This window comes from Molossus molossus, unplaced genomic scaffold (genome assembly GCF_014108415.1).
Source record: "Molossus molossus isolate mMolMol1 unplaced genomic scaffold, mMolMol1.p scaffold_m16_p_1, whole genome shotgun sequence".
Classification (NCBI taxonomy): Eukaryota; Metazoa; Chordata; class Mammalia; order Chiroptera; family Molossidae; genus Molossus; species Molossus molossus.
The window spans coordinates 229,522,822-229,593,798 of record NW_023425344.1 but is presented as its reverse complement, the minus strand read 5'-3'; the positions used below and the strand labels follow the sequence as shown (position 1 = coordinate 229,593,798).

The 70,977-nt window shown below is 48.3% G+C and overlaps 2 protein-coding genes and 1 pseudogene across 2 annotated transcripts; 1 reads left to right on the top strand and 2 right to left on the bottom strand.

Annotated features, from left to right (window-relative positions):
* Positions 1-5,490: 5,490 nt before the first annotated feature.
* Positions 5,491-7,553, bottom strand: LOC118633185 (annotated as a pseudogene).
* Positions 7,554-14,661: 7,108 nt separating this feature from the next.
* ZDHHC22 (zinc finger DHHC-type palmitoyltransferase 22) lies at positions 14,662-21,934 on the top strand. Its single transcript, XM_036278158.1, has 3 exons — positions 14,662-14,843; positions 16,673-17,206; positions 21,309-21,934. Exons 2-3 carry the CDS (start codon positions 16,687-16,689, stop codon positions 21,572-21,574), a joined length of 786 nt encoding a protein of 261 aa, XP_036134051.1. The 5' UTR covers positions 14,662-14,843; positions 16,673-16,686; the 3' UTR covers positions 21,575-21,934.
* Positions 21,935-37,158: 15,224 nt separating this feature from the next.
* CIPC (CLOCK interacting pacemaker) lies at positions 37,159-55,514 on the bottom strand. The gene is made up of 4 exons (XM_036239904.1): positions 55,402-55,514; positions 48,771-48,958; positions 44,619-44,788; positions 37,159-40,611 (listed from the first exon to the last, which is right to left on the bottom strand). The coding sequence occupies exons 2-4, from the start codon at positions 48,904-48,906 to the stop codon at positions 39,721-39,723; spliced, it is 1,197 nt and encodes a 398-aa protein (XP_036095797.1). The 5' UTR covers positions 48,907-48,958; positions 55,402-55,514; the 3' UTR covers positions 37,159-39,720.
* Positions 55,515-70,977: the final 15,463 nt, after the last annotated feature.

Below are 70,977 nucleotides of genomic sequence, written 5' to 3'. Positions count from 1 at the left end.
TGTGGTGTGTGGTGTGTGGTACGAAAGAGTTTGGAGCAGAGACTGAAGGGAGCCCAAATAACCCGTGGGGATGGAGTGGTGGCGGAGATCAGGAGAGAGATCCTTTAGGAGATGACTGGAGGTGATGGATGGCAGAACTGGCGTGACGTGGTCTGCAGCACACCCCTGCCCAGTAGTGCAGAATATGCTCCCAGGGTTACCTGGGGAAGTCCTGCCTTCGGTTAATGCAGGATACTCTTGGGCAAAGGCGCTTTACAGCCAGCGAGGCACGGCCACTTTCAGGGCGGGGATGATCACTGCATTCTTTCAGAAGAGAAAACCAAGTTCCAGATTGCAAGGTCATTTGCCCAAGACAACTCACTAGGCAGTGCAGCAGCTGAGACTTAAACCCTAGGCTTCTGATCACAAACATTACCTTCTTTGGAACAAAGGATGCAGTTGGATTTCTAGCTCTAATGGCCCTTTCCCTTGAAGTTCTTAGGCCCTGGGCGTCGTTTTGGAAGGCCTTGAAGTGAAGAGGAGGTGGGACAAGGCTGGAGTCTCATCACACTGGAGGGCTAGCAGACAGAAGTGTCCCGCACTGCAGATTGCCCAGACAAAGCTCCAAGCCAAGATGCTTTACTGCCATCTACTGGAAACTTGTCATAATAACCATACAACTTTGTGATGACTGAAGTTTGAAAATGATGCCCCCTAGAACTGTAAAGTGCAGAGCTTGACCAACTGTGCAGGGCAGCTCTAGATGCATCTTCTCTTACTTGAGAGAATAAAAAAATGGCAGGGTCCCTGCCACCATGTCAGCTCACGCCCTGACATCATCGTTCTTGACTGTGAGTCCAGAGCTCAAACAGAGGGCCTGTGGCAGTCTGTCTCCCATAGTTTTGTCACCCCGACCCCTGTGGAGTCCATTCATTCTTCCTTCTACTTCATGCATATGTCCCGAGCATCTCCTCTGGGCCAGGTTACATGCTGGACACTGTGGGTACCACATGTGCAGAATCTAGTCCCTGCCCTTCCTGAGCTCACAGTCCAGTGGCGGTCAAGGGTTATAGAAATGGATTAGGGTGTACTAGCCTGTCTGGATCAGAGAAAGTATGTCTGTCTATCCTGGACAGTTTGGGTCCTTCATCATTTACTAGCTGTCAGCTCGTAAACATTTTCCTAAGCTCCGGCTTCTCTCCAGTAAGAAGTGGCCAGTTTCTCACCTGACTGTTTGAGACCTGCATGAAATAATGTGTATAAAGTCCCTGAAATGTGGTCACTTATCCCTTCCCCCCAAGTGGTCAATTGTTGACTTGCTATGGTGGGGGACTCAGTGGCCAACAGTCTGGAACTGCCCCTGGCACTGTTAGAGTCTGAGTTACACACACACACACACACACACACACACACACACTCCAGGCTGAGGGACAGTTCACTAGAAGACAGAGGCTCTGGTGGAGTTTCCTTCAGAAACAATCAAGAAGTGATGAGCATGAACGCACATTACATGCCTAGCGCAGAGCCACGCCCAGAGCTGAGGGGGTTCAGTAGGCACTGCCTTCACCTTTTTTTTTTTGTCCTCACCCAAGGACATTTTTGCATTTATCTCCAGATAGAGCAGGAGGGAGAGAGGGAGGAAGAGAGAGGGAGAAACATCGATGTGAGAGCGACACATTGACTGGCTGCCACCCACATGACCCCAACCAGGGCCAGGGACAAACTGCAACCGAGGTACATGCCCTTAGCGAGAACCGAATCCAGGACTCTGGTCCACGGGCCGACGCTCTAACCGCTGAGCCAAACCAGCCAGGGCTGCCTTCACCTTTCTTATACCCTGGCTGGAAATAGAGGCAAGCTAGGAAGGCTCAGGAACTCTGTTAGCCCCTAGGGGGCTGAACAGTAGGGGTCATGGGGATTGGACCTTGCATGTTTCCTTTACCTGTAGGAAAAGGCTTGCAGACTGTTGCTTGGCCAGCTCTCTGGGGCTTCCATCGGGGATAGGAGCAGGGCCACCCAATCACTGAGTTTATTTCCTCATCTATAAAATGAGGTCAGTAAAGTTGACTTTGTATCATTATTATGAGGATTTATTTTTTATTTAAAAACATTTTTTTCTTCATTGATTTGAGAGAGAGAGAGAGAAAAGGAGAAGTAGAGAGAAACAGAAACATCAATGAGAGAGAACATTGAATGGCCACCTCCTGCATACTCCCGACTGGGGATCGGGCCCTCAACCTGGGCATGTGCCCTGATGGGGAATCAAACCAGTGACCTCTTGGTGCATAGGTCGACGCTCAAACACTGAGCCACACCGGCCAGGCTATTGTGAGGATTTAAATGCAAGAAGTACCTAAAGGATCTACAACATTGCCAGGAACAAGATAACCACAAAATAAAGTATATCTCTGATCACAATGGTGGGATCCAGGGAGGCTCGGAGCTGTCTGAAGGATGCTACTCTCAACCATCCAACTGCCAACCACTGTGGGAGGCTGAAGATGCAGGTGACAGCTGGTGGGAGTCAGGATACAACCTTGCCTTACTCCGCTCCTCTTCTGGGAGGGAAGCTGGTACAATCTTTCTGGAGGGTACTTTGGCAATAGAGATCCTTTTGACCCAGAGACTCCATTTCTAGGAATTCAGCCAAGGAAATAATCATAGAGACCCATAGAGTTGTTTGTGCTAAGACATTCTTTGCAATGTTGCTAATAATAGTTAGAAACTAGAAATAATCTAAAGTTAGAGATACACTCAATACACACTTTGGCTGGGTGCCAGAGTGTTAAGATCAGTACGCAGCTAAGTCTAGGCCAGTACCTAATATCACCTGTTGAAGCAAATGTCTTTGATAAAAAGGTACATCCAAAATTTCATCAGAGATTATTCGTGATAACTTCATTATTATTTCATGTCAATGCTTAACCATTTAACATTATAGTGCAAGAACAAGCAACTTCCTTAGTCCCAGCAGTAGCTAGCTTGCTCCTGTATTATATATTCATACATTTGTTAATAAATCAATGCTTACTTTTGACTGATAATGGTACAGGTATGTGATGCTCACTTTTTCTAATGATTTCTTTTTCTTTTTTTAAATAGTCTTTATATTCTTTACCATGTTGGGTCAAATATGATTTATCATGAATATTGTTGCACACAATTTTAAAGGTTTCCCTCCTTATGAAATTGGGAGGTTGTTTCACATTCTATTTTTAGTTTATCCTTACAAGTTGCAAAGAATTACAAATAGGGCTTTTTATTAAAGGCCCATAGCCTAAATAGAATAAAGTAACAAAAAACTGACTGCGTTAAAAAAAATTATTTTGTTTAGTGTTATGAATGCTAACATTCTGAACAATTCTACAAAGATCAGCACTAGACCCAGAGACTTAGAACTAGGGTTCAGACTGACAAACTTCAGAGGAGGGGGTGGAGGAGAAGGAAGAGATAAACCAAAGAACTTATGCATATAAGCATAACCAATGGACATAGACAGCAATGCTGGAGAATGGGAGGAGGATGTCAATGGGGGAAAAAAGAGAAACATCTGTAACAAAAATAAATGAATTAAATGTTTTTAAAAAAGATTAGAACTGTAATATAATATAATCTCTATTACTCTGCTTCATATTATTATTTTAATGTTTTATTTTCGTTGCCTCAAAAGTATCTTCTAAAACTATCTGGCTGACATGCTTTCTCAAAATTTCTATTAGCTATCAATGTTTCTTTCTATATTTATACACTTGAATTATTTCTGTACATTAAGAGGCAATATTTATAATTACCATGAGAGATACAGAATTTTACTTTAGCAATTATATTATATACATTTTCTCTTTGACTGATAGAACTTCAACAGATAGAACAAGAAAGATTTTCATTACAAGTTACATCTAGGTTATCTATATCTGAAAGTGATTTTGAACAGTAAATCCAGATGACATGCCCTGTGCATATAACAGAGATTATTATGCTTCTTGGATGCAAAGGTTATGTATCACGGTCACAGGATCATGGCTCAGACGCAAGTCCGGGAAACCCACAAGTGACGCTAAAGTCTGAATTTGACTATTCAGTCTTTCAAAGCCAAGGCTGCAGATGAAGCCAAAGAGCATATTTTGACCAGATACTAAGGTCAAAGCCAAATTTTGGTGCATCCTTACTAAACTGTATCCCTTCTGTAGGAGAGACATACAAGCTGTTCATTAAAAACAATGTTGGTGATATATATTTATCAACGTGGAAGCATTGTCTGACTGCTTCGAAACACTGGTTATAAAAGAGGGTGAAGATGCCATCCCAAATGTGTAATTAAGGGGGCAAGTCTGAATAGATAAAAGACTGAAAGACACATACAAGTGTTAATGATGATTATCTCTGGGTTTATCAAATGATTTTTGCCTTACTTTTTTTAATTAAAAAAAGTTTGTATTTTGTAAAACATGTTATTCATATGGCCTTTTTAAGTAAAAAACATTTAAAGTGTTTTAAAAACATTAAAGTGAAAAACATCTTTTCTGTCTCTCCTTTCTCTTTCATCCAGAGCCAGACTTCAAGCTTGCTGAGCTGGCCAGGTTGTCCGGGACACTGACCACAGCTGCATGTGGGGCTCACTGTCTATGCACATTCGAGGTCAAGGCTTTGGCAGGTCGGAGCTGCCTTCCCTGGGCCATTTCTGTGAACAGAAATGCCTAGAAGAAGGCAAGGGTCAGTGGGAGGGTAGGAAAGGGCAGGGAGTAGTAGCCCCATTTGACCAATGAAGACCTAGAATCTCAGAGAGGCTGCAAGGGCCAGGGAGATCCTGCTTCTGTCCTAAGGCCTGGGGCATGATAACTTGCACATGTCTAAACTTTGCATTAGTAGAAGACTTAACTCCAAGATTATCCTCCAAATAATTTTCTTCTTCCTCTTAATCAACTCAACTCACAGACTTCAGTTACATAGGTTACATACCTACCTGTAGCTAGGTGTGGCTATGTGACCAAGTTCATGCCAATAAGAGAGAATTGGATGTGTTATGTTCAACTTTCAGGAAATGTCCTCAAAGAGAGGGTCGTGTCCTTTCTCCTTTTCTCTTTCTTGCCGGCTGGAATATAAACATAATGGCTGGGACAGGAGCAATCGTTCTGGACCATGAGGCAACATGCTCAGGATGATGGAGCAACAAGACAGAAAGAGTCTGGGTCCCACATCATTGTTTAGCCTCTGCACCAGTCCTGGACTGGTGCCTTTAAACTTTTTGTTTTAAAACTGCATCTTCTTTATTTTGCATACTTTAATTTCAGAACAAAATAAGAAAAAAAATACCACAACACACAACATCCAAATCTGATGTCAAACATGAGAAGGCTTGAGGCCCTTGTAACCTGTCTAAGGCAAAGACAGGAGAGGGGGAAAAACCACTTACCATCACCAGAGGAAACCAGGTGGGCTAGGGCCACTCGAGCTGCTGGGGGAGACATGAAGACACTACACAGAGGACACAAGGTCTGCAGGTAGAAACTACTAATCTTCTTCCATGCGAGAGGCATCCGCATCACCCTCAAGGGGGAATCTCATCAGGAACAGCAGCACTGGGCTCTTCTGCTGACACTTCATCTTCATCAATGCCTAGGCCGAGCTTGATCGTGTGGTAGATGCGGTTGGAGTGGGTCTGGGGGTCCTCAAGTGAGAAGCCAGAACAGAGCAGCGCAGTTTCAAACAGCAACACCACAAGGTCCTTGACGGCCTTGTCATTCTTATCTGCTTCCGTCTTCTGCAGCAGTCTCCACAATGGGGTGGTCGGGGTTGATCTCCAGGTGCTTGTTAGCCATTATGTAGCCTATTGTTGAGTTATCCCAAAGTGCCTGGGCTTTCACGATACGCTCCATGTTAGCTGTCAAACTGTAGGTGCTAGTCACAATGCAGCAGGGTGAAGACACAAGCCTATTGGAGATTGTCACCTTCTCAACCTTTTTATCCAAGATTTCTTTCATGAGTTTGCAGAGGTTCTCAGGTAGCTCCAGGCCCTCCTTGGTGACTGAGACCAAGCTTTTCCCATCAGACTCCTTGAGCTGCTGCACACAGGACTCCAATAGGCTCTGTCATATGTACTACTTCATTCAAATCCCCGCTTCCGCACTCGCTCCACAAAAGCAGAGTTGGCAACTTGCTCTTTGCTCTCACCAGTGATGTAATGGATGGACTTCTGGGTCTCCTTCATGCGAGAGACATACGTGGAAAGAGAAGTCATTTCATCTCCAGACTGGGAGGTGTGATAGCGCAGAAGCTCAGAAAGGCGTCGCCGATTAGCCGAATCTTCATGGATTCCAAGCTTTAGGTTTTTATAGAATGCCTCGTAGAATTTCTTAGAGTTCTCCTTGTCTTCTGTCAGCCCAGAGAAGAGCTCAAGGCACTTCTTAACAATGTTTTTACGAATGACCTTCAAGATTTTGCTCTGCTGGAGCATTTCTCGGGAGATGTTCAGGGGCAGGTCCTCAGAGTCAACCACACCGCGGATGAAGTTGAGATACTCTGGTATCAAGTCATCGCAGCTATCCATTATGAACACACGGCAGACATAGAGTTTGATGTTGTTGTTCTTCTTCTTGTTCTCAAAGAGATCAAAGGGAGCCCAACGAGGGATGAAAAGCAGTGCCCTGAATTCCAACTAACCTTCTACAGAGAAGTGCTTGACCGCCAAGTGGTCTTCCCGGTCATTGGTAAGGCTCTTATAGAACCCTCCGTATTCCTCCTGGGTGATGTCACCAGGGTTTCTGGTCCTAATGGGTTTGGTCTTGTTCAGTTCTTCATAATCAATATACTTCTCCTTAATCTTCTTTGTTTTCTTTTTCTTATCCTTAGCACTATCATCCTCCTCATCTGAGCCCACATCTTCAATCTTGGGTTTTTCCTCATCATCTTTATCGTCCTCTTCTTTCTCCCCTTTCTCTTCCTCTGCTTCATCATCACTAATTTCTTTCTCTCGGTCCTTCTCCAAATAAAGGGTGATGGGATAACCTAGGAACTGTGAGTGCTTCTTTACCATTTATTTGACCCACCTCTCCTCCAAGTACTCTGTCTGGTCTTCTTTAAGGTAGAGGATCACTTTGGTACCCCGGCCAATGGGCTCACCATGGTCAGCTCGCACAGTGAAGGAGCCCCCAGCAGAAGACTCCCAGGCATTCTGCTCATCGTCATTGTGCTTTGTGATCACAACCACTTTCTCTGCCACCAGGTAGGCAGAATAAAAGCCAACACCAAACTGTCCACTCATGGCGATGTCTGCACCAGCCTGAAGAGCCTCCACAAATGCTTTTGTACCAGACTTGGCAATTGTTCCCAGATTATTTATGAGATCAGCTTTGGTCATGCCAATACCTGTGTCCACCAGAGTCAGGGTGCGTTCCTGGGGGTTGGGGATGATGTCAATTTTCAGCTCTTTACCACTGTCCGACTTGGAAGGGTCCGTCAGGCTCTCACAGTGTATCTTGTCCAAGGCATCAGAAGCATTACCGATCAACTCCCGAAGAAAAATGTCCTTGTCGGCATAGAAAGTATTGATAATGAGACATGAGTTGGGTAATTTCTGCCTAGAAGGCAAAAGTCTGCACCTCCTCCTCTCCACGGTACACCACTTCCTCGGGCACCCTGAAGGTGAAGACATCCAAGTATAGACGGAGCAAGGACTGTATTTGGCTCACAAACCGCAAGCAGTCTGCGTGGGGGTGACTCAAGAGCACCTTTAAACGTCTTTAATGCGAGAGTGAAGTAAGCTTCCATCTTAGTTTAAGCCAGTGTTTTCTTGGAGTTTCTGTCACAGGTCTAAAACCTAATCCTAATTAATTACAACAGATATTACTTATTTAATACTATGCCAGCCACTATTCTAAATGTTAATCTATGTAACAATCTATGAGGTGGAAACTTTAATTAACCTTGTTTTTTGTTGTTGTTGCTAATCCTCATCCAAGGATACTTTCCCATTGATTTCAGATAGAGTGGAAGGGAGGAAGGGGGAGAGAGAGAAACATCGACATGAGAGAGACACATCTATTGGCTGCCTCCTGCAGGACCCCAACCGCAACCCAGGCACATGCTCTTGACTGGGAATCAAACCCAAGACCCTTCAGTCCACTCCCACTACTGAGCCAAATGGGCCAGGGCTAATTAACCTTGTTTTACAAACCAGGAAACTGAGACAGAGAGAGGTTGACTGATTTGCTCAAGGTAGCAGAATGAGTGACTGGTGGAGCTGAAATCCGACCCCAGAGCCTGTCCTCTAACTGCTCTTGTGGCCCCTCTCCTTCTGCTCTTTTCTTTTCTTTTTTGTCGTTGTTGTTAATCCCCACCCAGGGATATATTTCCATTCATTTTTCAGATAGAATGGGAGGGAGGGGGAGAGAGAGAGAAACATCAACGTGAAACAGACACATTGACTGGTTGCCTCCCGCACGACCCCGACCAGGGCTGGGGATTGAACCTACAACCCAGGTACATGCCCTTGACCAGGAATCGAACCGGAGACCCTTCAGTCTGTGTGCCGATGCTCTAACCGCTGAGCCAAACCTTCCAGGGCTCTTTCTGCTCCTTTGTATCCTCTGGTCCCATCTGACACTTCTGCAGGTCTGTTCATGCTAACTCTACTCCCCATCCTACCCTACTCCCAGTCTTCAGCCAAAAGCCCATTCATTCTCTATCCCACTTTGCCGAGAAAAGCTTCTGACTGGCTAAGTCATACTAAAGTGTAAAAGATCAACAACAGCATAATACATTATCTCTCCATAAGGAAAATGGGCTCTTTATTTCTATGTCAGTATGAGGGTTGACAGGTGAGAGACACAGAAGGAAAAACATTGGGTGAGGCTTGGGCACTGAAATCAAGTGACCTGGACCTATGTCCACTGCCAGCAAGCTTTACAATCTTGGCCAGCTGTGTAACCACTCTGAGCCTCCGTTTCCCCTCCCAGAAAGCAGGCAGAGTCAGACTTTCATCAGGCAGGGCTGTGGTAAGGGTTAAATAAAATGCCCAGTGTGAAGGCACCAGGCCCTCTATCAGCCTGGCACTTTATGGGTGTCAGCAAACATGAATCTTTATTTGGATGAATTCCGTTTATCTGCTGCTCCCTCTGGCCTATTTTTTAAAGGTCAGATATTGCAATATAATTTCCATACATCTACCATTTTGAGGGGTACAGTTCTATAACTCTGACAAACCACCATCACAATCAAGGTATAGACTTCCAAATAGTTCCCTCATGCCCCTTTGTCCCTCAAGATTGTTTCTTATTTATTCTAATATTTATTGAGCACTCACAGTATGCCAAGCTCCGGGCTGGGTCTAGACGACAAAAACAAAGATGACAGGTAAATGCGTGCCCTAGGGGGTTTAGAGTCTATCAGATACAAAGAGGCAATAAACAGGCCATTAGAGACACCAACATACAAAATCATCATAGCGCACGGCTGGTGTGACTCAGTGGTTGAGCATGGACCCATGCACCAAGAGGTTGCTGGTTCGATTCCTGGTCAGGGCACATGCTCAGGTTGTGGGCCCAATTCCCAGTTGGGGGCATGTAGGAGGCAGCCAGTCGATGTTCTCTCTCATCAATATTTCTATCTCTCTCTCCCTCTCCCTAAAATCAATAAAGAAAAAAAATTTTAAAAACAACAACAAAACACAAACTCATCATAGAGGCCGTAAGTGCTATGCAACAAGAGCAATTATTTGGTACCTGGTAGCTGGGGGACTATTTCAGTAGAAAGAGCAGGTGCTATTGAGTTGGTATCTTTGTCATCTAAAATTCTTGGCAAATTCTACAAGTTATAGCGAAAATTTCCATTAAGTGGACTAGGAATTTGAGGCTCAGAGAGGCTAAGGAACTTGCTCAAGGTCACACAGCAAATGAACACGAAAACAGGTCAGCAGATTCCAAAGCTTATGCTTTTTTCATCACACCACACTGCCTCTCTCCTGGGCGTGGGCCATCTCTGCTGGAACAGGGCAGGGAATGGCGGCAGGGGTGTGAGCCCTGTGTTGCCTGTTGTCCTAGGACCATAACATTTTTAAGAGTCCTATACACAGCCAAGGGCACTGCAGTGACCTCATTTTCCTGGCCTCACCTCCCTCCTCCTCTAATTAAGATGTCAGCCTTCTGTCTCACTCCCTCCCATCCAGGACACCTGGCATTATAGGGTTCTCAGGGGACACAGACGATCTCCCCCGGCCCCTCCTGACCTCCTGCATCATGAAGACACAAACCAAGGCTATGTCAGATAAATGTGCATTCTCTCAGCCCCTTTTTCTTTTTTCCTCTCTTCATTTCCCTTTCTTCCCTTTTGCTCCTCCTCTTTTCCCTCCCTGCATCTCCTCTTTCTTCCTCCTGCATGCTTTGAGACGAAAGAGTCGGTTAATATTGCTGCCCCCTCCTCTGCTGAGCTGTACATCCGTCCACAGGCAGAAGCCTCCCCACCAGGACCGCCTGAGTGCTCCCTGGAAACCAGGGCTAATTGGTAAAAGATCACATTCATTCTTCTGTAGCCTGAATGCTCCAGAGGAGCCTCTGCCAAGTCAAGCCAGGATTTCCACCCTGAGGCATCAATCACCAGGGAGACCGCTGGGGTTACCTGTCACCCAGAGGCTGACATTCAGACCTGCTGCTTCTACCTTGACATGTGGGTTTGGATGATGAGTGAGCATCACTGCCCCCATCACATACACACTCTCGCGCCACAAACCGCAAAGTGCTTGCGAGTATTTGATTAATGTGCTGCAGGCTTATTTTATTTACATAATTTTACATAAATATCTTACATAATGAGAGATCATGCAGGTCTTTTATTCTGAGGGAGTAGGTTATAGACCTGCTTCCTTTACGCAATTGTAGAAAATGTTAAGTATCAATAAGATGTTTGCATGTTAAACCACATTTTAATTCAAGCATAGGCAAGGCTTACAAATGAATGTGCGGCAAATCTCTGAACCTCAGTTTCCTCATAAGAAAAATGGGTTTAATCATTTTTGCCCCAGCTAGCTTGCAGGGCTATTGAGAGACTCGTGGAATAAAATTTTAATTTTGCGGATGTATTTTGTAAGGTTACAAAGCACTTTATTACATCAAAGTACTGTTACTGTTACAATGAGGGTATAGTTGGCCAAGTAAATTACCACCTCCAAATTGAAATTCTGGGATAATCCAATGCTCCTGGATTCGGTTGGCTCAGAAAAAGATTTACACTTGTATGTTTTCCAAATCCAGGCAGGCCAGACGGCGTCTCGCTAAGCCCTCCGAGGCTTGGGGAGCACTTTGTGGTTGCCTCTGACTTGCCATAGGCACTAAAGTGTATCCTGTCCAAGGATGTCTATTAAAATCTTCATTTCAGGGCACCAGTTAACCTTGAGACCCCAGCCTATATCCTCCTCTCCCCCCGCCCCCATCACTCCGAAATAAGAGCATAAGAATGAAGGGAAATCCCCAGAGCCTCCTTAGGTGTGACCCCTTGTGTCTTGGAACGTTCTCCACCCCAAACTCTTGGGAAGTTATAGGGCCAGACAGACATGTATGGCGCTCCTACCCAAGGCAGAAGTGCTTGCTGCATAGAGTTCCTCTCTTTGCACACATTTTAAGACAAAATGAAATGATTGCCACCTGGGAGGGAATTCATTTTATTCAAATAACACCACCAACAGCAGGATTGATGGCACATATTTCTGGGGACGCGCTTGGCAGCAATCAGATGCCTGTCTGTGTCACTGCCCCCTTGGGACAGCCTGCAGGTATAGTCATAGCTTAACTATAAGAATATATGACAAAGGCAATGGAGTGTGTGGTTTATAAATGAGTTTCTGATGCTGTTTATGAAGGATGAGACTATAGCTAGTGTGGGTGGCAGCAGAATGCAAGCTCAATGGCAAATGTGTCCTCGCCAGGTACTTCAAAGACCTTGGAACACAGCTTTTCCTCTCAGAAAGAGGCCGGTAGCAACTCATCAGTCAATATACTTTAACTCAGTGTCTCTTCTGGGCAAAGCGTCATGTTAGGAGATGCGGAGGAGACCCCAAAACATTTCCAACTTGGGCCAAGAGCTCTCATTTTAGTTGGAAAAATAAGACTTTCTGTGGATAAAGATAAAGGCCAGAAAAGATAGGAGGGGGAAAAACTAACTCTATCTCATCTCCTGCCGGGACTGAGGCACTTAGTATTATTTTGTTTCAACTTTTATTTTTATTTATTTATTTATTTATTTTTAATCCTCACCCAAGGATATTTTTCCATTTATCTTCAGACAGATTGGGAGGGAGAGGTAGAGAGTATTTATTCATTCAGCCAGGAAAGAGATCTGGCTGTAGAATGGACAAGAACAATTATTTATTTAGAAATATAGTTGATCAACAGAAAAGGACATTAAAGCTTCAGCTCTATCATTAGTAGTTTCTCAGCCCCCTCCCCTTAAGGGAATTAAGAGGAAGTACAGCCAAATGTTATTTGGTTTTCAGAAATTGGTGCTTGCCCCTGACAAAAACAATAGAGAGGTCAATTGAAAAACTTCGCCTTGGTTCTGGCCCCATCGCAGTGAAACAGACCAGGAATGCTTTCTTGCTACTTACCAGCTGTGGGATCTTGAGCAAGTCACTTAACCTCTCTGTGAAATCTCCCCCCACCCCGCCCCTGAAATCTTCCGACATTCATTTAGCTTCTCTCTCTCTCTCTCTCTCTCTCTCTCTCTCTCTCTCTCTCTCTCTCTCCTCACACACACACAAATTCAGACACAGACCTTCCCACCATACACCCATAAGCAAAATAAAATTTAAAATACCACCGGAATTTCAAGGTATTTAGAGAACGAAGATCTTCCATCAGTACAGCCCAACAAGCCCTCCAGGCTCCCTGCCTTCCAAGCCTGGGTGAGAGGCGGCAGAGCTTGTGAAAAGGGCCCAGACAGCCATGATCTTGACATAAAGTGGCTCTAAAGGAAAAAATAGGCCACTTGTGCTTCCTTGGGTCAACCCTGTGGCCACTGGAACTCACAGGGCTACAGATTCTCAGAGACCAACACCTGGCAAATGTGTCCAAGCTGGGTTTTTTCTTTCTTTTTTTTTTTTTCCTCTTTTTGCTTATGTGTAAAACCCTTTCAGAACATGAGAAGGTTTCCTCCCCCCACCCAATTCTTTTTATTGTGATATACACTGATAAAATACAGAGAAAACAGTATCTGATGACTAAAAAATATAGGCTGAGCTGATAAGTATATGGCCCTCATTTGAAGGGATTGCTCTTCTTTTTTGTTTTTGTTTTTAATCCTCACCCAAGGATATTTTTCCATTTATCTTCAGATAGAATGGGAAGGAGAGAGAGAGAGAGAGACGTGAGAGAGACACATCAATTGATCAATTGGTTGCCTCCCGCATGACCCTGACTAGGGCCAGGGACTGAACTGCAAATGAGGTACGTACACTTGATCAGAATCGAACCTGTGACTCTTTGGTCCCGGAGCCGACACTAATCACTGAGCCAAACCTGCCAGAGCAGGATTGCTCTTGTATCAATCAACCAGTTGAGAAAGCAATAAACAATTGTTTATTTACTTTGTTTGCCTTCACCCCGAGGAATAGAACAGGGCAGGGAGTGAGCCATGACAGCCCAGGAAACTGAGGCAGTGGTGGTGGCTCCAATATTCCTGCAGTATTTCTAAAGCTCCCTCTGCTTCCCTCACCCCTACCCCCATTTGACACACACTGGCCTAGTGTTCCCACCCTCTTGGTGTTTCTCAGCACCCACCTCAGAATAGTGGAGTTGGGAAGGGGAAGGAAATAGCAACAGGGAGATGGGACAGGATGCCAGGCAGAGGCTCCTGGTTCAAGCTCTGTGCCTGGATAACCCCTCTGTTGTCCTCCCTTCTCCCAAATGAGAGCTCCCCCTGGATCTTAGAGTGGCATTGGATTGTGTAGAGGCTCAGAGACCGTGCATTAGTTCAAGTCCAGGCTCTTGCACTTACCCGCTGTGTGACCCTGGGCATATGACTTAGCGTCTCTGTGTCTCAACCTCCTAATCCATACAGTGGGGATCCTCAAGCTTCGGCTAAGAAGATTATCAAAGCTGCCTTATGCTAAAGGCCTAGCACAGTGCCTGGTTCTAGAGTCCCGTAAATAGTGTCAATAATTATGAAAATACTTAAATAGTGCTTACCATGGCCAGGCCCTGTTTAAGGGCTTTACATGTATTGTCATATTAATCCTCACATCTCGGTTTTACAGATGAGGAAACTGGAATCTGAAGATCACACAGTAGTGAATGGTGGATACTCAGACCCAGAGAGACAGGCTCCAGAGTCGGGGTCTCAACCCTTCTGGAACAATGACGCTGATCTTATGGGTGTTGTCCCTAGCAGGCTGAGCTCTGAAACCCCCAGGCTTTTCTCTGTCCCAGAGTGGAGCACAGGGAGGGTTGTCAGCCACAGCAGAAAGGCAGGAGCAGATGATGGCTAGAGCATCTACATCAGGGCTGAATCCAGATCCCGGCTGTACTGGTGGATGAAGTCAGACAGGGTGCCCCAGCCCGCTCCAAGGGAACTAGGGGAGGGGTGGGGGCAAGTCCACGATGCTGAGAGGGGTGGTCAGAACTCCGACCTCAGAAGTGGGGGAAGGGGTGGCAGGACAGTGGGTTACCCAGATGCCATCCCCGCCGCTTCCTGGCCCCCACCCGCTAGTGCCCAAGTGGGAGGACCGCAGCTGCCCGCTCCCTCCTCCCCCGCTACCTGCCCAGTCCCCGAAGCGAATCGTGAGGAGGCTGCGAGCCAGCGGGGCCGAGCCTACAACTTTGCAGCCTTGGGGAGTGCAAGAGCCGGCGTCCAGAGCTCCTCTCATCCGCGACCAGAGCTCGGTGAGTTCGTTTCCCCACCCCTCTGCGGCGGTGCAGGGAGGCAGCGCGGGCAGCGCAGGGGGAGTCTTCCCGGGCGTCCAGGAGGCAGTGGCCGAGAAGCGGGCGGCTGCCTGCGCTGCCTGCCTCGCTGGGGCTCCGGCCGCGCAGCCCTCCGCCGCGCACGAAGCCGGCTCCAGTGCTGAATGGACAGCTCCTCGAGTCCCCGGGCCGCCCCGGCGTTCTCTGCCGCCCCTTCTCCACCGCAAGGCCCGGGCTACGGCCGCCCGCCGAACGCCCCTCTCTCCCCCAGCCCCAGTCCTTCGCCTTCCAGGCACCGCGGCGCATCTGGAGGCTGCTCCTGCGCCCCCCTGGCGACCGGCGTGGGGAAGACACTTGCTTCATGGGAGCCCGGGCCGAGGGCTCTCTGGGGTGGGCGGCGCCGTGGCCAGAGGCAGTGCCAAGCCCCCGGCGACCACCCATGGGCGTGTCTTGCACTGCGCCCCTTCCTCGGAGAGAGGCCCTTGCTTCCCACGGCGGCCGCGGATCCCCGGGGGCACTGGCACCTTCAGAGGGGACTCCAAGGTGATCAGTCGTCCAATCGGATGGGACAGCCTGGATGGAGGCCTCGTGGCATTCGCCCATGCTGGGTGCAGCAGCCTTCCCAGAACTTTTCTCGCGCCTCGGGTTCCCCGACTCCTTAGCCCTTGGAAAAGTTCTCTCGGGCGCCCATAATTCTATTTCCTGGTAGCCTCCGAAGCTGGGCAGGAACCAGGGTTGGGGGTTGGGGGGTTGGGGGGTTGAGTGGGGATGCGGTGGGGGCTGCGCTTGGCGCCAGGGGTCGATCAGCAGAAAGGCTGGCCAAGCATCCAATTCTGCGCCCAGAGCTGGCTTGTTGGTACCGAAAGGGTTTCGGCGCCATCGGCGTTGTTTGGGTTTCTCGCTCCAGGAGGGCGGGAGGCAGGCGAGAGGGGCGGGCGGGGGGGGGGGGGGTGGATATCGTGGCCTCAAATGAAAACGCTCTTTGCAAAGAAATAGCTAGGGCTGTCAGCGTGGAGAGGTGGGCTGACCACGGCCGGCTGACACAGGTATTCCTGCTGCCCCCACCTCACCCCACTAGGTGCCAGAGCGCGTGTGTGAATGTATTGATTGTTTTAATTGATTTTTAAAAGCCAGGTAGCAGCGTCTGCGTGTGTTACACAGATATACATATACACAAACACAGACACCCATGCACACACAGATTACACGTACAGAGTCACACATAGGGACACCACACACACACACATACATACATACATACACAAATACCACAGACCCACAAGCACACATACGGACGAGGTCCCTGAGTATTGCTCAAGATGGGGCAGGGGCGGGGGCAGGGGCAGGGGCTGAGAAAGGGGAGGTGAAGCAGGACTCCCATCATTTCTTTCAGCCCCCACCCCAAATCTTTTGCTTTCTCCTCTTGGGGGTTCTGAAGGAGAAACCCCAAACCTGGGCTCTTTCCGGCTGCCATAAAGGAGCCCTAACCCCTTGCTCTCCATCCCTTACAGACTGCAAACAAGCCCCAACCTCGCTCTCTTTGTGCCTGACTCCGAGATGTCAGGGCGATGAAGTCGCTCAAAAATCGATGGAGCGGGCACCGGGAGGAGCCTGACCCCCAGGGCCGTTGAGGTCTCAGGATCTCATGCCTGCTTGAGCCGGGGTCAGGAAAGAGTGGAGGGGCGGTCGAGGGACAGGAATCAGGGAGCACGGATTTTCGTGGGGCGGGACCGACAGACAACGCCCGAGGAGTGCCCTAGGGCGCCCCCTGGACACCGCAGTAAGTCTTCCTCTCACCCTGGGCCCCTTAGGAATGTAATCGAAGATGCTGGCCCTGAGGCTGCTCAACGTGGTGGCCCCCGCCTACTTCCTGTGCATCTCCCTGGTGACCTTCGTGCTCCATCTCTTCCTCTTCCTGCCCAGCATGCGCGAGGACCCCGCGGCTGCCCCGCTCTTCTCGCCTGCGTTGCTCCACGGGGCACTCTTCCTGTTCCTCTCAACCAATGCCCTGGGCAATTACGTCCTGGTCATCCAGAATTCCCCCGACGACCTGGACGCCTGCCAGGAGACCTCCAAGGCTCCGTGCACCCCGCCCAGCACCCACTTTTGCCGAGTGTGCGCCAGAGTCACCCTGAGGCATGACCATCACTGTTTCTTCACCGGCAACTGCATTGGCAGCAGAAACATGCGCAACTTCGTCCTGTTCTGCCTCTACACCTCCCTTGCCTGCCTGTACTCCATGGTGGCGGGCGTGGCCTACATCTCTGCAGTCCTTTCCATCTCCTTCGCCCACCCCCTGGCCTTCCTCACGCTCCTTCCCACCTCCATCAGCCAGTTCTTCTCTGGTGAGTGGGCCCTAACAAAAACTCCCCCACCCCAACCCCAGGTTTGCCAGATTTAGCAAAAAAAAAAAAAAGCCCCAGGATGACCAATTAAACTATAATTTCAGATAAACAATGCATAACTTTTTAGTGTATAAGTATCTCCTAATTATTGCATGAGACATACTTATACTAAAAAAATGTACTGTTACCTACCTGAAGTTCAATTTAACTGGGCATGCTGTATTTCATCTGGCAAGCTCTCTCCCTACCCCTATCCTCATTCATCATCTCCTTTTTGTTTGCCACTGCCCATTTGTTCATAGAACTGTGGTGATCCAGGCAATACACCTGCTCTATGCCAGGTGGACTGGATGCTGGTCATCCTTCCATGCAGGCTGTGAGGTATACCCATCTTATGACCTTCCTCTGCCTGGACCCCTATTCTGCTCACACGTGCCCCTAAGGACTTTGCATTCCAAAGGTCTTGCCAACCAACCACAGTAAGGTCAACAGGGTGCCAGGCCAGCCCCAGCAAGTTCTGCCCTCCTGCCCATTATGTTTGACCCCACTAGGTGTTTCTAGCCTGCAGATGCCTCCGAGTAGAGGGCACTTCGGTTGGAGATGAAGCCATGCTTAATGGCTCCATCCTCATACCACAGAGTCATAGGACTGGGGTGAGATCTGACCCTCCAGGAGGCTCTTAAACCTGCAGAAGCTGGACATGTGGGCCTTCACAGTGGTGCTCAGCTGGGCGCCCTGGAGAGGACTGTATATAGCGTGCCCCGAGAACAGCTCCCTGACACCTGGCCCAGAGGGATCTGTGGCAGTTCTTACCGCTTACCACTTTACCCGGCCTTGAAATTTGTCCCTCCTTCATTCCCTTCCTCTCCATCCTACCCTGGCCTTTGATTCTGATTGACTTGGTTCTTACAATTGATAGTGTGCACATGTGTGTGTATGATATTGTCATCTACATTTCTCAGATGGAGAAACCGAGGCTCAGATGTACTTACATGGCTTGCCCAGGATCTTACTACTGCTGCAAAGCAGGCTCTGGCCTGTCCCCCACAGCAGCACAGGGGACACATGTTTCCTCACCCATTGACCTTTCAGGGACAAAGAAAGACAGACTGCAGTTACTTCCGCTGAGAACCCAAGATTGTCTTGATGTGCTTGGGCTGGACATTCTTAAAAATTCTGCTCCACTCTGGAGGGAGCCATCATTTCACTCTTTGTTGGGGCTGTAGCCTGGTCCTTTGCAGGCACAGAACTATCGTGCCGTTGGCAGTGGTAACACAGAGATCCAGGAAGGACCCAGCTAGAGGAGTTGCCTTGAGAGGTGGTGGCTGAGCTGGGCCCAGAACTCAGGGCTCTTAGACCTCCTGGATCCCAGCGCCAGCATAGGAGGCTGCTGGGACTGAAATAACCGGGTAGGTGGGCGAGCTGGGGGGTGGAGTGTGAGCACAGACAGGTGGAGGGATGCGGAGAGCCAGAGAACCTAATTACACTTTCTTTTCCAAGTAGTTTCGTCATGTAAAAATGAATGACTCCAAAGGGAGGATCTTGAAATGGTTTGATTTGAGCTAAGCCAGGCTTGAGGCCTGTCCAGAGGTGCTAGGTTTGGGAGGCAGGAGAGAAAAAAAGAGGGATCTATTTCTTTGATCTGATGGGAGAACAGAGCCAGTAAGTGCCTACCTTGGAGGCCAGATCCCTATTTCAGCAGAAGGATGTACATTCTCTTTTACCTCCTCACCATCCCCACTAGGAAAAGAAGGCCAAGTTTTCTCATCTCCAGTTCACCCATCTCAGCTCCTTCTTTTGCCAACTTTTCATTGTTCCCCTTGCCAGTTCTTCATCTCTCCCCTCCCCAACAATACACCTCACCTCTTCAGTGTCTCCCTCCCTATCTCTTCTCCCCCTGTTCTCAACCCAAGTGGTTGAAGGCAGTCTCTATCTTCTCTGCTCAGGAGAACAGGAGGGAATCAGAAGGCCTAAGTTGTTTGAGCTATTATTGCTCAACTGTGGTACTTGTTGTTCCCAACTGTGATACTGCCCCTGAGTTATATCTGCCCCCAGAGCATGGGATGGCTGTGAGTGTGGACCCTGGGAGCTAGACGTGGACGTGGTCTTCTGGTGGATGCTGCCCATGGGCCTTTAGCTGATGCTAAAGAGGAAGGAGGCTGGCCAGGTGGATTTTACAAGTTGTCTTTTCTTTTGGCTTCATTGGATTGTTATAGGTTGTATCACCTCTGAGCCTCGTTCTTCTCATCTAGGAAATTGAGATGTGCCATCCGACCTGTGTCATGGCATTTGTATAAGCACACCAGTGTGGTGGGTGCCACCAGAAGTCCAGTAGAAGGGAAAGGGGATTGAGGTTTGTTGAGCACTATTATGTGCTATCCAATGTGTAGGTCTCATTTCATTCAATCCTCACCACAAGTCTGTGCCGTAGGTACTATCATATCCATGTTAAAGGCTCAGGAACCTGAGGTTCAGCAAGGTTAAGTTGCTTCAAAGCCACACAACTAGTATGATTTCAACCCAAGAGTTGGACTCAGGGTTGCTAGCCTCCAGAGCTCTATTCCTTCCACTCCACCACATTGCTTCTCTGAGGCTACTTCTTGGTGAATGAGCCACTTCGGGAGGAAGGGAGCTTCTTGTCCCTGAATGTATGTTAAAGATGCTAGGCAATGATCTGTCAAAGCTGTTATAAATGCTGGGTGGGAAGCAGGGAGGGAGAGATTGGATGGTGTGACCATTCAGGCCTTTAGGAAAACTGTGATTTTTCTAAAAGAAGCAGAACTATTATTAGATAGTTCAGAAAGCTGAGGCAACCAGGTTAGGAAACTTCAAACACTTCAAGAAAAAGCAGGTCCCCAGAAGAGCCTTTTGTAGCTGCCACAAGGGGCCAGGAGAAGGGCACAAGGTCTTTTCCACATGCCTGGATTTAGTGTCAGAAAAAAAAAACATAGAAAATAGCTTCCATCAGCCCAAACTTGTCCCTGAGGCTGAGTTGCAAGGCAGGCTAGCACATGACAGCTCCTATGTTCTCACATCCCAGCTCAAGGGCCATCTCTGCCTGTCAGCCTTCCCACAGCCCAAAGGGGACCACAGTCCCTAAGGGGACCACAGTCCCTACATGTGGCTGCCTGAGCTAACCTGTGCTGACAAGAAGAAGTAGGTCAGAGGGTTGGCCAGCCCAATGTGAGCCCTGTCCCGATGCTGCCCCTAGGCAGCTGAGGGGCTCCTCCAAATGCCAGCTGGAATGGATGAATCCCCTGGGCAGATGGATTTATTTTTCTCCAACTTTGCAAACAGGAAGCTACCATCAAATCTTCCAGGGCAAGAGGGGGCTGCTAATGAGCAAACTTGAATCAGACCCATATCCTCCTGGTGTCTGAGCCCACCACTGCTCAGATTGGACAAGTTTGAAAAGCCCAGCCCTCGGGGGTCTGACACTGGAGCCTGGGGAGATGAGGGGAGAGGTAGATGGGGGCCAGGGGAAGCTGGAGAAGGGCTGAGTGTCCTGGTGGCCAGTGTCCTCATGTTAACATTAATGACTAATTTATTGTCTAACTTGGAGCTCTGTGCTGCCCTGGGAGCTCATGACATTCTTCTTGATGACTAGGCCCTGTTCTCCATCATGCTGTCAGTTTCCTGAGCCCTCCCAACCAAGACATCCAGCTCCACAGGGAGAAGGTGCTTCAGTCTAGACAGCTGCCCAGGTGCCAGCTCCCTCTCTAGGATCCTCAGTTCACCCCTCTCTCCTCCTGAGAAAAATTCCTTCTCCCTGATTCCAGTCCAGAAAGAGAGGACAGAGAAAGACATGCATCTCTAACTCAAGGAATGTTAGTGTCTAGGCGCTGCTCAGAGAAGCTTCCTTTCCTTCTCCCCTACATCCCCATTTCTCTCCTGGCCTCAGGAGCCATCAGCACTAAGAAAAAGTTAGGACAACTAGGTATCCTTCCTCTCCCTCGCTGCAGCCCCGAGCCTGCCATGAAATGTAGCTTCAATCTCATTAATCTCCCTCCCTTCCTAGCGGAAAGAAAGCGCCTGCAGTGATGGCAGGTCTGTACGTGGCCTGGGTGTAAAGCGATGCTGGTGTTTCCCCGCCCCCCTGCAGGAGCTGTCCTCGGTTCTGAAATGTTCGTCATCCTCATGCTCTACCTCTGGTTTGCCGTCGGCCTGGCCTGCGCCGGCTTCTGCTGCCATCAGCTGCTGTTGATCCTCCGGGGGCAGACCCGCCACCAGGTGCGGAAGGGGGTATCAGTGAGGGCCCGGCCCTGGCGCAAGAATTTACAGGAGGTGTTCGGTAAGAGGTGGCTGCTGGGCCTGCTGGTCCCCATGTTCAACGTCGGAGGCGAGAGCTCCAAGCAGTGGGACAAGTAGCAGATATTCCCATCATTCTCTGTGTCCTGACTCCTTCTGAACACAAGACCATGGCACCCTTGTCTCCACACATGACCCCACTACAACCTAGGGCTGGTGATGTCCTAGCATCTACCCCTGGTCTGTGACCCATAGAGAACCACATTGGCTGGTGGATTATGACAAGGAGGAAAAATGGCCATCCAGGCATTATTACACTCTCCATGGGCCAGCCAGGTGGCTGCTAGGAGGCCTCTGCTTTCGTTTCTTCTCCTTGGGGTCCCCGTTTGGCCTGTCTGTCTGCCTCATCCACCCTCTACCGTGTCTCCTGCCATCACTGCCATCTGCTAGGGCTCTTCCTCTAAAGCCCCATGTTGGGAGTGGGGAATGAATTCTTGCTGCTGACATGATGCTCCCTGGGACCGGGAGGCTGGCAAAATGTTTAAAATGACAAAATGTTTAAATTACCAAGTCTGCTCTGCCAACTGCCAGGGAGGTTGAGAAAGGAGGAGTGTGCATCCTGATCCCCTTTGAGGAATTGTGGGCATTGAGAGGGGGACCCAGTAGCTTGCTGCCCACCCACCCTCAAGTTGCAAGGCCCTCTCTTTGGGACACAGCAGCCAATGGTCTGGGATTTCCAGCTGCCAGCCCCTGTGCACCCTGCTTCAGCTGGCCCAGTCCAGGTCCTGGCTCGACGCTTTCTTTCCCTGGCACTCTTCCAGCCTTTGCTAGATGCTGGGAAGGCAAGGAGGAGGGAGAGAGAAAGGGGACATACTGATAAATGAGAGGCATGTGACTACATAACCATATAGAAGGGGGTGTGTGTGAGAAAGAGAGAGAGAGAAGGAGGAGGAGGAGGAGGAGGAGGAGGAGGAGGAGAGGAATACAAATGCTTAGGGGAAGGGAAGAGAGAGGGTCACACAGCAGAGGCTGAGTGCTAGAATATTTGGGGAATGAGAATAAGAGAGGTAAATGGGTTCATCCCTTCCCTATATAAAGGACATTCTGGCAGCTAAAGCTGTTCATCGTTAGGATGGCTTCCTGGGGAGGTAGTGAGTGCCCCCAAACTGGAGGTATTCAAGTGGAGACTAGGCAGTCATCTAGCAGGCATTCCATGGAAATAATTTTTACACAGGGTCAGGGAAGGGAAAAATCTCTTCCCACCCCAAGATTCTGGTGTCCTCTTTGTGACTGCCAGGTCCAGAGGCAAGATCTGTTGAGATGCCTGTGAGTTATTTGGTTTCATGGAGTGTGGGCTGGGTATGATGCAAACTTTTAGGACCTCACCCAATTACTGAGGAGAGAGAGTCTGGAGAGACTGGTCTACCTGGGTGTCAATGCTAGTTAATGGGGTTGGCATTTGAGGATAGGGAGATGGAGCAGTTCAAGGGCAGGTGGGGACAGTGGTGGGGAGAGCAGAGCTTGAAGGTCATGCTCAACTTGGAAGGGTGAGATTAAGACAGTTGAGGCTGTGAAATGGGGAGACCAGAATATAGGGGTGCAATTGCCAGACCAACCCTGTTTATCTGAATGGCTCTGAATAGAGGCATGGCTGTGTGTTCTGGAACCCAGAGGACCAGACCCCTGGGGCATATGAGGGAGTGGGGACAACACATGTGCCCCTCCTGACTGGTCCCAAAGCCAGTCTGCCATCCATGCAAGCAGCAGGGCTGAAACCCACACCCTACAATGTCCAGCTGGTGGCCATGGCAACGCAGCTGTTGCTACACAATGCCCTGAGCTCTTGAGCAGAGCCAGGAAGGACTTTACCTTGGTCTGGCCTTCATACCCCCTAGAGATCTAATATAGTAATGGCTCCACCCATTTATACATCTCCCTTCCATATTCCTTCATTTATACATCCCACATGTATTTATTTAGTGCCAATTGTGTGCTCTTCCAGGCACTGATATACAGTGGTAATCAAGACAATGAGATTCCTGCCATCGGGGCATCTTGTCACTACCCCCATGCACTGACTCTCACCCCCAGAAAAATGGTCACTCTGCCATCTTGGTGGTCAGCAGGGCTGGTCACTTGGAGGGGAAGGATGTGGTAGAGAGGTCTGAAGGAAAGACCAGGTTACCTGGATGGAGGAGTCATTGGAAGCATCCTATCCCAGTTCTGGTCATACTTAGGTAGTGGGATTGGAAGGGTATGGAGAGAGGCCCTGGGTGATCCATGTCTTGGCTCTCTCTTGACCCCAACGCTCAAGCTTAGAAGCTGGTTTGGCCATTCCCAACCTCCTGGAGCCTCAGCACTGTGAAGCTGAACATTGGTGGAGAGAGCCAAAGGGAGACTTGTAGGGGTCGGCTTCGGACAGATTGGGCAGTGGGGGGTAACGGTGGGGAGGTAGCCAGATGTAGGACTTGAGTAGCATCTGCATATATGGCCCTGTATTGTTGATGAAGAGCATCAATAAAATATGTGGTTTTAAATTGGATTTGATGTGATAATATGGGCACTGTGGTTGGTAGCAGGGCTGAAATGCACTGACACAGTCATATTAGCTGTTAAAATATTTAAGGTAAGTATCAAAAATACTTCTGTTCAAGTAGGTAGATCATCTTTGTCTAGACTGCTGCTGCCCTAGATGCTCCTGTTCCTCCCCTGGGACTCTGGTTCACCCCACAATCCAGCAATTAAAAGGGCATCTACATGGGACCCCTAGTACCCTGCCCCGTTCTCTCAGCCAGCATCCATTGTGATTGGTCAGGGCTGTTCTGTGGGGTTGGTAGCAGGTCTACAGTGCTGGGATCTGTGAACCCATGGGACCATGGATGGGCTATCTAACCTGGGGACTTACTTCCTCTTCTCCCACGCCTTCTCTCTTTCCATGCCAGAGGACAGATGGAGGGAAAATGAAGTACCCACCTGCTCCTCCAACACAACCAAAGATGACCACCCATAAGGACCAGCCAGGGCCCCTGCCCTCTCAGTGCCTACCTAAAACACCTGGAGACCTTGAGCTGCCCAGCCCTGGGGACAGTGGGAGGGGGCTGAGCCTTGCAGGGGTTGTCCTTGAGCAGGTGAATGGCATGACCTCTGATACATCCTAAAGATGTGCAGGCCCCGGCCGATGGCTGCTTCCACTTGGGCCATTGAAGAACCTTCGATCTGCATTCCCTGAACACACACCCCTGGGCAGCAGCCCCCAGACATGCAGGGGAAGTGGGGTGGAATGAATGGAGCTGTGGCTAATCCCCTAATTCTCGCAACATTCTAGAGCATGGGCTGTTTACACTCCACAGGGCAGACACACCGATCTTGTTCACCATTGTATCCTGGATGCCTAGCAGAGGGTGCGCATCTAGTAGGTGTTCAATAAACATTGACCAGATGCATACACAGCTCATTATCTCCCTCCACATCTCTTCTTTCCCTCTTGTGCCCAGCACTGTGCTCTGCACACTGTGTGCTAGAGACGATGAGAGAGCTCTGCCCTCGAAGGGCTCACCTCCTGGGGGCTCACATCCTGGGCTCACATCTCAAAGGAGGAGAGCACATCCAGCTCCCACTGTGCAGGGGCCTGGACGGATGGACGAGATCTCCAAGGTGGAGATCGAGGGCTTTCCAGGTAGAGGGGACAGGCCTGGAGCCTTGGAGTGACCACGGAACGATGAACAGAGGGGACATCATGGAGAGGCAAGGAGGAGTTAAGGCTGAATTGAGACCAGAGCAGAGGGGCTTTGAATGCCAAGGAAGAGGCCAGGAGTGAATCTGATAGGTAATAGGAAACCAGGGAAGGTTGTAAGCAAGGGAGCTACACAGTTCGAGCTCGATTTCAGAACATGGGGCCTTGGCAGGTAGACTAGAAATGGGAGGGACCCAAGAAGAGGCGTTGCTATGACCTGAGTGTGATGGAACTAGGGTCCGAGTGGGAATACGAGCTGTGGGCTGGTCAGGTCAGGAGGGGAAGGTATCAGAGCCATTACACAGGCATGGACCTTGAGTGGAAGGGTGCTGGGGCGAGGGCCCAAGATGGTTCTGGATGTTGAGGCGGAGTGATCAGAGTGACCTCAGAGGACAGGCCCTCAGGAGCACTGGGGTGGGGAGAAGACCATGACGCTGGGGTTCAGGGCCACCCAAAGTACTCTCCTTCGTCATTGGCCCATTAGTTGGCAGTTGATGGTATCACTCTTAACTAACACCTTGCCGGGAGGAAGGGCTTCAGGGCAATCGGCGTGCTGTACCTGGCAGCACCACGTCTCTGACCCACAGCTGGGGTAACCATCTGCGGCGGCAGCAGAAGTCATGGCCTCTGGCCCACACAGCTGTCAGAAGGAGTGAAGCACTCGGCTTTGGCCCATGCCCTGGAGTCAGATCAGGCAAAACATGAACTGCCCTACTCTAGGGTTCAGGAACCTAAGGGGCTTTGGGAAGAGGACGAACTCTAGGGGACCTGAACCATACCCCCTCCACTCTAATGAGGAAGCCAGTGCTTAGGTCCCAGGGGCCACCTTTTAGCCATCTCCTTCCCTGAGAACATAGTTGTTTTTGTCACTTTATGCATTTGGTCCCCTAAGTGTCCTGGCTCCTCTCTGTACCGTGTGTCCTCAACTGGCCTCATCATTCCCCTGATCCCCCTCCTGCCCCATCTCTGGGCATGCTGTCAGGGAGGCACCCCTCCCGCCGGGAAAAAAGGAAAGGATGGGCGGAAGCAAGGCTGCCCTGCCCCGCCCCGCCCTGTCTGAGATGATTTAGGAGTGAGGCCGAATCTTGGACTTGGTCGCCAGCCAGGGTGAGCCTGCTGGTGGGGCAGAGGATGTCTGGGGTGGCTCAGCTGCCTTGGTGTTGGCCTCTGCCTTGGCCCGCATTTCTCTCTCCGTGGGTGGTGCTGGCCCAGCTCCTCTATTCATTCCTCAAACATTCATTGATGCTGATTTGATGCCAGGCATGATGCCAAGAACCAGGAATTCAAAGATGAATGAGACCTATTACCTGACCTCAGGGAGCTCATGGGGAAAAGGACCAACTGCAGAGGGTTAAGGTTCAGGGGCTGACGGAGGGAGAAGGACAGGGGCTATGGAAGCCCGGAGGAGAGCGCTCACTGGGCTGAGGGTAGGCTGAAAGACTTCCCAGAGGAGGAGCCGGCAGGGTCATGCAGGACCAATAGGAGCTGCCCAGGCCGTGGGTGGGAGCGGGAGTAGGAGGGACCAGGCAGAGGCAGGGATGGCAGGTGATTTCTGGAACTGCAAGTCTCCATTTAGGAGTGATGGGGCCATGAGTATACATGCCACAGGCACACTTCCTGTGAACCCTGCCTCCTCCCGACCACTTCTTACAAAACCCTGACTCACCCTAGTTCAAGGTCGCTCCTCTTGGGTGAGTCAAGCACAGATTGACATCTAGTTTTTCTAATGGTCAGCAGAGCCCTCCAGGTTGGAGACCACAGGCAGAGGGTCACATTCATTCCCCAGGGAATCAGCCTGGACCATCAGAGACCCCTAGACCTCTCTCTGGGCCCCAGAGAGACCTCTGGGAGCTCCCCAACAATCTTTCCTTCCCATACAGCTTCAACAAATGGGGTTGGAAGGGAACTGTTTCTACCAAGACGGCTTCCAGGTGCTAGAATAAAGCAGAGAGGCTGAAGACGGACACGTAGGGATGACATTTCACGACGTATAATCACCCTATCCTGACTGGCAAGGCCCTCTGCCCCCAAGTGGACACCTCCAGCCACATAACCTGGTGGCCCCAACATGCCTCTTCCTTCAGCCGAGGGCCCTCCCAGCCTCTCTACCCACGTCTCCGCAGGGCCTTTCCTCCCCAGGTCCAGCCCTGGGAGAGTCTCCCCTACACTGGGCAGCAATCCATCGCTCCGCCTCCCTCCTGTGTGGCTTCCATCTCTCTGCTCTGCTGCAGCCCTTGGAGGGCAGGCAAGGCGGCCATGGGCTCCTCTGGCTTCCCCATACCCCGCACATAGTGTGGGCCTTGATGTCGAGGCTGTAGATCCACCGCCAGTAACAATGACCAGCATCTACTGAGCTCACTCCATGCCAGCCCCTTTGCCTGTATTTATTGATTCTCACAGCAGTCCTCGAGGGATGCTTTATCACTACCCCTATTTTCCAGGTGAAGAAAGTGAGGCACAGAGGTGTAATATAATTGGCCCAAAGCCTCATGGCTAGTAATTGGCAGAGCTGGGATTCAAACCCAGGCTGCCTGCTCCTGGGTTTATTGTTTGAACCCAGACACTAGACTATCTTTCTTTTTTCTTTGAAATTTAAAAAAAAACTTCACTTGAGGATATGTTTTGTTTTCCTTGATTTTAGAGAGAGAAAGGGAGAGAGAGACATCGATGTGAGAGAGAAACATTGAATGGTTCCCTCTTGCATGTGCCCCAACTGGGAATCAAACCCACAACCTGGGTATGTGCCCTGACCAGGAATCAAACCCACGACCCTTCGGTGCACAGGATGACATTGCAACTAACTGAGCCACACTGGCCAGGGGTAGACTATCTTTCTATTGTGGAATATTAGACACCCAACCAATTCCCTGCTGAAAATTAACAAGGAATCAAGTTTTCATTTATTAAGTCATTGATGGAGTCATTCGTTCAACATGTTTATTGAGCACCTGCTATGCAGTAAACACTTTTGGGTACAGAGAAAGGAACTAGGCTCAGCCTCTGCAGCCTTCCCAGAGCTGACAGTCAGCTGCTTAAGATGCCTCTGCAGATGCAAACAGACTGGCTTCAGGGTTTACACGGTGTATCTGGTCCCTCCCAGGCTGATGACAATGGGCAAGTTGCCTTGCATGAAGCAATTTCTTCCAGAGGTTGATTGTGGAGGTCTGAGGACAGTCTAGGCTGGAGACCCTACCCCAGGGCTCAAGGAAGATGCCCAGCCAGGGAAAAAGACCTGAGCTATTTCTGGGCTGCTGCCCTCCCAGCCAGTGTCAGGGCACCTGCAGAAGGGGGGCAGACACAGCCACCCCCTGGATACCAGGACAGGGGGATGCCAAAGACCCTCAAATGGAGTAGGCTCAGAGGAGAAAAATATCTACCAAAGCTCCTCTAGAACCTCTGGGAAACGAGAAGCCTCTGGTGCAGCCGGATCACGTGTCAGTGTCCTCCCCACTGAGGGCAGCCTTAGCACACAGCTCGGCAGGCCGGGAGCAGGGCACTGACCTGGAAACCTGAGCCAAGAGCAGGGCATAGGAGAGGGGGAGCTGTCAGGACTTCCAGAGAGGAAGCAGGCCCTGCGTGGCTCCTTCTTAGAGTCCCTGTCCCTGAATGTCCCCTTTCTGGCTTGCTTATGTTGCCTGAAATCCCCACCATTAATATTTCCCTAAAAATAGCCTTGCTCCCCCCCCCCAAACCCCCTTTCAAATTCTGGGACGGATTTGCTTGAGCTGCCTGCCCTCTCTTCCTGCCTGACAGCTGAAGCTTGGGCCAGCAGTGGTCTGAATGGGACGTTTTCAATAGGAGGGGAGAGTGGTATCCAAGGCCACTCTCTGGGGGGACCTGAGGGGACTCTGAGGGGCAAGGGGGCCCTGCATGTGGTGGGAGGGGTGCCAATCTGGGTAACTCCTCCAGCATGGGGAGGAACTAGGCCTCTGATGGGCAGACTGAGGAGGTGGTCACATGTCTCCATCCAGTACGTGGCATCTTGGAAGGAGCACCGTACTGTTAGTCCAGAGTGCCCAGTGGTTCTGCTGCTGAGTCCCTGTGTGACCCTGGACAAGTCACTACCTCTCTATCATTCGATACTGGACTCACTCTCAGACTTAGCAAGAATTAGCCCTGGCTGGTTTGGCTCAGCGGTTAAAGCATCAGCCCATGGACCAAAGGGTCATGTGTTTGATTCCCGGTCAAAGGCATGTACCTGGGTTGCAGATTTGATCGTGGCTCCAGTTGGGGTCGTTTGGGAGGCAATCAATTGAAGTGTCTCTCTCACATCGATGTCTCTCTCTCTCCCTCCCTTTCATTCTATCTAAAATATCCTCAGGTGAGGATTATTAAAAACAAACGAAGAATTGGACACTCTTGGCCTTCAAAGGGGAACATTGCTTGAATGACCTCACCAAAGGGAAGGTTCTACTTTGCCACAGACTCCACTCTTCCACATTGTCCTACACAGAACTATTCACACCCTTCCCCTACCACCTTGGTCCCTAGAGGCTTCTGAGTCTGTGACCCCTGAGAGACTAAGCTTCAGGCAATCTGAGCTCTAGTCCCCACTATGCCCTAGATAGGCTGTGTGACCTTCCACGGGCCACTGGGCTCAGTCTGGAAAACCTGCTGAGAGCACTGTGCTGTGGACAGGAGAGGGGAAGGCAAGAATAGTGCTTAAGCGAAAAGGCAGCAAGGGGTATGACTGGAGAGCTGGGAAGGCAGAGGAGGTGGAAAGACTTCCATTTTGATGGATTCTGAGCCGCCGGGTCACCAGCTGCAGGGGAACCTGTTCCTGCTTTGACTCAGCCGCGCCGGGTCCAGGAGCCCCCAGCTCCGAGACCCACTGGCAGGACAGCGGCCAGCTGAGCGGGCAGCGAGGCCCATGCACCTGAGTGAGCCCAGCAGCTGAGGCCGCGCAGTCCCTGGCACGTGCTGGGTAATTAATAAACAGAGGAGGGGGGACGGTGGCTCACCGGAGAGAAGATTTAATTAGCAACACTTTGAGGAGAGAAATTAAATTACAGGAAACAGTGGTGCCCTCCGAGGAACACGAACCCCCTACACCGATTCCTCAGGCCCCCACGTGCACCCTGGCCGCAATCCCACTGCTAGGCCCCACCCGGTGGGACAAGGGCCCCGCGGGGCTGGGCTCAGCCGCCTGTCGGGGAGCGTTTCCGCGTCGTGCGTGGAGCCCTGGCATCCGCCCGCCCGCTGCCATGGCTCGCTCCGCCGGGAGGGGGCGCTGCCGGGCTGTGCGCAAGGCTCCGGGCGCCCGCGCTCCGCCTGCAAAGGTTGGGGCGCCGGGGAGGACCTAGGGCAAACCAAGCCTCACTGAAGTGGCTGCTGGGTTTCTTTCTTGCGTCGCCGAGCCACTAATGGCTTCAGGGGGCAAAGGGTGAGAACTGGGTCTCAGACACGTGCTGCTAATAGTAGTCTCACCCCAGACTCAGCTACGCTTCAGAAAAGTGGGGACAAGGAGCCTCATCGGGGAGATGGAGTCAGGGAGTCAGAGCTGTCTTGTTCACACCCCGTCTCCTTCGCCTGGCTCCCTGGCATTCACCCCCTAACGCTCTCGACCTCCCTCTCATCCCGGCCCCTCCCACTCCCCCTCTTCCCTATCACCCGGAGCATTTTTATTTATAACAATAGCGACCATTCTTGAGCTCGTGCTAGATCCAGGCGGTGTGGAGAGTACTCGGCTAGGGAAGTTCACGGAATCATGAGCCGTGTGCGTGTGACTAGCACAGATCTGCAGAAGAGGAAACGCGCTCAGAGAGCCAAGGAAGTCGCCCAGGAGCACGCAGCTGGTAAGTGCTGATGCTGACATTCACAGCCAGAGCTGGCCTGTGAGCTCTTCTCCATCAGGGGAGCGCCCCACCCCCATCTCTAGCAGGGAGCCTCTCACATAGTAGGTGCTCAGTAAGGATTTGTCGGATGAATGGCAGGTGCTTCCTTCTTTGTCAGAGAGGGTGCTAATAGCTGAGAAGCTGTGGAGATGAAAGGAGCCGGTGTGTGTAAAACACAACACTGTACTTGGACCTCTGTGAGCATCTAGGAAAAGTGGTGTTGCCCGGTCCATGTGGCTCAGTGGTGGAGCAACGCGACCCATGCACCAAGAGGTTGCCTGTTCGATTCCCAGTCAGGGCACATGCCCAGATTGTGGGCCAAATCCCGGGGGGGGGGGGCATGCAGGAGGCGGCAATCGATGTTCTCTCTCATCGATGTTTCTATCTCTCGCTCCCTCTCCCTTCTCCCTTTCTCTCTCTCTAAAATCAATAAAGGGGAAAAAAGCTGGTGTCAGTGCTTCATGTTTGGGAATCATCTTGGGATCTGGTAAAATGCAGACTCCATCAGCTGGGCCTTTGATTTTGCATTTCAAACAAGCTCCAAGGGGGATGGTGATGCTACTGATCACACTTACTGTGGAGCTAGTCCCTCCTCTTACCCACCCCAGCCCCAGTCCCAGTCGAGAGCCACTGCAGTGGTTGCAAGCCTTGTCTGCACATTTGCAATCACCTGCAGGGCTTTAAACATTATTGATGGGGGTGGGGTAGGGGGAGATCCTACCTCCCAGAAAATCTGATAGAACTGGTCTGGGTGGCCTGGACATCAGGATTTTAAGAGGTCCCCAGGGGCTTCCACTGTGCAGCCAAGGCTAGAACTTCAGCAGCAGAGGTGGCTGAGGGGGGCAGTAACAAGAGCAAGAGGGGATTGATGAAATCACTGGATACCGTTGTGGAGGACAGATTGTGTGCGCGGGAGGCTCGGCTGGGTGTGAGATTAAGGATCCGGCTAGACTGGGGCCCACGATCAATATCCTTGATCCTCAATAGCTCCCCACCCCTGGCTGTATAGTCCAGAAGAGGGGTGAGGCCTAGGACATGCTTGCCAAGTACACCATAGGGTGTGTTCCAAGGAGGGGCTCTGTTCTGGATGCAGCAGGGTGTGGGAGGCAGACAGGGAGCTGGGCTGGTCTGCTGCTCACCACCTGTAAGTACAAAGTGAAAGGCTGACCTTGGACTGAGGCCAGCGCAGCCGGCCCATCTCACTCCTCAAATGGCTGCAGTAACAATCTAATGATTACTGTTTATTGAGCACGCCCCCTCCCCCCACCCCTCCATGTGAGGCCACTGCTCTAGGCACTTGACACATTATGGCTCCATCAGCTTTGAGTAGGTAGCAACCTAACAAGTGAGGAAGCAAGGCCCATAGTGGTTATAGAACTTGCTAGGATCACACAGAAACCAGAGCGGGATCCAAAGCCATGATATTCCCAACTCACCCTGATGCCTCTACTTGTGTTCTTTCCTTTGGCGAAAACACTTTTCCCATCCTCTCAGTTTGCCTCAGCCCCACGATCGTCAAAGCTGAGCTCAAATCTCAACTCGCCTTGAGTTCCTTTCGAGACTTTGGAGCGCTCCTCCAGCTCTGGTTGCAGTTGGCCTCGGGCCCCAGGCCAGACTACCCTGCGGCATGTCCCCTGGCCCAGCTGGGAGGGCTCCGAGGCTGGGACCACAGGCAGTCTTCTGCGGGTCCTGGGCCCCAGTGAGCGTTTGGTGCTGCCAGGGACAGGATTAGCCTGAGGCGAGCGAGGTGCCTCCGGCAAAGCTTAGAAGGCTGTGTGCTTCCGCTGGCGGTGGCTGGGGGGAGGCGGAGGAAAACACACGGGTGCTGTTGCGGATGATGCGCTCAGAAGTCTGAAGGCCAGTCGCCCACAGCAGAGTGCACTTCCCAGAACGCCCTCCTCGTGTGTTTGGGTGTTGAGGTGAACTTACCAACTGATTAATAATACATCGTGCCTGTCTCAACTCTTCTGCTCTCAACTACGAGTTCAACTCCAGCCCTAATCAAAGGATGCCACACCCAGAGGTAATCAAAATGTTAATCTTTGAAATGAAAGAAGTGAGTAGGACATATCAGTTTATTTTTTATTTTTTATCCTCACCCGTGGACATTTTTGCATTTATCTTCAGATACAGCAGGAGGGAGAAAGGGAGGAAGAGAGAAACATTGACTTGAGAGAGTGACACATCGAGTGGTTGCCACCCACACGACACCAACCGGGGCCAGGGACAAACTACAACTGAGGCATGTACCCTTAGCAGGAACCGAACCCAGGACTCTCTGGTCGGCGGGCCGACGCTCCAACTGCTGAGCCAAACAGGCCAGGGCTAGGACATATCACTTTAAACAGGTTCACACACCCAACTTTGGATGGATAAGACCCAGTGGGACACAGACTATCAAAGGGGTGATTGACTAATGGATGGTCATTGCTACTCTCCCACTGAGGGGCCCTGTTTCATTTACCATTTTATACCCTACAACTAGGTCAGCACCTGGGACATCAATGTGTTGACAACTTTATGTGTTGTTACCCTGAAGTAGTAACCACAATGACAACGTTGGATCAGGTGAGCTTCAGGAATCATTAACACTTTCACAAGTGGAAATGATCAGGGTTTGAGAATACCACAAATTTGAGGGTGTGTGTGTATGGAAATGGAATAGTGAGGACCACATATTTGAGGATGTTTAAAGGTCTCTAAAGGGGGACCTACTCTGAGGCTGACCTGTGCTGTCAGGTGCCCGCTCACCTCTGACCCTGTGGGTCCCAGAGCCCTTTCTTCTTGTGATTAAAAAAATAATGTGGCAGGGACATTGACCATTCCCTCAGCGCGTGTGCTCCTTCATTTCCCAATCCCTGCAGCTGGCAGGGCCAGGCCGCTCCTGTCCCTGCGGCCCAACCCAATACAACCAGCACATTAGGAACTTACTAGCTAACTAGTGACTAGTTAGGGGCTTCCCAGTGTGACTGATTAGAAAATGCTTCAGAAATGAAAGCAGTGCATTCTTCCAAATACATCTCGACTAGGCAAGTATTGAAAGAGGGACTTTTCACCGTAGCTGTCTGGGCCCCTCGGCCTGCTGCAGTGCCAGGACCACCGGCGAAAGCTCCCTGTCTGAACTGCACTTGTCACTTTGCTGTCGGCTGCGGGTGCCCTGGGCTGCTGGCTTGGGCAATTCGCCACCCTTCCTCTCCTCTGTGTGGGCTGCTTAAGTGGACACTCACTTGGCTTTGCTGGGCATCCCGGCGATGCTGGAGGAGGAGCCCAGGGACGTGCTGGAGAGCAGGGGTCAGACCTGAAGGCTCACTAGGCCCACGCCTCCAGAGCCAGGCTTTCCTGCATTTGTTCCGTACGACAGGGCCTGCCAAGGGTGCGGCTCTTTACTTGTGGGCATCTTTAAGCTCTTCTCTTCCTCTGACTTGGGGGCAATTTATTAATTTGTATAAGGAGTGAGCAGAAATGGTCATTTCAACCCAGCCTCCCGGAGGGACATTATGGTTTCCATCTACGTCTAGTAGCAGGTCTTGGTTGTTCAGACTCTCTCTCAGCCCCAAGCAAAGGGCAGGGTCCGGGCCTCGCGCTCCCGCCTGCCCACCCAGAGGGGGAAGGCTTGTGGGTGCCTCCGGAGGACACGGGCCTGGCCCGCCTGTTGCGGGGACATTTGCCAGGACTGTCAAGCACTCCTCCAAAGCCACTGCAATTCCGGAGTCTTCGGGAAAATCAAAGGCGGCTATTTTTACTCTCACGCTCTCAAGATGCTCTGAAAGGCCTCGCTCCGCTGTAATCACGCAACCTGACGGGCCCTCACGCAGGCCGGCCTGGGCTCCTGCTTTGTCTTCACGCCCCTCATCGCCTGACAGCGTCCACCCCCTCGCTGTGTTAACTTCAGACTCCACAGGCCTCTCTCTTTCGTGCTCATCTCCTCCAGCTGCTGTAATCTGAGGCAGGGACCATACAGACTGTTGTTTCAAGCAACTCTCCCTTCTTGCATAACCACCCTTCAGAAAAAGAGACGGGAAAGCCACGTGTTCTAAAAAAAAAAAAAAAGGCATTCGAGAAGAAAACGCCAAGGAAAAACTCCTTCCAAGAAACCAGGCAGAGGATGGGTTGAGATTTGCTCTCTTCCCATTCGTTTGTAAATGCGATTTTGGTAAAAGATAATCTTAATTGTTCCAAGCAAATGACAACCCTGAAGGGGTGGGAGGCCATCGCTTGAATTCCATCGCTGCACACACCGTGCTCTGTGGCGGTTTAAAACACGTTGCAGTCCTTGTTTTGCATCTCACCGTAACCTCTGGATGCCCAGTGGCCAGCAAGCATGCCTCCTCACAATTAAGGAAACCCAGGCGGCAGAGGTTGAGGCTGCCTCCTGCCGTCTCTCCCCGGCCACTCTGGCTGCCCCATGTCGCCCGGCAGACCCCTTCTCGCCTCTACTCTCTCTTCCAGTGTGGATGGAAGGTGACACCCAGAAGGCTGGGGCCAGAAGAAAGTCCGCACATAGTGTCACCACATCTACATAGGCTACAGCCACCTTAGAAATGACGTTGAATCGGCCTGAGAGGCTTCCAGTGGGACACGCGGGAACATCCTTCCTGGTTGTGGGGAGAGAAATCCGGAAGGAAATAGAACCTGAGTGACACTCTCTCCAAAGCATAAAACCAGGTATGTCCTTCATCTCACATGAGAGGAAAGAGCTATTTGCAGATAACTGACTAGCAAAGGCCATGGTGTGATTTAACCCCAAGTTATTCTCCTTTGGGGCTACAAGTCTGTTTGGGAGTAGTCTTTTATCTGGGAATGGGTGAATCCATGCTAGCTGCAACCAGGTAATCATAAGAAAGGCAAAAGCAGCGCAGACTGGGAAGAAGGTTCTTCCAGAGTCACCTGGAGAAAGTTAAAAATCTGACAGCACTGAAATAGAAAGGCCATCGTAACAGAGCACGAGGAATCTACTTTGTAGGTTAGAACATTTTCAGTCTATTGATTTTATGGCTCAGCTGTAACACAGCTGGATGTGACAAATGGTCAGAGCTGAGACCTGCAGAGAGAACCAGTTCCAATGCCTTATGTTTCAGCTGAGAGGAGTGAGACCTAGATGGGCTCAGTGACTGATCCAAAGTCATCTAGTTAATGAGTAACATGTGACAGGTGGGTGCAGGTCTGTAGACACCAGCGCACCAGGCTGCCATCTACAGTGACATTAGGCTACACACCTACACACTCAAATCACTGTGCTCTCCTTGGTCTCGCAGGATCCACTTTGTGTGCTGTGTGCTCTTGCTTGTCTGGATCCCAAGTGACTTAGAAAATTGTATAGGAGGGCCCGGCCGGTGTGGCTCAGTGCACTGAGCGTCGTCCCATGGACTGAGGTCCTGGTTCGCTTCCTGGTCAGGGCACACGCCCGGGTTGTGGGCTCGATCCCCAGTAGGGGGCGTGCAGGGGGCAGCTGATCGAAGTTTCTCTCTCACATCAATGTTTCTATCTTTCTCCCTTCTCTAAAAAATCAATAAAAACATTTGAAAAAAAAAAGAAAATTGTACAGGGGGGAAATAATGCTGTAAGAATTAGACTATGGCAACCCTGTAGGCCTTTAAACAAGGATAAGCTTTTACTTTTTTCCAGTGTCTTACAAATCGCAGGAGGGGCGCCCTGACCGGCCTTGAGACTGTAGGTGAAGCCTGAGGAGCAGAGCACCAGGAATCAGCTCCACGAAGCAGAGGGTTGGAGATGCGCTTGCTGAGGACCCTCTGCTGGAGAAAGAACTTCCCTTAATGTGGCTTTAGTTTATCCCAGTGGACAACTAAAGTAGCCTGTCACTTAAAAATTCTACTTGTGAAACTGTTAGATCAGATTAAAGAAATCATTGGACTGTGTTCTCCTCTCCTCCCAACCTACCCTGTATAAACCTCCAAGACTCGGGGGAACACTGGGCCGCTCACTGGCCTTATGGTTGCTTGCATTCCCTTTAAATTCACACCGGTGAGAGTCTGAAAGATGAATTTCTACAAGTTCAGTATCTAATCCCAACATGCCCAAATGATACGAGTACATACGTTTGAAACTTAAATCAATTCAAATATTTACTCTAGGTTTCACTTAGTATTTTTAAGCAGTCATGAAGCAAAAAGGCCAAATAGCTTTCAAGTGACTTTTATTTTTCTCTGATATTTCACAGTCAATTTCTACAAAACTTCATACTTCCTCAAAAGAATTCACATTTGGTAAATAAATCTCTACCCTAAAAAATTCATAGCTGGAAAAACACTTTGATATATGCATGAGAGTTACTTTTCTGCTGAAGGAATCAGTCAAGTCAGCCAATACTATAATCAATAAACAGCAATGAGAGTAATAAATTACAATGTCATTAAACTCCATTCCCATAACCAATTTAATCAGCAGTTTTTTCTAGATGTGTTTCGGTATTGCCAACAAAATGTGCCAGGAGTTCTCTTAAGGACTAGTTTGAGCTACGGATGGCTTCGCACGTTCAGGAAACAGCAGCTCTGCCACAGGACATCATACAGGACCAGGTCATCGCTACCTGCAGCCTTGTGCAGCCAACGAGGTCTTCCGGTCCACTCCAAGGTTCCTGCCTTTGCTGATCTGGCTCTGGCCCCAAATGTCTGCTAGCTTCCATGGATTCTCCTTCCAAGATCTAGCTTCTCCACTTGGCTTCACCGGCCTACAGCTCCACTAGGGAAAAAGCACCTGTGCTAAGAGCTTAGCGAGACTCCAGCACCAAGTTACAAGACCAGAGGAGAGCCGTGAGGATCAGTGCCGGCTTCCAACATCTTTTACCACGACCGGAAGGGAAATGCAAACCTGAATCTAGGAAGAAGAGTTCAAGAGGCTCAGAGCTCCACAGAGGGTTTTTCCAATGGAATAAATTTGGTTCTCAGCAATTGTGTTCAGATTTTTGACACTCATTAAGACTCATGACTCGTGCCCAGGCTGTTCTGAATGCACCTGTCTCTACAGCTCTGCTGCCAAACACATTCTGCCAAAAAGGAAGCTTCCTAGCATGGTGCGCACAGCAGAGCTGCTGTAGTCCCAGAGATTCGGAGAGGCAAAGCGGCTAGGCCAAGACAAAATTATTTAAAGGAGCCGCTTCTGCTTAAAGACACAATGGCTCTGAATTTTGAAACTTCCAGAAAGCAAATGGCAGGTAATAATTCTGCAGTGATCGGGGAGTCTAGAGATTTTACTAACTTGTTTATTTCTAAGTTGGTCTTACCTAACTCATACATGTTTGAGAACAAATTGAGGCGATCCAAAGCCTCATAATTTTAAAACTACGTCCGAGTTACCACCACCTGGCAAATCTGGGCTTTAGCTTTTCTTGGCCTTGTTAAAACTCGAACATTTTCCTGCGGAAAAGCTGGTTATCCCAAAGTTAGATTCTCTAGAGGAAGGAATTTTCTAGCCAGAGAAGCTGGAAGCTTTCCTGGGAATCCAGTCCGCCTTCACAGCGAAGGGGAACGAAGGTGTACCGGCTGTGAGCTGCCGTCGCAGCCTCCGCTCCCAGGCGAAGCCGCATGAGCAGCGCCCGCCTCCGGGTCTGCTGCCAACAGCACCGCACGCAGGGCAGGAACACAGGAGCCGCCCCTGACCGCGACACCTCACTGCAACACGCGCGACAATGAGAACTTGGGGGGCAAAGACTGGTGAGAATGTTTTCCAATTTTGTGGGCTTATATTTCACAACCTCAGGATGGTTTTAATCCCAAGTCTATTGAGCTTAGTAATCACTTATTTCCTCTTTTAGAAAACAAAAGAAGAAAAAGTGGCAGGAGGGGTTAATTTACACCACTTGCTAACTCACTCTCAGAACCATGAAGCCAGCTTTAAGATTTTCACACAAAAAACAAGTTGCATTGTTTCAAAAGGAGAAAAAAAGCACAAATTGCCAGAATATTCCAGCCCCTGACCAAGAGATACCGACCATATGTTTCTTCAGACTCTAACTCAAAAAAGCAACGCGTCGACTGTAATTCCAGATGGTACTGAATCCGTTCCACACTTTAGAAATCTGAAGTTATTCTGCCTACCAGTTTAAGGGAAGAGAAACCTGGTTGATGAAAGTGTCAGAGTTAAAAGGTACAACCCTTTCCCCTTGACTTTCAAGTTTAAGAAAACACAACTTTAAGTGACTGTGTGCACCCAGGGCCCAGAGCATTTTAGGTTTCGCCTAGATGCCACAGTGCCTTAAGGAATGCAAACACACCTCCTCTTACTTTTCTCTAAGATATTCAAGGGAAGATCTATGAAGGGTTCCTTATGTCACCTACTCCCTGGCTTGACAGGTGTCACTCGGTATATTCATCCATGTCACTGCACCTCTGATCAAGGTGAGTGAGTGGGATGGTGGGAGGTGACAGCTAGAACCCCACACACTCATCTCTCCTGCTGTGCCCCGTGATCCATATAAGTGCCTGCAGGCTAAGGAAAAGGGACTCAAGGACGCCCCGAATCTGAGGTCCTCAGTGGAACAGAGATGTATGTAAATTGTACATAGACCACAGGTTAAGACAGCAGCCAGGTATTGGCATGTGGCTGCGTAAGTGAACCGCTCAACAGTTTAAGTGCAGAAGGAAAAGCTCTTACACAAGCTTTAGGAAACAGGAGTAAGATAACAGCAAGAGTTAAAAAAAAAACAAAAAAACCCTCAAGTAACAGGAAATCTGCCTTCTGTGCTATATGTCTGGGTGATCAGAGAACGCTTCTAGGTCACTGCCAGCATGACCAGACCCGGATGATAACGATGCCTGCAGCCTGGCCCATGCCTGAGGAGCCCTGCTCTTGGCGGCCTCTACAAACAGCTGGGTCTGCTCCTTTAGCTGGTCCAGCTCCAGCTGTGTTGCCTGGTTCTGACGGATCAGCTCCTTGGTTTTCAAGGTGATCTCCAGCAAGCCGGACTTGTGCAGGACCACTAGGGTGTTCTGAAAGCGCCTGTGCTTGCTGTGCCGCTGCTCTGGGAAGATATCTGGGCTGCGGCACAGGTGCTCCGCGGCCCACAAAGGCGAGCTGTAAGTAGCTGGCAGTGGTGAAAGGGGGGAGCTGCTCTCTAACCCATGCAGAGTGCTGTCTGATGCACAGACAGGGCTGGCGGGGGAAGCAAAGGTCAGACTGGGAGCTTTAGCCACGTGGCTGCTGGACACCGGCTGAAGAGTCTGTGGACTTCCGCCTGCCACCAGGGAGGGCACACCCTGCAGAGCCGAGTCCTCCGCCAGCCTGGTGCTGGGGGGCGCTGCCGTCGGGGGACTGGAGGACACAGCAGCCGTCTTGGCAGGCTCACTGGCAGGCAGGCTCGGCCCAAGTCTCTCGGTACAGACTTTCTTCTGCACTCCACATTCTCTTTCTTTCGGGCTGAGGGAAAGGCCCCTCTTGCCCGGGTGCGGGGCTATTTTGGTGTAAGAATTCAGAATGGGCAAGTAGTTCCTGGAGTCAGACCTTCTCTCGGCCGTGTGGCATGGGCTGACAGGAGACGGCGCCGGCGGGTGAAGGAACAAGAGCTGCGGCTGCGCTGAGATCACTTCGAAGGAGGGCTGGACGGTCCACGACTGGAGCTGGGACGAGCTGCTGCCCTGCAAAGACCAACACAGCATGCTACTCGTGCTGCGGAGGGAGGCCCCGGGCTGTCAAGGGCGAAGCAGAGACTCACAACGTCAGAGCTTCCCTCACATCCAGCGGGTTAAAAATCCATCTGGGCCCTGGCCAGTTTGGCTCAGCGGTTAGAGCGTTGGCCTGAGGTCCAGAGAGACCCGGGTTCAGTTCCCGCTAAGGGCACATACCTCGGTTGCAGTTTGTCCCCGGCCCTGGTTGGGTTGTGTGGGTGGCAGCCACTCGATGTGTCCCTTCACGATGTTTCTCTCTCTCTCTCTCTCCCCCACTCTGTCTGAACAAAAAATGGAATAATGTCCTCAGGTAAGGATAAAAAAAAAAAATTCCATTTGGGCGTGCTACTGTAACTTCTTTCTTTCTTACTTTTCCTAAGGGAAAACTCGAGGAAATACTTATTTTTATTCAAGTGCTATCACTCAGGAAAAGACATTGTAGGAAGGTGAAGTAATGATATAGTTAAGGGCACAACTGAGGCAATAAAAATATGGGCAGTACAATTTCTTGACTAAATGTGACTTTACACCAGAGTCCGTCCTCATTTAGTTACATCTGGACCCTCTTTTACCTGAATGCAATTTTTTTTTTAATCCTCACCCAAGGACATTCTTCCATTTTTTGTTCAGACAGAGTGGGAGGAAGGGAGGGAGAGGAAGAGAAAGAGAAACATCGATGTGAAAGGGACACATCGAGTGGCTGCCACCCGCACGACCAACCAGGGCTGGGGACAAACTGAAACCGAGGTACATGCCCTTAGCGGGAACCGAACCCGGGTCTTTCTGGACCACAGGCTGACGCTCTAACTGCTGAGCCAAACCAGCCAGGGCTGAATGCAACTTTTGATTAAGAAGTTACATATTGTCAGGAGTCCATGGGCCTCCCTTTTAAGGCAGTGACACCCAACAATCATAAAAATGCTCAAGATAATAAGAGTTATCAGGTATTGTGCTTACTACACAAGCTAGTACTGTGTGTGATGTTTTACATGGGTTATTTCCGTAACAACCCACGAGGTAATCATCACTTCCCTTCAATAAATAGAAAAGTGAGGCGTAGAAAGTTGAAATAACTTGCCCTGGCTGGTTTGGCTCAGCGGTTGAAGTGTCGGCCCGTGGACCAGAGAGTCCTGGGTTCGGTTCCCACTAAGTGCATGTACCTCGGTTGCAGTTTCTCCCCGGCCCCGGTTGGGGTTGTGTGGGTGGCAACCAGTCGATGTGTCTCTCTCATGTCGATGTTTCTCTCTCTCTCTTCCTCCCACTCTCTCTGAAGACAAATGCAAAAATGTCCTCGGGTGAGGATAAAAAAAAGTTGAAATAACTTGCTGTAAGTCAACAAGATACTAAGAGATGCAACAGGGATGACTCTAAAACCCATCCTAACCATTCTGCTGCACTGCCTTTGTCATATTATTCTCTGTTATACATTCTTATTTTTAAAGTACTGATGCAGATGGAAATCTAACAAAGAAGGGCATAGCTAGCTACTTCCAATATTTAAAAGCCAGTCCAGTTCCAACTTGGTCCCAAAGATATGAGTGTCGAGCCTAGGCAGAGAGCAAGCCCACCAGAGGTTCTTCTCCTCCGTGGGGCAGTCATTAGACTCAGCTGAAGAAAGCTATGTCCCACGCGTGCACACATTTCAGTTTCTTCATGCGTGGCTAGGAACTTCAGGCCAGCTATAGTCCATCTCCTGTGCAAAGGTTGGGATAACCTGTAGAGTCCATTCTGGTGCCCTCTTGGTATTCAAATGGACTCTGGAATGTACACAAGCAAGCAACGCTAGGCCTAGCACCGTACTTCCCTGTCAGAGGAGACCCAGAATCAGGGACCTTTCAAAGTGGACATCAGCCCAGTTCAGCTCAGTCAGAAGCAAACATCAGCCTAGTCCCCGAGTCACTCATGCCCCAAGGGTGGACCTACGAGGCAAACAAATCCAGAAAGTATCTATTTCACTGCTTTCCTAAACTGATGGCACCGGAGTCTTCCTGGTGCTGCTATGCCCACTGCTATGATAGACACTTAACTTCCTGGTTCTAATTATTAGATTTTACAATATATTATTCATGTGAAATGACTGTGGAAATCTGGGACAAGGTTTTAGACTTGGCTACAATCTCAGAATCATTTCACATGGAGCCTTCATGTTGAAGATGAAGAAACTGAAGTCTAGGGCGGTTAAGTAACTGTGCGCAAGGTCACACCATTGAGCGGCAGAACTGGAATCAGACCCTCGAAAGAAAAATATCTAAAACCAAGACATTATACAATATACAGATTTTAAAAAGTATGTCACTATTTTAATCTTGAAATGTGCCGGATTCTAACATGTGCGAAAGAAACAAGACGAGTCCTGGCCAGTGTGGCTCAGTTGGTTGCGCATCGTCCTGTGCACCAAAAGGTTAAGGGTTTGATTCCCAGTCAGGGCACATGCCCAGGTTGTGGGCTCAATCCTCGGTAGGGGGCATGCAGGAGGCAGCAGAGAGATGTGTTGCTCTCACATTGATGTTCCTGTCTCTCTTTCCTTCTTCCCTTCCTCTCTTTCTAAAGATAAATTAAATAAATAAAAAATCTTAAAAAAAAAAAAAAGAAAGAAAAGGAAAAACCAGATGAAACTCCTACACTGCTCCATTGGGTCAGCCGGCCCCCAGCCGCCCCTCTCCACGTGGAGCCCAGCAGCCTTCCGCAGGCCTTTGTGCTGGACAACGCCGCTCTGCTGGAAAAGCCTCCTCGCGCCTGCACTGTGGGAGCCAGCCTGTCTACAACAAAGGCATATAAACAAGACACCAGGAAGGGACAGACAAGGGGGTCAGAGAGGAGGGCAGGAAGAGAAAGAGCCAGGAGAAAGGAAGCCCTGAAAAGCATTACGGAGCTGGTGACACCTGGACAAGCTCATTTGGGCCCCATTACGTGTCTTTAGTCTCTCTCTCCATTTCAGTAAGGAGAGCTGTTCTTCCCGCTGAGATGTGATTTGCCAAGCAAAAATCTTCAAATTCTGTTTCCAAACTCACCAGGTTGCCTTGTTGAAAATCAGTTTGTGCTCCTCAGATATAACTAGGTAATAGTTAAGACGTTAAGGTTTCATGTCAGGCTATGTATGTTCTTATATACACATATAGCCATGTATGTTCTTATACCTAAGGTGGGAAGGTCAGTATCATAAAACCAATTTCATATGTCACTAGCTTTAAGCAGCCTCACCAACGGACCCATGTGAGAGCTGATATATTTTAGAGCAAAGCAGGGTCAAGTTAAATGTTCTTGAACCCAGTTCCTATGATTCAGTTCTCTGTTTCAAACATGGGGGGGCTTAGATTTTCATCTAAATCCTCTTTTCTTGCATGTCTGGATAATAATCACATATTATGCACAGTTATGTAATCAAGGCCCAGACGGGGTGTTTTGCAGCTCCACAGCAATGCTGTACAGACTCCGCTGGGACAGCCATACCTAAACCAGAGAGCTGCTTTTTCACGAAGGACACTCCTTTGGCTGACTACTAAGAATAGGCTCAGAATGTGACATGAGAAACATGGAAATTGCCTCTACTTCTCAAACAAATAATGCATGCTACATTTCTAAATTCCCAGGGCATTTCAAATTAAAAAGAGATTCTTTTGTTTATACCCTAAATTCCATGATATATTACTCTGCATTATGAAAGTTATGACATTTCTGCTTGGATCTTTTATACATGACTAAAGAATTCCGGTGTTCTTTTGGACAAACTAGGGATACAGAAATAAAATCGTCTTGCTGTCTGGAAAATGAGAACACATGTCATGCTTCTTGTCGCCCTTTTCAAAACACTGTCAGTACTTGAAAGAAAACATCCTCTCCCTAAGACCGAGTACTGTCAGTGTGGGTCTAGCAGTCTGCTTCTGAAATCTCTCCTGGGCAGAGAGGGTGAGCCTCTGTACACAGGAAGCTCGGGAACCCTCATCTGCAAAAGCATCGGGAGAGACATTCCTCCTCACCTGTCTGACCAGCACGTTCTTCATGACGACCATGGGGGACAGTGTAGGGAAGGCGCTGCTTGCAGACTTGGAGCTCTGTCTTGGCCTGTCTTCCCGGCTCCAGCCTAAGGCGCTCAGCATGTCCTCGGACTCCATCTGCTCCACGGAGCTCAGACATTCCGAACTCCCATCTGGTAGGCAGAAAACGGTCAGTTCACCCAGGCTCGATTCTAGGGGCCCTTGACCAGGCCTCCTAGGGAGCGGTGGGACGCCCTTGAAATTGAGTGGAACATTTGTGAGATGGGTTTTTGTGAATTTTTCTGAGGAGAGGGTCTTTAACTTTCATTGGATTCTCAATGGGATCCATAGTTATCACTTCTGCTGTTCCCTCTACCCAGGCAGGCACCTCTTTGTTGGTGCCCTAAGTGCAGGAGTGTGCTTACTGGGGACCCTGCACATCAGGTGACAGAAACTCTCCAAGGCAAAGAAAATAAGATTGCCCTCCATGAAATCCAGCAAAAAGGACTTAAATAGCTACCTGCTAGAGCAAACCCAGAGACTGCTGTAACCCTGTCATAAGGAGACTGGGGATCCCCTAAATGCTCATCAAGGACCTCAGAGTAATCTGGATGAGGCAGGCCTGGAATGTGACTTTAATTTAAACGAGTGCAGCGGTCAATACTTGCACTTAAATCAGAATCTCCAGTGACACTGTTTAGAAATTACAGATATTGGGGTCCTCCCCTCAGTCTAATGAGCTGATTTATCTGGTGTCTAGGCAGGTATTATTTTCACAAAACACAAGTAATCCAACCATGCACGTCTAGTTAAGAACCATTAGGCTGCCCTGACCAGGTTTGCTCAGCGATAGAGCGTTGGCCCTCAGACCAGTAAGTCTCGGGTTCGATTCCAGTCAAGGGCACGCCCCTTGGTTGCGTTTGTCCCCGGCCCTGGTCAGGGTTGTGCGGGAGGCAGCAATACTCGATGTGTCTCTCACTCCGATGTCCCCCCCCCCCCAACGCTATCTGAAGATAAATGGAAAAAGTATCCTCAGATGAGGACTAAAAAAAAGGACCATTAGGCCAGAAACAAAGGCCTCAGGAGTTAAGTGCATACCTGGTGCCTGGGTCTTCGTTCCTAAATGCCATTCTCATGGAAAGGAAACCAGGCTCCTTGGATTCCAAGTCTTTGGCAGGGAAGGTACAAAATGAGCCTGGACATCTTACTGTCCCAGAAAGCAAGGAAATACTCAAACAGAAATGAAGGCATGTCGAAAAGACACAGGGGCTACTAGAAGGGACTCCCACTGGCCAAATCTAGAACAATCTGAGTATCAAAAAGAATATTAATAATGAACTGACAAACTGAATTACAAAAGAATTCCATGAACCACAGTGATACTCAAAAAAACGGGTTGGAGGAGAGAAAGTGCTTCTTTACAGAAGAATGTCAGCTAATAAAATGTACAAGGAATAATATAATTAAATCATCATTTTTTTATTGATTTTTAGACAGAGTGGGAAGGAGGGAGAAAGAGAGAGAGAGAAACATTGGTGTGAGAGAGACACATCGACTGGTTGCCTCCAACCCCGACTGGGGTGGGGATCAAACCCGCAACCAAAGTACGTGCCCTTGACCGGTAATAGAGTCCGAGACACTCTGGTCCATGGGCCAACACTCTAACCGCTGAGCCAAACTGGCCAGGGCTAGATCATCCTTTTTAAACAACAAATGTAGTAACTGATTCAGGCAAGGATCAATGGATGCTAAAATCACAGGTCGAGAGTTTGTTGGGGAACAGAATAGTCACAAATCTCAAAATATCATCTCATAAGTTGCTTAAAATTACAGAGAAAAAAACTTGTAATAATTAAGTTGCTTATTTTACAATAAAGACATCTGGTATATGCTACCTTAACCAAGTGTAAATACCACCTTAACCAAGTGATCAACCAGAGTATCACCAAGAATAAGACAAACTTAGGAGTCTCCTTTTCAGTGCAATAAGGAGATATAACAGAAAAAAACACAGTAGTCTGGTAAAAAATGTTTATCGTGATTCTAGTAATGGGGAAGCTACCAGAAAAATCCAGAGTGTGGCACATTCTACAAAACAGGCCTAATTCATTCAAAGATGTCAATGTCATAAAAAAGGGGAAAAAGGGAAGGACAGAAAAGGAAAGATGAGGGAGCTGTTCTAGACTAAATGAGACTAAAAAGACAGGACAACTAAATGAAGTGTACAATCTTCAATGGACCCTGGACTTAAAACAGACAGACAAAAAGACTCATGGCTATAAAGGACACTGCTGGAACCACGGGAAAACTCTGGATATGGATCATAGCTAATTAAAAATCACAGATTACATCATACTCTAAGGTAACTGAAGTAACTCAAGCAGTGACAAAATCACTGGCACCTGGCCCAGGTGTGGCTGGAGGCACTCACTGGGGTCCCTTTCTGGAGCACAACCAGTCTGATTAGTTTTAACAGTGCCTTATGTGTGAGCAGCACAGTACGTCTTAAAACTCTTCTACACAGAGTTAATACGGAAACTATCAGGAACACCATTTTGGGACATATTCCAAAACCACCAGCCTGAAGTTGTTGGAAAGAGAGGTACCAAAATGTCTAAAGTACTGAAATAAGCCCTGGCCGGTTTGGCTCAGTGGTTAGAACATTGGAGTTCCGGGTTCAGTTCCTGCTAAGGGCACTTACCTCGGTTGCAGTTTGTCCCCGGCCCTGGTTGGGGTCGTGTGGGTGGCAACCACTTGATGTGTCTCTCTCACGTCGATGTTTCTCTCTCTCTCTCCCTCCCACTCTATCTGAAGATAAATGCAAAAATGTCCTCGGGTGAGGATAAAAACAAACAAAAATAAAAAAAAGTATTGAAAAATGGTGGTAGGATGATAGATAATGTTTATACTTTTCTTTGCGTGTTTCTACATTTCTAAGCTTCTACAATGAGCATGTATTACCTTTGTGATATGAAAAACAGAAGAAAGCGAACATGATGTTAAAAGAAAACACAGAGACAATAAGCCCGCACTGTTTCCCCAATCTGTCTGATAACACAAATCACCACTTACCAAAACTAAAACCCACATTCCAGGCCCTCCCCCAAGACCCTCAACATCCCAATGGAGGAGCGGGGTCTGGTGAGCAGCATTCTTAACAAATGCCCTAGGATGAGGCAAGCTTGGGAACAATGCTGAGCAATAGGGAAGAAAAACCCAAAGGGCTACACGTTGGCCCTCCTCCCCAGACTGTCCTTATTCTCATCCCTTGGTCAGTAGGTGCTCTGTTCCTCTCTGAGCAACAGTCTATTTATAATCTGGTTTCTCACGCAGCCTGCCTACAGTGAGAAGATATGATATACTAATCTGAGAGGCAGATCCAGCATTCCTAAGAGCCGTATTTCTCACAATAAGTTAATGAATCAATAGGATGCACTGTTTAGTCTCTGTGAGGTTGGGTGACATAAATCTTTCTCTAGGAGAGGGCTCCACCCCAGGATGCCAACCCGGCCAGAATCCCTAGCATCACCTTTCTGCATCCCCTGGGCCAAAATGTTGACATTAGAGCCAGAGTCTCGTGTCAAGCAAGCCACTATCCTCAGACCTGCAACTAAAAAAGAGCCTCGGCACGAAATCGAAAGTTTCAGGGGTATGCGGCAGGCCCTTTCGGGTTTAGACAAACCAGTAGGAAAACTGTCTCCTTCCTCGTCTCCCACAGCTAAGTCTGGAACTGGGCGAGGAGGCTCACAGTTCAAGTACAAAATGCATGGATACTGGAAGGGTGGGCTGTAAAGGGGAAACAGTTTAAACACAGCAGAATTACTTTCTCAGCAAAAAAGTTATCTTAACAAAGTATATATTACTTTTGTTTAATTTGTTGTATGGTGACAACATGCAGTAACCATTTAGCAATGTAAGATTTAAAACTGAGAGTCTGAATTGAAAAAGGATGTCAAATCATTCCTTCAGAATTAACCCCATGGTGACTCTGATGGGTACCCTGCCATATGGCACCAGAAATTACCATTTTAGGAGATTAGATATTTATTATTCTGTCCGTGAGCTTCCCAACCTTATCATACAAATGAGTTTTAGGGAGGACCATTTTCAGGCAAATCATTCATTACAATGCAAAAATAACACGGTATTTTTAACCTGAAAATCCAGAGTCCTTGTCAGACTCGGCCGCTGCCATGCCGAGTTGACGAGCGACTTTTTTCATCTCTGTGCCTTTGCCTAGTTTGGCCGAGAGTCTTCTGGGGCTCTCTCTGGGCGGGTTTTTCCTCTCCATGTTTTATTGGGCTGGAAGTGAATTCACCAGTACTCTTTTCATCTGGATTGCCCTGTGAAAAACAACAATTACATAAGAAGTCACTGCCTAGAGAGCTGAAACAGGTGACCGAAATGGTGAGTAAAGAAAGGGCAAAGAACACTGGCCTCACCCACTTCCTCTGCATTTTCTCAGGTCTCAACCGAAAAGGCTTCAAGTGTACTAAACAGAAGGGTTTCCACCCGAAAGGAGGTTCTCTGTCCTCCCCCTGCCCTCTACATCCATTACAAATGCAAGGCACACACACCGCGCTGACTGGGGGCTCTGAAGCGGCTAACAAAGGCACATTTGATTAGGTTTCTGGGCCGGGTAACTCACGCTGCTCCCTGAGGGAGGCGAGCAGAGGGAATGCCCATCTGGGACAGGGCTCGCTTTCCCAGGATACATCTGCCGGCTCCTGACTTCTTGCCACCTCCCATAGTGTCTTTTCTCAAATTAACCTTTCACTTCTTTGGATGTTTTACTGAACACAGTAAAAACAACAACTTTTATATGCATGCTACTTTCTGGCTTTAAAAGCACTTTCATGCACAAATAAGATTATAGAATAGTGCTTTGCTTCTACAAAAGCCCACAACATTGAAATGCCATCTCACTCGAGCCTCACCTCCTCCTCTATTGTTATCCCATTTTACAGAGGAGGAAGTTGAGGTTCAGGTAAGTTACATTCAGTCATTTAAAGATATTTATCAAGTGCCTACTATGAACCAGGCATTGTGCTAGGACTGGGGATATAGGGTGAATCGAATAGACATGGTCTACCTTCCTGAAGCTTACACTCTAGAGAGAGACAGACAGTAATCAAGTAAGCACACAATTAATTACTATTTTGATAACAACTATGATGGAGAGGGGCTAATAGTCTGGGAGGACAGGGAAGGGAAGGCTTTCCTGAGGAAGTGACGTAGCTGGGATCTGGAGGATGAGACAGAGTTAGTGGGAGTTAGCTAAAGTTCGGAAATTAGCTGGGGGAAGGGGCTGGTGGGGTGTGGAAGTGTGAAGCTGAAAGGCCAGGGAGGCTAGAGCACAGTGCAGGGGCAGAAGGTCACGTGACAATAGAAGGGTTGGTGCAGGCCAGACAGACAGTGCCTTGTAACGTGTTGTAAAGATTTTGGGTATTAAGAGTGATGGGAAGTCCAGAAGGATTTTAACCAGAAGAATAACAAGATCGGATCTGCATTTTAAAGCATCTGGATGCTGGACTGAGACTAAAGTAGGAAGAGGCCAAAGTGGCAATGAGATCATCTAGATATAACTACACTACCTTGTGGTCCCGGTGACTTAAGGTGGTGGCAGTGGACATGGAGAGAAGTGAACAGATTGGAGACATATTTAGGAGGCTGACTTGGGGGGCTCAGTGAGTGTATGTTGGGGGATAGATGGTGGAGCCAAGAGGAACACAAAAGATATGCAGTGGGGTGGCTAGGCTGGTTCAGTTTAGGCCATGTAGAGAGAAGCGACTGTGGGTCACCCGAGTGGAGATGCTCAGTAGGCTGTCATATGTACCTGCTGGGAGCACAGGAAGAAGCCTAGATTCGCCCCAGTGACACACGGCTAGTCCACAGCAGATCCATAACTAAGCTAACAGTTCAAAGAATTAGACAAATGAGCCCTTCAGAGGGCTGGCAGAGGCTACAAACATTCCAGATAGTTTAACAAGGCCATTTGAGGCACTGAGGAACGGCAGCAAGATAAGAACACAAGGAATATGACAGGACTAAAGACAACAGGAGGCCAACAAGGAAAATGATAATCATAATAAAACTGGGTAAACACTGGTCTCAATGTTTGTGTTCCTGTCAAATCCAGATGTTGAAATTCTCACTCCCAAAGATGATACAATTAGGAGGTGGGGCCTCTGGGAGAGGCTTACATCATGAGGGTGGAGTCCTAGTAAGGAGGATTAGTGCCTTATAAGAGGATCCAGAGAGATCCCATCCCTTCTACCGTGTGAGAATACGATGAGAACTCTGTGGCCAAGAAGAGGGCCTTCACTGACCACATCGGTGCCCTGATCTCAGACTTCCAGCCTCTAGAATCACTAGAAATAAATTATGTGGTTTGTTAGCCACCCAGTCTGTGATATTTCATTATAGCAGCCTAAGCAGACTAAGACAGTAACTGTAAGCGAAGCCTGGTGACATTTTAATTCACAATCCACTCGCACCTCCACCCACTCATCCTGAGTGCAGAGAAACACGAGGCCCCGGCCAAACGGCACTGTAGCTGGAGCACCCTGAAGTGCCAAGTCACAGCATCTCTGCTAATCAGGGTCTCGGGAAAAACATCAACTCCTCCAGGAGCAGAGGAGAGGGTTGAAGTAACATTAAAAAGAAGACAAGGAGTGTCCTTGAGCAACTCCCTTGCTCATACTTTTGCATACAGAAATGGACTAAAGGGACCACACACGGATCTGAATGAGACTCAACCTCACTTAAGGGAACTGGTTTCGCTATGTCAAACTAAGTACTCTGACAGGTCACAGGTTTAGTTCCATGTGCACACAAGAGAAACAATGGCACTGTCACATCTTGTACAGCACTAGGCAAAAGCAACATTCCTCTACTGGACGGCCAGGAAGTTCGACAGTATGAACAATGCCGCTTAAAGAATAGACTAAAATGTAAAAGTGTATCTCTAATGAAATAAGAATCTTTTTGTATGAAAACCAATAAATGTGCATAGTTTCATTTACTTGAAATAATACTGTCTGAACATGAATAGGAGGCTTCTCCAAAATGGAAGTAGATGTAGCTTGTGTATGGGCAATCAGACTTATCATCCAAGTCTGACCCTGCTTTTGATTTCAATTAGGAAAACAACTCATGTTAGTTGCAAATGATCAAGAACTTGACAAAATTTCATTCACATTATCTTATAAAATATGTATTATTTGCCCGACTGGTGTGGCTCAGTGGTTGAGCGTCAACCCATGCACCAAGAGGTCGCCAGTTCAATTCCTAGTCAGGGCACATGCCCAGATTGTGGGCCAAATTCCCAGTGGGGGCATGTAGGAGGCAGCCAATCAATGTTCTCTCTCATCGATGTTTCTATCTCTCTCTCCCTCTCCCTTCCTCTCTCTCTCTAAAATCAATAAAGGGAAAAAAAATTTTAAAAACACACAAAATATGTATTATTTTACAGGTATTTTAGATAAAACATCCCAATTTAGTCTTCTACAATCCTTGGGACAAGACGAGAAAGGTCTTGCTGCTGTTATTGAAGTGTACTCAATGGAGCTACAAAAGATACACAGGAATTTATTCTGACCCATCAAGAATATACAGTTCAGCCCTGGCTGGTTTGGCTCAGCGGTTAGAGCGTCGGCCTGCGTTCCTAAGAGACCCGGGTTCGGTTCCCGCTAGGGGCGCGTACCTCGGTTGCAGTTTGTCCCCGGCCCTAGTCGGTTGTGCAGGTGGCAGCCACTCGATGTGTCCCTTTCACATCGATGTTTCTCTCTCTCTCTCTGTTCCTCTCTCTCCCTCCCACTCTACCTGAACAAAAAATGGAAAAATGTCCTCGGATGAGGATAAAAAAAAAAAAGAATATACAGTTCAGCCCTGGCCAGTGTGGCTCAGCGGTCAGAGCATCAGCCAGAGAACCCAAGGGGTCGATTCCAGTCAAGGGCACATACCTAGGTTGCAGGGTCGATCCCTGGTCTCAGGGTTGTGTGGGAGGCAACCAATCCATGTGTCTCTCTCACATCAATGTTTCTCTCTCTCCCTCCCTACTTTCCATTCTCTCTAAAAACCAATGGAAAAATATCCTCAAGTGATGATTAACAAAAAATATACATATGTACAGGACCATGTTGATTGTGGAATCAAAATACTGAAACATTGACAAATTGGTTAAAAGGATAACAGATGCTAAAGTTTTAGATCCTGGGGAACTGGCAGTAGTTGAAAGTAAAACACAGTCTACTTTAAAATAGTAAATTAACTACTTTGGATGTGAAAGTGACTAAGAACATGAAAGCCTCTGTCCTAAGTTCTCGTTGTGCAGTGGAAAGCCTTAATGCCCATGGCAGTTCAAAAAAGAGGGAGAATGAAGGGCTACATCCCACCTTGACCTCTCCGCTCTGAGAGGGGAGGCACTTCCTTCCCAGAGTGGTACTTCGGACATCCAGTACCAGGGAACAACAGGCCCACTCATACACAGCACCAGATGAGGCTCCACGGGGAGCAGCAGAGGGATGGCATTACTTCTGGTGCTCTCAAACCCAGGGCCACACAAATGGCAGAGTCTGAACACCTCAAGATTTTTTTTCTCCTCAATATTATGTTACAATAAAGCTAGATGTTCATAAGCTGACTGTTGAAAATGGGTTACCAAGCTCTTACCCACTGTGCCATCTCTGCTTCCTGGTACAGACTGGAAACCACTAACATTGCCTTACAAACACCTCAGATCTTCATGTGCCTGACTCTGCATTAAAAGGACTCCAACTTAAGCTCCGCAAACTGTCAGAATCCACCCTAAATGGGCCTCTTAATAAGTGACAGGTAACACAGTGTCCAAAGGTTCCCAGGGAGAACAGTAACAGTACACACTAAAACTTACAATGGAAAGTGAATGTAAATACAGAGGCTCATATAAATAGGTATAAGATAAAATTCTAACAAGTGCTCCATAGCACTTGGCTCTTCTGTTTTTGCACTTCTAACATTAGTCTAATTATTTGTCTCCTCAACCCCAATAGTTGTTTTTCAATCTTTGCAACCTCAGCTCCCAACAATATGTGTGAGGTACTCAGCGGAATAATAAATTCCTACAAATCTCCCGTTCTGCTGAGCCTCGCTGACAGCCCTAGCTGCTTAGCTGTGAATGAAAGACCTGAACAGCTTGAAGGTCAAGATTCTGCATTTCCAAACACCATGGTCACCTCAAGATCCAACTTCCAGCTCTGGTCTCCTGCAGGAAGACCTCTTATTTACCCCTGATTCTAAAATAAAAATTCAGAGATAAATCCATCAACCAAATTAAAGGTTGGTCTAACCCAAAAACAATCTCTGATGATTTAGGCTTATGATAAAAAGGAGGCCCAAGGTTTACAAGAAAAGGATCTGAAATGTTGCTCTCAGATCTCTCCTTTTATAGATACTTGGCAACTCTCCTGAGAGCTCAAGTTCCCTTTAAAATGTGTCACATGTATAACACGGGTGCATGGACAGAGTTATGAGAAAAAAGCCCAACTGAAGACTTAAATACAATAAAGCGACAAGGCCATAAAAAATTAAGATGTTACTACCCAGAAAACCATGGGTAATCTCAGTTAGAATTATAAATACATTACTGGGTTTTCTCTGAAGTCATTTTCTCTTATTCTACATATTTGGAAATACCATTCTGGGAAAATGACTATGTATTTTACCAGAGAACAAACCCCTCACTCCCCTGAAATACCTAAATCTCTAATATTCATCTTTCACTTTACATCCATTTTCACCCTTCAACTTGACTGCAAAAACTCACTTTAAAGATCCTAAACCCCAACCCCGTACAATGTCCTCCGTTTAGCACGTGGAAGTGCTCACGCCAGTCTATTCCTGAGTAGATGGTTGGAGAACTTCCCTCAAATTCTCTGCTTCCAGAAGGGTTCACAGTAACAGTGCCCACCTCCCCACTGGCACCAGCCCACGCTGCATCTGTGCCAGACAGCAGGAGTACCCTCCAGGCATCCAAGCCTGCCAGCTCAGCAGGGCAGAACTGGACAGACCCTAGGACTGTGCTGTGACTGGCATACCACCAGCCTCCCAGGGCAAACGCCCAGGCAATGCATACTGCCAGGACTTAGGCAATAACAGGGAGTCTGACTTCGGCCTGTACCCTGGGCCTGGATCAGAGCTCCCCCAACCCACCCACTAAATCCTTACTTGGCACTTCTTCTCCACCTCCCCAACCCCTGGCACCATGCCTGGCCACCTGGCTACCCAGGAGAGAGAACCAGCAAGTAAGTGACAGCAGGTCGCTGGAAAAGACAGCACACCTGTGCCCCTGACCCAGAACGGGGCGCTACCCCCAACCCCAAACTGGAGTCCCAGGACCCTCACCTGGTTACGAGCTCCCGCACCCACTCAACTGCCCATTCCCTGCTCTCAGTTCACAGCCTGGCAGGAGGCCTCCAGGCTCCCCCACTGCTCGGAAGCCCAGCAGGCTGTTACCTCCAGGGTTAGACCAGGGCCCAGCCACGGGCACCTCTTCAAGCCCCTCTCGGTACACAGACCCCTCCTCACTGACATTCCCTCTCCCACGCAGTCCCACCCCTCACAGCCAAACCAACTAAATGGGGGAGAGACGCACACCCTCTGCTCCCACCGTTCGGTCCCCTGTCCACCAAAAGTCCTGGTTCTCCTTCTTGCCTACCTCGCGTCCCTTCTTTTCCCTAATCCCTCTCGTCTCCCCACGCTCCTCGCCCAAACGCTGTCCCGGTGCGCCCAGTGCTCCCTTTCTCACCTAGGGCCGGGGTCGCCACTCCAAGACCAGCCTGCGGGTCAAGTGGCGCATGCGCCCGCCCGGCCCCGCGGTTCCATGACAACCCAGTCGTCGCCTCGCCGGGTCCCGAGCAGTCCCCTCGGCCTCCCGCCCCTTTCTCCTCCCTCCGCCTCCGCGGAGGCTTCCGCCAGCCACGTGATCGGCTCGGAGGACCCGGCACCATGGAGACTGCGTGTTGTCCTCCTAGAGCGGCCCCTGGAGGCGCACGCTGTTCCCGCCTCCGCCGGAACGCGAGCCCCGCAAGCCTCTCAGGGAGCGCGGACGCTCCGGAGAGGTCGGCGCTCTGTCCGCAGAGCGCTGACGGCTCTATGGTTGCTTCCCAGGCGCCGTCGCCATTTTGTAGGGGGGACCTTGAGCCTGGAGCGGCGGGGGCACGGTTTCGAGGTGGGGTTTGGAGAAGCTTCTAGCCGACCTGGCAGGAGGCATGATTCTCCTGCCGAGGCGGCTGGAGCCTGGCTCTCGTTTTGTACGCTGGGACACCGTCAGGGTTGGGAACCAGCACCGGCCACGCCGACTGGCACGCGAGTCCATGGTGGCGTTGTCCCGCGTGGGAGGACAGGCGGACAGCCTCCCCGCCCACTCGGCCGGACGAAGGCGTGTCCCGGCCGCCCTGCGCGCCGCTCACGTTTTTGCCACGCCTGTCGAGGCGGCTGGCCGGCGCTCCCGGCGTCCCTCGTCTTCCCTCCAGACCGCGCTCCACGGGGCGGGCGGGGCGCGATCAGTGCTTTTGTGGGGTGACATCAGTCGTTTGATGTATGACTCACTTCGTCCCGTGCGAATGCCCGAGAAAGTGGGTTTTAAACGGAGGCTGTTCTCATGCCAGCTCTTGGTGAAGCGACACAAGGAAGACACGTGCAACCGCCGAAGAGTAAACGGGGTTGGGATCAGTTGAAGTTGTGATGCTTTGAATCAGTGAGGGTTACTCATTCGCTTAGAAAATACCCCATGACGGGTGAAAAAGGGGACGCAGTATAAAGAGGCTGACAGGAGGAGGCACGTTCTAGAGCTGCTTTGTCCAGTCGGGTAGTGCTAATCATTAGAAGGTATTGAACTAATTAAAATGAGAAGAAAAAAAAAATTCAACTTCTCAGATGTATTAGCAACAGTTCAAGTCCTCAATAACCACATGTCGCTAATCACTCCTTTATTGGACAGCCCGGACTAGAGCACATTGCCAGCATCACGGAAAGTTGCACTGAACAACACTGATTCTGGATAATGAAGCCGGGGAACTGGCCCTATGTAGGTAATCCAAGCCTTTCCAAGTGCTATTAGGTCACAGTTAATCACGTTAGTCCGCCAGACACGACAATGCTAATGCATCTCTAAGTATGAATGTATTAGCATAAACTCGACCAACAAATAATTGAAGCCTACAGCATGTAAGGCTTTTGTTTAGGGGATGTAGGGAGTACACACAACAGTTAACAATTATCAAGTAATTAAGAGCCAGGCAACTTGACATGCATTCTCTTAAGATGCCTCTACAAGTTTATGAGGTCGGTGCTATCATTTTCAGATGAGGGCATGTAAGTTGATGCCCAAGAAATCACAACTGCTAAGCCTGGGGTCTTAACCATTAAGCTACATTGCCTCTTTTTGAGGCAGAATAAAAGTGTTTGCCTTCAAATACCTAGAGTTTGAGGACTTTCAAGATGATGGTGGAGCAGGTGGAAGCTACACTAACCTCTTCCGGGGACCAAACTGGAATTACAACTAAAATATAGAGCAATCAACCTGAATAATCAACTGAAGACTAGCCGAAGAGAAGTCTTAAGATAAAGGATTTACAGAAGCCACATTGAGACTGGTGAGAAGGGGAGAGATGTGAAAGGGGCTGGCCCTGCTCCACACGCAGATGCTGAGATTCTGGAGGGATAGCTCAGCTGCAAAGGTCCCCCTGAGAAGACTGGGGGGGGGGGTCTCAACCCCAAGTCAGGCTCCCCAGAGCCTGGAAGAGGCACCCACAGAATATCTGGCTGGGAAAATCAGCAGAAATTCTGCCTGCCAGAGAGAGCCGGGGGAGTCTGTTAGAGACACAGAAGCCCTCTTAAAGCGCTAATGCACAAAATCTCATTTGCAGCAATTCACGCTGGGCTCTGGAGGAGGGAAGGCAGAGTAGACTAAGAGTCACATGAGGAGAGACTGGGATTTGTGACTCTGGGGAGAGAGCTGAAGGGATAGCAGCCAGGATCCCTGTGCTGAGTCACTCTCCCACGCTGCTGACTCCATCTTTCTTGGTAGAGTACTCCCCTCCATATAGCATCAGCCTGGGGGAACAATAGCCCAACCCTCTGGCCTCACTTTTGCCCCACCCTGCAGAGCTTACACCCTGCTGAGGAATCAGCTCATTGGGCCAGGATATAGAGGTCTGGGCAGACACAGAGGGTGTCAGTGACTGAGTTGTGTGGCTTTGGGGGCAGGGGCCATTCCTCTCACTTTCCTGTGAATCTGAGTGGTACCTCCCCCTCACAAGAGATGTACTGGCCCCACCCTTTTGACTGAGATCAGGCTCCTGGTAGGATCTGGGACAGACTGAGTTGCATGGGGTCCGTTTTCTCTTTGCATGCCCAAATCTTGGTCTGTTTGGGCCTAGTAAACTCTGCTGGCCTCACCCTGATGATGCCCTGAGACTCTGCCCTACCACAAAGGTGTGTGAGCATCTAGAGGGTGGCAACTAGACTTGGCATACGCTGGGACATTTGACTCAGCATTAGCACCAAGTTTGACTCTATCAGTCTGGGGAACACCACTCACCCCTACTTCATGCAACTTGAGTACTGACAGAGGTTTTATTCAGTTACTGAGCCTAATAGACAGCCAGCAGGCAGAGGAAAACCTCAGGGTGCCTTGGGACCTGCTTCTGGGCCTGGTGCTGGTAAAAAGCCACGTTGGTGCATAGTTTGGTCCTCCCCGCACACACTGAGGCCCAGCAGAGGTAGTTATAAACTGTGGATTTCTTTGTAGTTCCAGATAGGTTGACCATGGCCAGTCACAGGAAGCATCTGACATTGGCCTGCACCAGACTCCCTCCTAAGAGGCTCCAGAACCAACACACCCAGTGGCCAGCTTCAGACATCATCAGAGCAGGATCCAATTAGCTTCGCAAGTGGCGTATCCAAAGGGGGAATCTCAGCAGGCACCAGACTGTGCTGAGGTGAATTCTGCTTCGTGTGGTCAGCACCTGCACAGCAGCTCATAAACTGAAGTACAGGTTGATCCTCACAGTCAGCCAGCCTGAGGGTTGACTCCATGCATGATTGGGTCAATAACAAGCCTCAATTGCAACAGGAGGGCACACACAACCCACACAAGGGACATTCCTGGAGCACTCAGCTCAGGTGATCAAGGTCACTGTGCCACTGGGTCACACAGGACACCTAGTACATAAGACCACCTTACCAAGACTGGGAGTCATAGTAAATCTACCCAGTATTAGAAACAAACACAAAGAAGCAACAAAAATGGAAGACAAAGAAACATATCTAAAATGAAAGAATAAGAGAAATCTTCATAAAAAGAACTAAATGAAATGGACACAAGCAATTTATCAGATATAAAGTAAAAAAAAATGGTTATAAGGATGCTCAAGGAACTTAGAACTAAAACAGCATAAAAATGGACATAGAAACCATAGAAAAGGACCAGTCAGAAATGAATACAATATCTGAAATGCAGACTACACTAAAAGGAATAAACAATAGATTGGATGAAGCAGAAGATGGAATCAGCAATTTGGAAGACAAGGTAGCAATAAACATCCAATCAGAGCAGAAAAAAATATATATATATTTATTTTAATTAATTTGTTTGTTTATTTATTTTTATCCTCACCCGAGGACATTTTTCCATTTTTGTTCAGATAGAGTGGGAGGGAGAGAGAAGAACAGAAAGAGAGAGAGAGAAAAAAACATTGACGTGAAAGGGACACTCTAGTGGCTGCCTCTCGCACGACCCCAACCAGGGCCAGGGACTAATTACAACTGAGGTACGTGCCCTTGACTGGAATCGAACCCGCAGCTCATTGGTCTGCAGGGTGACACTCTAACCGCTGAGCCAAACCAGCCAGGGCTATTTTTATATTTTTAAATCCTCATTCAAGGATATGTTTTTATTGATTTTAGAGAAAGAAAGGGGAGGGGAGAGAGAGAGAGACATTGATGTGAGAGAGAGACATTGATGTAAGAGATGCCCTGGCCAGTTTGGCTCAGCGGTTGGAGCGTCAGCCTGCGGTACAGACAGAAAGAGAGAAACATGTCAATTGACTCCTGTACACACCTCGACCTGGGATCGAATCCGCAACCTTTTGGTGTGTGGGATGATTCTCCAACCAATTGAGCTACCTGGAGAGGGCAAGAAGAAAGAATTTTTTTAAATGAGGCTAGTTTAAAGGACCTTTGGGACAATGTGAGCATAACGACATCTGCATCATAGGGGTACCAGAAGAAGAGAGAACAAGAGATTGAGAACCTATTTGAAGAAAAAAACAAGTCCAGGAAGCAGAGTCCCAAACAAGATGAACTCAAAGAGGTCCACAGCAAGACACATCATAATTAAAATAGCAAATACCTTAGAGTCTGATATAGGGAATAAAGACATGCTATAATAAACACTATGTGAGAGACAGTAAAAAAAGCCAGAGGATTCTGAACGAAGTCTAATTAATAAAGTCAAGGGAGTAAAAAATAACCTTCACCTTGTTTTTTGTTGTAAGAGGAAGAGACCAGGAGGTAACGCTTTAAGAAGGACAGATAAAAGTTGGATTTACAGTAATGGAAGTAGGTGAGGTCATAATGCATATTAGGAAAAAGAGAATAAATGAAATAAGCAAAAGCCTGAGGATTATTTTAGTCCTCCAAAGGTGCAGCTAAGTCAAACTCCCTTGATTTTGCCTATCTCATGAGTACACAGCAATGCTATATTAATAACTTGAATTTCAAAGACAAGTTTGACAATGGAACCAATTGAATCAGACCAATTTACTGATAGGCATAATTTTTATTGAGCTACTGTATGGTTCCTTATGATTAGACATACAGATTAAGTAATTCACAAAAATGGATATGTTTACATAGCCAAACCAATGTAAAAAAACCTTCCTTTCTTTGTTAATTAACCAGAGTTTGAAATCAGCTTCTTTGTTAATCATTTCCTGGTGCCATGAGTTCTTTAATCTTTCCTGTCACACTCTTGTTTAGGCTGAGGTTTCTGTGCTGGAGAGTGGGTTTCGAAGCACCATTTCTTGCTGTAGAGTTCTTTCCAGTCTGAGTCCTCGGTACCAGTTGTGGTTCAAGACTCATTTTACCACCACCACTGCCAGCAGGGGGAGACCTGCTCCCTTCAATGCCACATACAAGGATTTCTTTTTTCTCTTTCCAGTCATGGAGTGCCACAGACTAGGTCGGAAACTACACCTCCTCCCAGCCTACTTCATTTAATAGTTACCTGCTTTGTCCATGTCAGGATTTGAGTTTTCAGTTCTGCATAGGATGCCATGAAAAGTTTTATTTGAGCCATGTGCTGAGTTTTATTTGAAGATACGCTAAAATAGAAAACATAATATATAATTTATAAATATTATTTTAATATTTAAAGTTGAATTTAAAACTGAAGTTATTTTTATTTTTATTTTTTTTATCCTCACCCGAGGACATTTTTCCATTTTTTGTTCAGATAGAGCAGGAGGGAGAGAGAGGAAGAGAGTGAGAAAGAAACATCGCCGTGAAGGGACACATCGAGTGGCTGCCACCCGCACAACCCAACCAGGGCCGGGGACAAACTGCAACCAAGGTACATGCCCCTAGCAGGAAACTAACCCGGTCTCTCAGGACCGCAGGTGGACGCTCTAACCACTGAGCAAAACCGGCCAGGGCAAAAACTGAAGTTATTTTTAAATTATTTAAAAGTAGTTAAACTAGTGTAATAGCAGTGAAAATATTCAAAAGATCTAGTTTTAAATCCTAACGCTCATCAATATCATTTTGTAGAAGAAGGAGCATTTCAACATGTTCCCCCTACATATAGTAGGAGGGAAGACAGGCCATAATCTCAGTTTTAAAATGAAGTAATTTCTGCTTTGTGAAAAATTAATTGCATTTTCCCCCCAATTTTGTTGAGTACTAGTGGAAACATCCCCACAAGGGTTTGCACCAGTTCTTGGTCCAGCATTTAAGAACCATGTATTTTATATTTCTGAACCATCTATAAAATAGTTATCTAGTATTATTAGTGCTAAACACATTACATTTTTTAAAGAGGATTTGATGGCATGGTAGGTGTGTGTATGTATGCTCCAGAGTCCCAGGACCATGAGTCTGTGAGAAAAGAGGCGAGGGACTCCAGCCTGTGCGTGGGCAGAGGGATCCACAGGTCTCAGGCTGGCAGAGGCAGAGGTAAGTGACAGCAAGATGCACGGTTGTTGTTTTTTTTCTTAGCAGTCAGGTAACTAGACCCCCACCAGCTAGGTTGGTTCTTGGCTCATATTCTAAGGGGATATCTGGAAGATCAAGAATAGTAAAGGATAACTTTCAGGGTACAGGCAGATGTTAATATACAGGCACAGGTTTGATTTCAGGAACAATGGAAACCCCTCCCAAATAACTATCTTCTTGCTGATATCTGAAATTCCTTTAAGTATAATTGCTTGACACTCAAATAGTCTGGAATCCACCCTCTGTCTTTGGAGGGTCATTGTAGTCAGACCATTTTCTCAAGAATGTCCTTGAATCCTCCTCCCTAACATTTTATTTGACTCCTGTTTGGAATTCCATGAAGAACTTTATCAAACCTGGTAGTCAGTAGAGATGACAGATGTAGTGACTTTACTTTGTAGACTGACACATGTCCTGGATCTTCACACAACATCATTGGGGCAGGGCAGGTACTTTTGACAGGCTTCACTCCATAGGGTTGTCCTGCTTGTTTAACTCAGCATCACAACAGGTAGGCTAAATGGGCACCGGACATTGGGTTGAAACCTTGCCCAGTTGTTAATCGAAACTACCTGGTTGAGTCCTGGCCAGTGCGGACTGTGGTCGAGCGTGGTCCTGTGCTCCAAGAGGTTGCCATTGGTTCCCATGTCAGGGTACATGCTGGCCTTGCCGGGTTGCTGGCTTGATCCTTAGTACAGAGCATGCAGGAGGCAGCTGACCTCTCTCTCTCTCTCTCTCTCTCTCTCTCTCTCTCTCTCTCTCTCTCTCTCTCTCTCCTTCTCTCTCTCTCTCCTTTCCTCTCTCTTTCAACTCTAAAAGAAAACCCAAGAAATAAAAACTACCTGGTTGATTTTATCTTGAATCAGAATCTGCTTTCTCTATAACTGACTGATCCCAGAGTCCAAGGTCTCAAAGTTAAATCTCAAACAGGAGATTGAAAAGGAAAAGAAAGTGAATTCTGAAGAAGATTTAAAGATGATGTTCATGGGAGTAGGGGGTGGGCAAATATTCTTTATTTTTAAAAAAATTCAGGGGAGGTGGTCCTTTTGGAAATTCATGTGAAAAAGATGAATCCTCTTAGTCTTCCAAATTTGAAATGGCATTTAATATTTTCCCTTTTTCTTACTTAATGTCAGAGAGGCTTAGAGACAGCCTTTATTCATTCTCCAGTGCTTTATCGTGTTTTCAGCCTATGTCAAAGACAACGATGCCAATACCTAAAGTGGAGTGGAGTCTTTACAAGGCAGCTCATTTGCTAAAATGTCTGGGAAATCATGTCCAAACAAAGAATTACTAGGAGCATTTTCTTCAGATATAAAAAAAAGTGTGATTTATTCATCTAGAACTTGGGTTTCTTTGATATATAGAGGGTCCCTTTTAAGACTTAAAAGGCTGCTTTTATCTGGTAAAATCTCATTTCAGCTGGAGTCATGGGACACACTGATCGAGAGTCCTTATTGAATTGACAGCCATCCACACGCAGAACTACAGTGCTTTTGGTCTCCTGTTTTGCAGACAGGGATAACAGGATAACCCACAGGATTTACCCACAGGGTAAATCCAAGAAAATTCACTGAATGTCATGTGCTAATAGTTTAATGAAAATTTCCCTCCAGCACTTTCTGACAGGTCATGGGGATTTTCTCCAGTGTCACCACACTTCAGGAGTGATTGTGTCATCCGGGTGCACTTGTTCTTGGCTGCCCTTTACCTGTTGTCTCTGCATGTCACATATAGCCAGGAAAGCATATGACAGGTTCATCTCTATTACATAGGGAATTACCAAGTGGTTGCCTAGCAACTCACACAGCGCAATCAACATGGTCTCTGTTGTGGAATGTAGAGTGGTTGGCTTTCCTTCAAGAATGACTGTATTTGCATATTTCTTTTGGGCTTCTAGAAAAACATGTATGTTTTCCTAGATTTGAGGCTATTAAAAAGGCCTTTTGTATTGCTTTAGCCTTGTCTTCATTCTATAGTAGCCCATTATCATAAAAAAAATGACAATTACCAGATCAAATTATTAATACAGCAGTTGCTTCAATTAAATGCAATTCTGTAAGCATCTTCAATGTGGATACTGTAAGGAGTTATAAGGATAAACAAATATGGTCCCTGTCTCAGGGAACTTGTAAGTTTAATAGACAGGTGTAAATCATTTGTTTACACATGTGAAACAGACAGCTGTGATGTGTATGTAAAATAAAGGCATTTTTATTTGGAAGAGTTCCTTTGTGTTTGATCAAAGGAATTTTCACTTTTATTTAGATTTCTTCCTCCACAGCTTACAGCGGCAATCAGTTCAAAAAGCTGCAATCAGTTCCAAATCACTTTTAAAAGTGATTTGGCTCTTATTGGATCTCAGTAATTAGCAGCTGTTAAACAGCTCTTGTTGGAGTGACACTGTCGTAGCCCGTAGGGTGGTGCTGCGGTCTTTCTGCATAATTGCCGCAGAGGTGTTCGCAGCCTCCCCGCCTCTATTCCAGTTTAAAAAGTCCCTTGCCTTGCTCTGTCTACTTTGCAGCAACACCATCGGTGTCTCTCCACTGAGGGTGGGATTTTGGACCGTTCCAGATCTTGAATCAAGGAGTCTTTTGATCACTTGAACTAAGTTTTTCCCACTGGGGAGGCTGTTGCTAGCCCTGGCCCGGGATTTAACTAGCCCCTTTTCCTGGAGTTGATCTGTCTGGTAGATTGCTCTGACATCTTTTCTTCCTCAGGAAGGTGCCAGGGCACGGTGTGACAGTCCTGCCCACACTCATTAGACACCCCTCCTCAGTGGACTACAAGGGGAATCCACAAAGAAAAGAGGACTCTTTTGAGGTTTATACTGTGGCTCCAGAATTCTCGCCACCACCTTTGGTTAGCGCACTTTTTCTGCTTGACCTCCCAGAGTCCAGTGTGGGACTCGCCCCTGCTCACTTTTTTCTGCCACCCAGTTTGCTCAGGCCCTCTCTCGTCCTCACTTAGAGCACCTGACCTTTGCAGGCAGTAGGAGGGGACAAGCAGGGGAGAAGGAGGCTGCAGGACACCGGACACTATATAGGTGTCCCCTCCATGCTTCTTCATGTCACCCCCATAACAGCTTCTCCATAGCTCCGCATGGCCCACTCCACAGACCAAGCTCAAAAGGGCTAACATCCCAAAGCTTGTATCTTTAGTTGCTCTGATGAGTACTCAGGCATCTCCTGTCTCGAGGTAGTTTTCCACTTATGATTGAACCAACCAACCAACATATACTGTGCACTATGGACCTTCCAAGGGTCAAGCACACAGGAAAGAATAAGACACAGTCTCTACTGCTGACAAGTTCACAGGTCAGTCTTGTCAAGTGCTGTAAGGAGGACAGGACACATCAGGGGATTCAGGTAAAGGATGGGCGTTCAGGAAAAGACATGGAGAGAACCATTTAAACTAGATCTGGGAGGCTGGCAGACAAAGCAGGCCTCTCACTTTACCTTTAAAAACGGGCCTAGAGTAGCGAATCTGTTTTCCTTTGTTACTGGGGAATCTTTTTTTTTTTTTTTCTTTATTGAGAGAGAGAGAGATGGATGGGCCACCTCCTGCGGGCCCCCCACTGGGGATCGGGCCCACAACCTGGGCATGTGCCCTGACCGGGAAACGAACTGGCGACCTCTTGGTGCATGGGTCTAAGCTCAACCACTGAGCCACACCGGCTGGGCAGTTATTGGGGAATCTTTTATTGCTCTAATCTAAATCCTTTATGCGGCAGTTGAAATAGCAAAAATTCTTTGCCTAATAACCTAATCACAGAAGCCCTTAGCAAACCATATTTGGTGTTTTGCCCTAACATAGAAAAAAATTTTCTTTCTTTTTCTCCTACTCCAAACCCTAGCTAGACTTCTACAGGTGCTGCCCTAGGAACAGTTGCAGAAACGAGGGCCCTCCCTGGAAGGGTGGAGGACTCAGGCCAGTCAGTTGCACTCGGAAGGAGTCTGCACTGTAAGCATCTTCCATGGCATCTTCACTGAAGACAGGATTTCTGAAGCTCAATGACGTGTGGAAGAGAAAATCAAAAGTGCAGTGTTTTCTAACACTACGCTACCAGACTTCACCAGCCTGGGGGTGCCTGTGAGGTCATACTGACATCCGGACCTATGTCTCTTTGACTCTGAGCCCCTCTCGAAGGTCTGAAGACCCTTCTACTCGTCCTGCACCCCGCGAACTCTTCCGGAGTTGTTTCTGGAGGCCCTGAGGTAGGCCCCATAGGCTCATGGGCAGACACTTTAAAAAAATTTTTTTTTTTAAATCCTCACCAGAGGATATTTTTCCATTTATTTCCAGACAAAGTGGGAGGGGGAGAGAGCAAGAGAAACACTGATGTGAGAGAGACACATGAACTGATTGCCTCCTGCACGACCCTGACCAGGGCTGGGGACCCAACTGCAACTGAGGTACATGCGCTTGACTGGAATCGAACCTGAGACTCTTTGGTCCACAGGCCCATGGTCTAATCACTGAGCCAAACCGGCCAGGGAAGTTTAAATCTTCACAACCCCTTGAAAGGAATGTCTTGTCAGCACATGTGTCCCCTGTAAGACCACCACTCACTCCTTTGCCCGGCTGGCACAACCTCCTCCCCCAGGGCCACTCTAAGCCACCAGCTTGCCAAGGTGGAGGGTGGGATGGAGCAGTGAGGAGCAGATGACCATCCCCCTGATTGCTTTCTTACCCGTTTTCGTCAGTTTTATCCCAAAGCTTGTATCTTTAGTTGCTCAAAGGTTTACATGGTGACTCCTCTTCCCGTTATCGCCCTAACCCTTCCCTGGCTCAGGTCAGGATGGGGACGGCAACTCCCCAGGGAGCTCTGCACCCAAACAAACAACACCCACAAAACAAAACAAACAAAACAAAACCCTTCTACCTCAATAAAAAATAAACGTGTGTCGACTGATGCAAGTAGATACTAATACCGGCCCCCGGGGAAGGTATTTCATAAACTCCATCCCATAGTTCATAAGACCCAGGAGTATAAGGGTTTCTTGTATAACCTGAATGAGGTAAAGACTACTCCCTCCAAAGGTGCCTCTTGTTTCCGTGAGGGATATATGCACGAAAGCTCCTACCTCACGGCCATCTGTGAGAATGCTCTTTTAAGAGAAACTGCTGCGGTTGCAGCAAAACCAGGCAGTGTTTTGTCAAGCCGCATTCTTGCTGTATAAGAAATTTCTCTGTAGACTCTACAACGCTAATCCATTTCCCTGCTCCCCTCAAAAAACAACCAGCACAAAACAAACTATTTAGATCTAGATAATGCAAAAAAACAACAAAACATAATAGATAGAGAAGGGATTACCCTAAATGTAGCCCTCACGGCATGGTGGACAGAGCCCAGGGTGCGCATTAGAGGACTCAGTCGAAGCCAGGCTTGGTCACTTACCAGCTGGGGTCCCCTGAGAAAGCGAGGCCCTTTGTCTCTCTGCGTTGCTATGTCTCCCTTCTGAAATGGAGTGATGATCACGTCTGCCCTCCTTGCCAGGTTGTGGGATGGGATGAAATCATGTTGGGGAAAGTGCTCTGCAAGCAATAGTGTTTGTTATTCCGTCGAGGTAAGCTGGACAAAACCACAGCTGCTCCGTCTTGTCCAAGTGGCCTTCATGGGCTGACGGGGTCCTTCCCAGGAGTGGCTCTGCGCCTACACATCCAGGCCACCTGTGTCTCTGGCACAAATGTGAGGCCTGGACTGACAGCACCCGTCCTGATATATTGCCTTGTCTAAGACAGCGGGAAACAATCCAGTCTAGTGAGGCCCGTCTTGAAACCAGAGAGAATGAGAATGACCGTGACTAGATGCGTGTGTGCGCTCACTGACACTGAGCATCAAAACCCCTTTTCCACCAGAAACCGACTCTTCCGAAGTACCTTTCATCTCAGAATCATGGTTGTGTTTTCCCAGACCATCCTCCTTCGCGCCCAGGGCACTGGTGATGCAGCGTATCTTAAAAGAGTAATTCTCTGTGATGTCTGGGATGTTCCCCAAGCCACGGGCACTCTTTCTTCAAGTTCTAATGCTGGCACTTTCTTGACTTTGCCAGAGGACCCTGCGTATGCAGGCAGTGACAAACACCAGCAAGGAGAGGCAGAGCCCTGCCTGGAGCCCACTTGCCACAAGCATAAAAATGTATTACATTAAAAAAAGGAGCCCTGGCCGGTTTGGCTCAGCGGTTAGAGTGTTGGCCTGTGGTCCAGAGAGACCCGGGTTTGGTTCCCGCTAAAGGCATGTACCTTGGTTGCAGTTTGTCCCCAGCCCTGGTTGGTCATGCGGGTGGCAGCCACTCGATGTGTCCCTTTCACATCGAAGTTTCTCTTTCTTTCTCCCTCTCCCTCCCTCCCACTCTATCTGAACAAAAAATGGAAAAAATGTCCTCCGGTGAGGATAAAAACAAAACAAAACAAAAGGAATGACAGCCCTGGCCAGTGTGGCTCAGTGGCTAGAGTATTGGTCTGCACACCGAAAGGTCATGGGTTTGATTCCCTGTCAAGGGCACACACCTGGGTTGCAGGTTCAATCCTTGATCCCAGTCGGGAAGCAACCAATCGATGTGTCTCTCTCACATTGATGTTTCTCTCTCTCCCTCTCCCTCTCCCTCCCTTCCGCTCTCTCTAAAAATCAATGGAAAAAATATCCTCCAGTGATGATTAGCAAAAAAAAAAAGGAATGATATGTTGTGTCATATCATTGGAAAGTCCAGCTTGTGTCACTAAATAGTCATGACTTTAGTCATAACTAGCCTCTACCAAAGACTCAATCCCAGCAGCAAAGACTGCTCTAAGTCTAGGCGTCCTTTTAACCATCTCCCAAACTTTGTGCCAGATCTATGAACCTAAGCTCTCTATACTGGATGATGATTGGATAATGGAGTTATAGTAGTAGATGGATGGCCTATTTGATTGCTGCTGTTAAGGACTGGCCTTACAATTGATCTTGATATAAAGGTTCTGTTGATGCGGGATCTTGTCCCATTTCCTACTCAGAACCTTCTTTCTTTTGTTGTTTCTGTATACTGTTTGGCCTGCTTCTCACCCATTCGCAGCTCCTTTGCTGGCCCCCTGGCTCCTGGTCTTGTGGCAGCCCCCAGCTTCTGCAAAGGGCTACCGGCACCACACTCCCTAGGACTTGGTCAAGGATTAGCGGCCACAGTGTAGGACTCATGCTCTGTTGCCTGAAAAATGGGGCTCTTCAGTGATAGAACCTGCCCAAGTTCTGGGAAACAAGTCAGCAACCAGCTTTACACTTTCTTCAAATGGCGAAAGAGGCTGTAGAAACTGGTTTTTATGGTCTAATTACAGTCTACGTTCAAACCAAGTGTTCTTTTTTTTTTTTTTTTTATCCTCACCCGAGGATATTTTTCCATTTTTTGTACAGATAGAGTGGGAGGGAGAGAGAGGAAGGGAGAGAGAGTGAGAAACATCGATGTGAAGGGACACATCGAGTGGCTGCCACCCGCACGACCAACCAGGGCCGGGGACAAACTGCAACTGAGGCACATGCCCTTAGTGGGAACCGAACCCGGGTCTCTCCGGACCGCAGGCCGATGCTCTAACCGCTGAGCCAAACTGGCCAGGGCCAAACCAAGTGTTCTTTTAGCATTGTTACTTGTTTAAAAATCCCTCTTTCAACATTAGCTTTGGCCAATGAGGGTATCTGTAACTGGAAACACATAGTGTCAGTATCAAAGGAACACAAAACATCACTTCCACACAATATGCAATTTCTAAAACGTGGACTGAGCTTCAGTAAACATCAAACAATTGATAGGTTACAACAAAGGCAAGTAAAGGCTGAAATAGAACATTGGCACAGTGTTCTTAAAAGAGTATTATGTGTCTAGTGTTTAGTCAACATAATGAATGATGTGTTGCTATTGTTTTCTTAAGGTGGAAAATGTGAAATTATGAAGAGATGGTTTCTGGATCTAAACAGGAAGGAATGGTGCTTGGCTACAGGGAAGAATCTTAATGTGCATTGATTGGACAATAAATATATAAGCAGCTCTTCTCTATCCATTATTCAAAGTCTCCATTGGTAAATCACTATACTTCACATGCACTTATGAATTTTGTAATGCATTAATTTTAAATTAATCTGTTTATATAGATAGGATCCCCACAAAAATATTTAACTCAGACCTGACTTAGGGTGGCTCCTAATGACCACTACCTGGCCAATGGCATGATGGATTTGAGAGATATTAGAATATGAAAAAATTAATCTTAAAGGAGTTGAAATGCAATAATTTAGTGGTTTAGCAAAGGCAGAAATTTCTTTTTCACTTGAGGTACTCATTCCAGGCTGGAAAGAGGCTCTGCTCCACATGGTCATTCAGGAATCCAGGTTGCTTGCATTTTCCTTTTTTACTCCTTAGGCATCATTCTCACTTGCATGATCAAAGCTGGATCTCAGGCAAGTTCAGGTTCTGATTCAAGTGAAGGGAATGAGTGTGGATGAGGCAGGTCCACTATCTTAAGAAATAGGCCATCTCTTCTGTTCATATAGTACAAAGTTAATCACATAATCACATCTAGAAAATGCTGCTCCCAACTATAAATGTTATTATTAAAGAAGAAAAGGAAGAATCTTATTGAAACTCTGATAGATTCCATTTTAGAAACCTATTTGAATGAACTATCTCAGTTGCTAGTTTGTCCTAGAGAAACATAAGAGAGCTTTTGTTTGTCACTTGGAGGTTGATTTGCACAATCATGGCACAGGCTTTGTACTGACATTCAACTAAGTCCTCCTTAAACTTCTCACCTTGATAGATTTAACAGCAATAAGCTGCTTTTTAGTAGAAAGACTATGGTAGCTATCTGTTGCCTTTTGTCATCCCAGAATCCTTTCACCTGTTCTCTGATAGTTGTACCCTGATTTTTCTTTTGGGAGCCCCCACTTTTTCATCTTCACTGTGCTGCATGCAGAGTTGACTCTACTCCCTGATCCAGAGGTAGACATGTGACTACAGCCTGGCCAGTTAGTCCATCACATTTTGCACCATGGTGTTCTGCTTGGTGATGGACCCATGACTATATCAGAGCCCATGGAGTGCTGTGAGGCTTTTGCTAGGACAGTGGAAAGAAAAATACT

Coding starts and splice junctions, on each gene's coding strand:
- ZDHHC22 (XM_036278158.1), top strand. CDS start 16,687: ATGCTGGCCCTGAGGCTGCTCAACGTGGTGGCCCCCGCCTACTTCCTG. Junction 17,207..21,308: donor CATCAGCCAGTTCTTCTCTG/GTGAGTGGGCCC, acceptor GCCCCCCTGCAG/GAGCTGTCCTCGGTTCTGAA.
- CIPC (XM_036239904.1), bottom strand. CDS start 48,906: ATGGAGAGGAAAAACCCGCCCAGAGAGAGCCCCAGAAGACTCTCGGCC. Junction 44,789..48,770: donor CAAGGACTCTGGATTTTCAG/GTTAAAAATACC, acceptor TCTGCCTACCAG/ATGGGAGTTCGGAATGTCTG. Junction 40,612..44,618: donor AGAACGTGCTGGTCAGACAG/GTGAGGAGGAAT, acceptor TGGTCTTTGCAG/GGCAGCAGCTCGTCCCAGCT.